This window comes from Phyllostomus discolor, chromosome 14 (genome assembly GCF_004126475.2).
Source record: "Phyllostomus discolor isolate MPI-MPIP mPhyDis1 chromosome 14, mPhyDis1.pri.v3, whole genome shotgun sequence".
In the NCBI taxonomy this organism is placed as follows: Eukaryota; Metazoa; Chordata; class Mammalia; order Chiroptera; family Phyllostomidae; genus Phyllostomus; species Phyllostomus discolor.
The window spans coordinates 49836041-49906193 of record NC_040916.2 but is presented as its reverse complement, the minus strand read 5'-3'; the positions used below and the strand labels follow the sequence as shown (position 1 = coordinate 49906193).

At 49.8% G+C, this 70153-nt stretch overlaps 1 protein-coding gene across 5 annotated transcripts; it reads left to right on the top strand.

Moving 5' to 3' along the window:
* The first annotated feature begins 19732 nt into the window (after positions 1 to 19732).
* On the top strand, positions 19733 to 54785 carry MEF2D (myocyte enhancer factor 2D). Of its 5 annotated transcripts, XM_036015415.1 has the most exons (13): positions 19733 to 19843; positions 20375 to 20710; positions 36354 to 36544; positions 37163 to 37366; positions 38862 to 38999; positions 40042 to 40252; positions 40475 to 40531; positions 42158 to 42348; positions 42837 to 42857; positions 44112 to 44241; positions 49641 to 49884; positions 50367 to 50673; positions 51011 to 54785. In XM_036015415.1, the coding sequence occupies exons 3-13, from the start codon at positions 36491 to 36493 to the stop codon at positions 51020 to 51022; spliced, it is 1569 nt and encodes a 522-aa protein (XP_035871308.1). In that variant the 5' UTR covers positions 19733 to 19843; positions 20375 to 20710; positions 36354 to 36490; the 3' UTR covers positions 51023 to 54785. The 5 variants fall into 5 exon arrangements, with proteins under 5 accessions (XP_035871308.1, XP_035871309.1, XP_035871311.1 ...); XM_036015416.1 differs by lacking the exons at positions 19733 to 19843; positions 38862 to 38999 and adding an exon at positions 39055 to 39189 and having other exon boundaries at positions 20306 to 20710; XM_028502485.2 differs by lacking the exon at positions 19733 to 19843 and having other exon boundaries at positions 20328 to 20710.
* Positions 54786 to 70153: the final 15368 nt, after the last annotated feature.

The window sequence follows — 70153 nt, the reverse complement described above, 5'->3', positions numbered from 1 at the left end:
ACCCAAAGCAATCTACAGATTCGATGCAGTCCCTATCAAAATACTAATGACATTTTTCTAGAACTAGAACAAATAATCCTAAAGTTTACATGGAACTACAAAAGACCCTGGATAGCAAAAGCAATCTTGAGAAAGAACAAAGTTGGAGGTATCAAGCTACTTGATAGCAAATTATACCACAAGTCTACAGTAATTGAAACAGCATAGTACTGGAATAAAAATGGACATGTAAATCAATGGACCAGAATAGAGAACCCAGAAATAATCCCAGGCCTACCAAGATCTGTATGGAAAATTCCAGCCATTGTTAATGTAACTGTGCAGCATTGGTGTAGCCTGGAAGCCAAGAAGAATGTCCAGTAGCCTGGACTGGAATGTGCATGTATGAACAATGAAAACTGTACTGTACTAGTCAGTGGGGGTGCTGGATGTTATTGAGTGATCATGTGTAGCGGTTGCATTAAAAATGAATCTGCATCAGAATTTGCATCAGATTCAACATTCCTCCATGGAAACTATTTGGATGATTCAGAAGGCTTTCAGGAACAATGCAATGAATGAAGTGCAAAGAAGAGTGTGGTGCAAAGGTTCAAAGATGGTCAAGAATATGTTGAAAATGATTCACGTTCTGGAAGGCCTACAACAAGCAATATACCTGAGAATGTTCAACTTATACAGGCTGCAGTCAACTAAGATCTGCAAGACCATGATCTCTGTCCATGCAAGAACTAGAAGCTGATTTGTAGGATTCCAAAAACGATTGTGTCTGAGGTTTTGACACACGATCTTGGTGTGGAATGTGTCATGTCAAAATTTGTCCCACAGCTTCTGCTACCAAAGCAGAAGGAACATCATGCTGCAGTTACTTGATTTAAACTGCTACCAATGAACCAGATTTCCTCAAGAAGGTCATAACCAGAGATGAATCCTGGTTCTGTGGTTATGATCCAGAAAATAAGGCCCAGTCATCCCAATGGAAGTTGCCAGGTTCTCCATGTCCAAAGAAGGTGCAGTAAAGTCGCAGCAAGATCAAGACTGTGTTTTGAACAGTGGAAGAGATGCTGGGAGGTCCCAAGGTGCCTGCTTTGAAGGGGACTGAGGTGTCATTGCTTTATGTACAATGTTTCTTGTATCTTATATCTTCTTCAATAAATGTCTCTATTTTTCATGTTGTATAGCTGGACAATAACAGAGTATACAGTTAAATCATGACAAATGGGGCAAAAGCATACACAATGGGGTAAAGACAGTCTCTTCAAGAAATTGTGTTAGGGAAAATGGACAGATACATGCAAAAAAAACAAAACTAGACCACTTTATTACACTATAGGCAAGAATAAACTCAAGATAAATTAAAGACCGCCCTGACTGGTGTGGCTCCTTTGCTTTGGTGTTGGCCCACAAAGCAAAGGGTCACCCATTCAGTTCCCGGTCAGGGTACGTGCCTGGGTTGCAGGTTCAGTCCCTGGTCAGGGACCATGCAGGAGCCAATCAATGGACACTTCTTTCTCACATCAGTGTTTCTCACCCTGTCTTCCTCCCTCCGCTCCCTTCTCTCTAAAAATAAAATCTTAAAAAAGAGAGATAAATTAAAGACTTAAATGTAAGACCCCAAACCATAAAACTCCTAGAAGAGAGCATAGGCAGTAAACTCTCTGACATTGCTCTTAGTAATATATATGTATTTTTTTTGGATATGTCTCCTAAGGCAAAGGAAAAAGAAAAAGAAAAAGTAAACAAATGGGATTATATCAAACTAAAAAGTTTTCACCCAGCAAAGGAAGGCATCGACAGAATAAAAAGAGAAAATATTTGCAAATGATACATCCGATAAGGGGTTAATATCCAAAATATATAAGCAACTCACACAATTTACACCAAAAAGACAAACAATTTGATTAAAAAATGGACAAAGAACCTGAATAGGCATTTCTCCAAAGAAGACATACAGATGGCCAAAAGACATATGAAAAGATGCTCAACATCGCTAACCATGAGAGAAATACAATTTAAAACCACCATGAAGTACCACCTCACGCCTGTCAGAATGGCCATCATCAAAAAATCAACAAACGTGCTGGCGAGGATGTGGAGGAAAGGGAACCTTCATGCACTGTTGGTGAGATTGCAAATTGGTGCAGGCACTATGAAAAACATTATGGAGGTTCCTCAAAAAATTAAAAATGCTACTTCTGGGTATTTATCCAAAGAGATCCAAAACACCAATTTGAAAAGGCGTATATATCCCAGTGTTCCCTGTGGCATTATTTATGATTGGATAAAGATGATGTGGTACATACACAGGGCAGGGCAAAAGTAGGATTGTAGTTTTGTGTATGGGAAACACAGAATTTATTCTCATATTATTATCTATTAATTATTATATTATTTTCCATACAAGTGACTGTAGACCTACTTTTGGCCCACCTGCGTGTAATGGAATTTTGCTTGGCTATAAAAAAGAACGAAATCACCTGGCTGGCGTAGCTCAGTGGATTGAGTGCGGGCTGTGAACCAAAGTGTCGCAGGTTTGATTCCCAGTCAAGGTATATGCCTGGGTTGCAGGCCATGACCCCCAGCAACCGCACATTGATGTTTCTCTCTCTCTTTCTTTCTCCCTCCCTTCCCTCTCTAAAAATGAATAAAATCTAAAAAAAAAAAAAAAGAAAAAGAAAGAACGAAATCTAACCATTTGCAACAACATGGATGGACCTAGAGGATATTATGCTAAATGAAAAAAGTCAGGCAGAGAAAGACAAATACCATATGGTTCCCCTTACATGTAAAATCTAAAAAACAAAATAAATATATAAACAAAACAAAAACAAACTCATTGATACAGAGAACAAACTGATGATTGCCAGGTGGGAGGAGGATTTGGGGGCTGGGTGACAAAGGTGAAGGGATTGAGAAGAACAAATTGGTAGTTACAGTCATGGAAACATGAAGCACAGCTTAGGGAATACATATAGTTAATATGGTGTCAGGTGGGCACTAGACATATTGAGGGGATCACTTCATAAGTTGTATAAAGGTCTAACCACTATGCAGTATATCTGAAACTAATGTAATATTGAATGTCAATTGAAATTGAAAAATAAAACATGTTTTCAGAGGAAAAATTATTACACAATTTTTAAAAAGGAGTGAAGTATCCCTGACTGGTGTGACTCAGTGGATTGAGTGCCTGCCTGTGAACCAAAGAGTCATTGGTTCGATTCCCAGTCAGTGCGCATGCCTGGGTTGCTGGCCAGGTTCCCAGTGGGGGCGTGCACAAGAGGCAGCCACACACTGGTGTTTTGTTCCCTCTCTTTCTTCCTCTCTTCCCCCTCTCTAAAAATAAACAAATAAATCTTTAAAAAAGGAGTAAAGTGCTGATAGATGCTACCACATGGAAGAACCTTGAAAATATTATGCTAAGCGAAAGCTAGACATAAAAGGTCACAAAGTGCATGCTTCTGTTTATACAGAATGTCCAGAACAGGCACATGTGTAGGAACATAAAGTAAATTAGTGGCTACCAGGGCCTAGGACCAGGAGAGAATGGACAGTGGTTGCTAGTGGGTATGGGTTCTCCCTTGGGGGTGATGAAAATGTTCTGTAACAGTGGTGATGGCTGCACAACTCTGTAAACACAGCAACAACCACTCAATTGTATACTCTAAAAGAGTAACTTTTATAGTATGTGAATTATATTTCAATAAGCTGTTTTTTTAAATGGTATCTGCACATACCGAGCACGGAACTTTCCCCATAGACATGCTGGATAAAAGAGCAGGGAGCTCTGGAGTATTTGCGGTGGTATTGTTTGTAATGGCAACAATCTTAGTAGGGCAGCCACCCAGTGGAACGCTAGTGACCATGATCTGGATCTGTGTGCACTGATGTGAAAAGCTGTCAGTGGTCTATGTCGTTTGGAATGATACACAAGAAACTTGGCAGTGGTCACTTTTGGGAAGTAGCAAGGAGGGGAAGTATCTTTTCTGTGCTCTTAAGTTAGAATGAGTGAGCTTATATTAATCTTATGAAAAGGAAAGCTAAACACACTTTGGCTGTGATCTGAGTCGTGAGCCACAGGGTCAGGTGGTATGTCCCTTGGCTGCTGCAGTGCTGCTCAGAGCAGGGCCCACAGCTGCTGCGTGTGGGTCCTGCGTGTGTCTGGTCCACCACCAGACACGTGCAGAAGCTGACAGCAAGCACTTAGGAATATCCAGCCAGCTGCCAGTCATTTAAATCCCTGAACTGAATGAGAAAAAAAGTGAGTGTGTATTTTATAGGTCTTTTTCTTTTCATTTTTCTAGTAACTAGTTGTTATTGTATTTCATAAAAATATCAGTCCACAACAGAGTGAAATCTTTAAAAAACTGCTCTTCACTGTAGGCAGTTCGAGGAAACCGGTTCCAGAGGCACACATTCAGTAATGTGATGTAAGAACTGACACTGTTGAATTAAACAGACAACTGGAGAAGCTGAGATCATACAGTACATGCGATGTTGGATTCTTCTTTATTCATTTACCCATAAAAACATTTTTCCATGTCTTTAAAATTTCTTCAAAGCATTAATGACTATAATAAAGCCCATATATAAGAGGGGACCCCTCAAAACCAGAATTATCTCCTGGAGGGTGGGTCCTTATAGTACAGGCTTCCCCCACTAGGTGAGTGTTCTAGGAACCCATCTGTATCAGTGCACCAGCTGGTGGTGTTGTGAGAGGCTGTGTTTGGCTTCACTGAATTTTTTTTTTTGAAGACTCAACATGTTTACCCATTTCATGATGGGTGATTGACGAGTGCACCTGCCCACACCTCGCTGAGTGTTCCAGTTTCTGACCAACAACAGCAGACCCCCCTCCCTGTGCACCCACTCTCTCCCCAAGCAACTTTGTTTCCCAGGATGAAAAAAGTCCTCAAAGGGAAATGTTTTACTGATGTGAAGAGGTGAAAAGAAAAAAAGTTAAGATGGCAGAAGCACTAAAAGGCATAAAAATGGATGAGTTCAGCCCTGGCTGGTATGGCTTAGTGGATTGAGTGCCAGCCTGCGAACCCAAAGGTCGCTGGTGCAAGAGGCAACTGTATCTCTTGCACATTGATGTTTCTCTCCCTCCCTTCCCATCTCCCTAAAAAGTAAATAAGTACAATCTTTTTTAAAAAACTGATAAGTTCAAAAACTGTTTTGAGCAGTGGAAAAACTGTCCCAATAGGTGTATTGTATCGAATGGAGAGTACTTTGAAGGTGACTGAAGTTTAAACATATAAGAATAAATAAACAGTTTTTATAAATGAATTCCAGTTTTTTGGGGTCCTCCCTTGTATTTACTGTATTTAACATTCCTACAATATTGAAGTTATTTTCTATTTTCACTATTATTAATAGTTCTGTAATGATATCTTTGTATACAACATCTTTACTTACTTTTAATTATCTCCTTAGAATAGAAAGCTAGAACGGAAGTAACTAGAAAAAAGAGCAGGAACTTAAAAATATCACTTTTTCTTGGTTGCAATACATATTTATTGTAGAAAATATAGAAAATATTTTACGAGCAGCTCTGACCTGCGTGGCTCAGTGGGTCGGGCATTGTTCTGCAAAGTGAAGGGTCATCAGTTCAACCCCTCGCCAGGGCACAGGCCTGGGTTGTGGGCTGGTCCCCAGTTGGGGTGTGAGAGGTAACCAACAGATGTTTCTCTCCCTCTCTTTCTCCCCCCCTTCCCCTCTCTCTAAAAAGAAATAAAATCTTTTTGAAAAATATTTTAAGAGCAAAAAAAGAGGTAAAAATAATTCATGATCCTATCACAAAATGATAACCACTTGTAACATTTTTATGTATTTTCTTCCAATTATACTTGTTTGGTTCTTTTTTTTTTTTTTAAAGGTTTTATTTATTTATTTTTAGAGAGGGAAGGGAGGGAGAAAGAGAGAGAGAGAGAAACATCAATGTGTGGTTACTGGGGGCTGTGGCCTGCAAGTCAGGCATGTGCCCTTGTTTGGTTCTTTAAAAAAAAAAAAAAAGATTGTATTTATTTATTTTTTAGACAGAGGGGAAGGGAGGGAGAAAGAGAGGGAAACATCAACGTGTAGTTGCCTGTCACACGCCACCTACTGGGGACATGTGCCCTGACTGGGAATCGAGCTGGCAACCTTTTGGTTTGCAGGCTGGCACTCAATCCACTGAGCCACACCAGCCAGGTTGAATCATATTTGTAATTAGAATTGTGTTATGCATATTATTGTGTAGCCAACTTTCTTCTCACTTAGCATCATAAACATTTTCCCATATTAAATGAGATATGCCATAATTTAATCAATCCGCTATAATGTAACCATCTCAGATGGTTTAAGTTTCAATACATCAAAGAATGCTGTGCTGCAAATCCTTTGTGGCGTTGTTCTCTCTTCCTCTAGGAAACAACCCTTCATCCCTCCACGTGACAGGTGGGGTTACTGGATGGTAGAATCAGCCTTGCACTGACCAGACCTTGGGCTCAGGACTCTTGTAAGGACACTAGACCCCTTTCCCCTCTACCATGGGAATTTGAATTCTGAGGGCAGAACCCAGGAAGGGAAGCCAATTGGAGCTGAGTCACCAGCTGGCAGCACCCTGGAGAGATGGCCACCAGTTTCTGGCACTGAGGCCCTCCAGAAGGATCAGTGCGTCATCTTCTCCAGGTCAATCATCTCATTCCTTACAACCCTGAGTGTCACTCAGCATCTCCCAATAGATCCCTACTTGCTGAAGCTCCTTGGACTGCGTTTTGTCATTTACAAAGATTCCTTCCTGATCTGTTCTTGCACCTAAATCTTTGTGCCCATGTTTTTTTTTCCTTGGAATGTATTTCTAAAAGGGATGTTGCTGCATCAAAAGGTAAGCATTTTATATAGAATCTTTTTACATGTGGCCTAATGTCCTCCAGAAAACCTGTACCAGTAACAGAAAGAAGGAGTTCCAAGAAGGAGAGAGAAAAGTGGTATACCCTGCTGGGGCCAACGGTCCAGGGTCCAGAAAGCAGCTCAGCCAGACTCTTGCAAATCAATGCAAAGTTGCCCTTACTGTGACTTGCAGAACCTCTCAGTTGTCTTTCCAAGTGTTACATAAGAGAAGCCCTTTCTCCAAAAGAATAATATGGATTGCCAGATGCAATATGGTACCCTGCACTAGATCCTGGGACAGAGATAAGGACTTTAATAGGAAAGTCAAGTAAAATCTGGGGTTTGACTAACAGTTATATGTTAATATTCATTGCTTAGTTTTGGCAAATGTGATGTAAGATATTAACCTTAAGGAAACTGGGTGAAGGGCAAACAGGAACCCTCTGTACTGTGTTTGCAACTTTTCTGTAAATTTAAAACTGTCCCCAAATTAAAAGGTTATTTAAAGTTGTATTGTACCACATGGGCTTGTGTGGCTCAGTTGGTTGGAGGGTTGTCCTGTAACCGAAGGGTTGCAGGTTTGATTCCTGGCCGGGGCACATACCTAGGCTACGGTTCCATGTATGATCCCAGGTCTGGGCGTGTACAGGAGGCAACCAATCCATGTTTCTCTCCCTCTCCCTCCCTCTCTATCTAAAAGCAATGAAAGTCCTGGCTGGTGTGGCTCAGTGGACTGAGTGCCAGACTGCAAACCAAAGGATCACTGGTTCAATTCTCAGTCGGGGTACATGCCTGGGCTGCAGGCTGGGTGCCTGGTAGGCGGCACACAACAGGCAACCACACAGTGGTGTTTCTTTCCCTATCTCTAAAAATAAATATATAAAATCTTTAAAAAATAAAATAAAAGCAATGAAAAAATTCCTTTAGTGACGATTAAATAATGTTGTATTGTTCCAGTCCCATTAAGGAGCAGAAGTGTGGCAGTCTTACCACACCTTTGCCAGCAGCAACTGTTTTTAAAATTCAGTCCTTCAACAAATATTTATTAACTGCCCTCTTAGATGTGCCAGGCACTTCCTGGGGTTCCTGGGCTCCATTATTAACAAAAGCAGACACAGAGCAAGGCCCAAATGGTGCTGACAGCATGGCAGGTAAAGACAGGTACGTTAGCATGTTAGAAGTTGTGAGCGCTTTGGCAAAATCAAAGAGCATAATAAGGGATAATACGGTGAAGGAGACGAATGAGGGGCGGGCTGCAATTTTTAATGGGGTGATCAGGAGAGGTTTCGTCGAGGAGAAGACATCTCAGTGATGACTTGAAAGAGGGGAAGAGTAAGCCATGTACACATCTGGAGAAAAGGTTTGAGAGATAAGAGGTGGAAAGACACATCATGTATGGCCTTCTAGATGCCATATGAGGTGTGGCAGAGACACTCACCCCAAACTTCATGTACTCTGCTACATCTCCCAGCTCCCATGCAGTTTAGGTGGGATTATATGACTCATTTGGGCCAAAATGTGAGTGGAAGTATAGTGTGTCACTTCTAAGTCTGGCAATAAAAATCCCAGCCTTGGCTGGTGTGGTTCAGTGGATTGAGGGCCGGCCTGTGAAACAAAAGGTCTCTGGTTCAATTCCCAGTCAGGGCACTTGCCTGGGTTGTAGGCCAGGTCCCTAGTTGGGGGTGTGCAAGAGGAAACCAATCACAAATGGATGATTCTCTCCCTTTTTCTCCCTTCCTTTTCCTCTCTCTAAAAATAAATACATTAAATCCTTTAAAAAAAAGTCCCACACGTGCTTCTCTGTTCTTTCTCTCCCTGATATGGTACCTGTCCCTGATGGTGCAGCTACAACATGGTAGTGCCTCTGTCAGCTTGGGTCCCTGAGTGACTACAGGGTGGGCGGAAGTATGTTCACAGTTATTCGTATAGAAAAAGACAGGCAGTTATGATTATTATGGTGGCTTTATTAACTCAAAAGAACGTCACAATGCAACTGTAAACCTACTTTTGTGCACCCCCCATGTGGGGCATGGCCCTCCCTACTAACCTGTGTGTGACATGTGACATGGGCTGAGTCACCAGCCAGTAGCACCCTGGAGAGACAGCCACTGTCTGGCACTGAGACACAGTGTGTTAATCTACTGAGAGAGGTTTCGAGGGTGTTTATCACTGTAGTGCAACTTAGCTCATCTGCCCTGACAAGAAAGGACTTAGCTCTCACTCCGTGTTAACTGAGTCAATTGTTGTTAACTGGAAAAATGCAAGAGCATCCTTGTTTAGTTTCCATTTCTTTGATAATTAGTAAATGTGGCAGATTACACTTTCTTTTTTTTTAAGATTTTATTTATTTATTTATTTTTAGAGAGGGAAGGGAGGGAGATAGAGAGAAACATCAATGTGTGGTTGCTGGGGATCATGGCCTGCAGCCCAGGCATGTACTCTGACTGGGAATCGAACCTGTGACACTTTGGTTCGCAGCCCACGCTCAATCCACTGAGCTACGCCAGCCAGGGCTAGATTACACTTTCTAAGATAGCCATAACAAAATCTGCCATCCCCCGTGCTTTTCTTATCATGACATTGCCAGCTATCTGTCTCATCCCACTGGAAGATCGTCAGGGCCAATAAAACGCGTGGAGCTGTCCTCTCCTGTGGTAACAATGTTTTCTTCTGGAAGATTTCCTAAAGGACCTGCTGGAGGCTCTTCTTGAAGAGGGTCCCCCTTTTCAGAAACATGCCTGTGGTGGTTTCCTCGTTTTGTTTCCTTTTTCATCACAGATCTGCTTGTAAGCAGATAATGTGCCATGAACACTCCTCTCTGTTAGTGAAAAGCTTCCAGGCGTGGGGTCCACGTTTTCCAATTTTATAAGGAGCAATAGCTTCTGTTAAACCCTCCACTGTGAATTTCTTCATCTTTTTCTCCTCAGTTTCCTTTTCTCTTGCCTCTCCTTTAGCTGTGTGTTTCTGTCCCAGTTCCCACGCCTCCTCATCAGCCAGTCCTCAGGAACTGCCTCCGAGAGCTCCTCGATGTCATCCTCAGCCACGCCGGGTTAAAGTTGTTTGTGGTTGACCATCTCAACCACAGCCTTGGTGATTTCTTGTAACCTTTGTGCTATAACATCATGATGGCTTTGACATCACTGCTGATAGAAATTTTTTTGGCTCCCTTATAATCTTACAGAACTGCCATTGTGTGGGCCGTCTATTGCGGATTGAAAATCCTTATGCGGTACATAACTGCGTGTCGCAATATTTGATATTTGCATGTATCGCCACAATGATGAGAAGTACCTCTCAGTCTTGAATGCTTACATTCAAATCACCTATGAATCTTGTTAAAATGCAAGTTGTAATTAGCAGGTCTGGAGTGGGCTGAAATTCTTGGCAGTTCTACAGTCTCCCAGGTGATGCCCACACTCGAGTAGCCAGGAGCTGGCCACCCCCAGCTAGCTCCAGAGGACCCTGACTTCTTCTGTAGCCTTCCGGAAGGGGTAGGGTGGGGGAGAGGGCCCCAGCTTGGAGTTTTGAAAATCTCTGAAACATTTCCCTCCTCTGAAACACTGGAGCCTCCTATTTTTACCTCCAGTCTTTTTGACACCTCTTCTATTCTCCAAAATTCCTCACAGACGGGGGCAAGGCCCCCATAACCATCTGTGCACATTCCCTCCGTGCCGCCCCTGAGCGTCACAGGGTGGAGACAGGAAGTCATTTACGAATGGGCTGTAGATTTGATTCTCACCTTTCCAGAACTTCACTTCTCTTATTTTGACTTTTTTTTTTTTTTTTTTTTTTTTTTAGGGAGGGAAGGGAGGGAGATAGAGAGAGAGAGAGAAACATCAATATGCGGTTGCTGGGGGTTATGGCCTGCAACCCAGAAATGTACCCTGGCTGGGAATCGAACCTGGGACACTTTGGTTCCCAGCCCGTGCTCAATCCACTGAGCTACGCCATCCAGGTTATTTCGACTTTCAATATCTGTCTCAAGAGGAAAACAGGGAGAAAATAGGAGTTGGAAATGGTTTCCCCTTTGTCTACTGTCACCAGTACCTCACCTGCTTCAGCAGAGGACTGTTCTTGGGCCCTTTCTTGAAACTCTTGCTTATTCTAAACGTGACCGGCTTCCCCTGGCCCCTGCCACGACAAAGAGAAAACTCTAAAACGTTCCACAAACCTCTGCCAGGCTTTGGGCTTCCTGGTACTACCCCAACAGGTTTCCACCCCTGTGAATTTGCTCTTGTTATATGTGGCCCTCTCGTCCTGCAGGGGATGGAGAGGGGCTTTGCTGCAAGGCACCATTATTTGCATTGCCTCTTGTAATCTTTGCAGCACCTTATGAGTATCACTCTCATGTTCACTGAGGAAACTAAGGCTCAGAGAGGGTCAATGACATGCCTAAGCTCACACAGCTAGAAATGACTGAGCTGAGATTAGGTTTTAGCTTTGTCTGACCCAGCCTTCTCTCCTGGCTTTCTCTAAACCTGAGCAATTCCAAGGTCTGTGTGTGACTGTACCAGATCTCTGAGTGCCCGTTTCTTCCTCATTAGCACTTTCAAACATTGAATTCATGAGGGTATTTTCCTGACTATGATCTGTAGTCCTTGGTCACTCCGGTACCCCTGTGATCACACAGTGAGGGTTCTAGTCCTGGGCAGAGTGAAACCGGATTCTCCCTTCACCCTTCAGTGGGTACAGACAGGCCTGGGCTGGAACCCCAGGGCTGCTTCTTGCTATATGAATATGACTATGCTCTTTAACCTCTCTGATCTTCATTTCATCATGTGCAAAGTGAGGGTGATAATTCTATGTCAGGTAGGCTGTTGTATGATGATGAAAATAATGTGTATGATGTCTGAGTGCCTGGCACAAAGCAGGGATGAAAATGAAGCAAGGTCATACCCCTTTTGGCCCCAACTTCTTCTCTTTCTCGTGGGTCAGGCCTAAGGCAGCCTCTCACTGGCCTGTGTCTTCTCAGCAACACAGCCCTCCAGGGGCAGGTCTGTTGTGATTGCGATAGAGGGCTCGCAACCTCCCAGCCCTTACTGAGAGGAGGGGCTGAAGCACACACTGTTCCCTGTTGACTGGGGACTTTATCAGCATAGACAGCGAGAAGCTATTAACCAGTCTGTGCAACACGTGAGTGGAGAGTCTGGTGGAAGAACTGGAGCCTAATGGGACTCCAGCGGGCAGACTGGAGCTATGCAGGAGGGGCTAGGTGTGGTCCAGCACACAGCCCACCCCTCGTCTCTTCCCCAACACCCTATCATAGGTGCCCAGTAAGTGTTTGTTGAATGAAAGTACTCATTGTAAATAGGGGCTGAGACAACGGGAGAAGAGTGGTGATGGCCCGGCGTGAACCCTGAGTGGCAGCCGAAGCTACTTCCACAGCCCTGCTGGAGATGTGGCTGGGTAGGTGACAGGGCTAAAGGAGAAAGAACAGTCTTTCTCATTGATGGTTACCTCTGCAAGCTCTTGTAAACGTAAAAACTAATTTAAAACAGTAGAATAAAAATAATGAAATACAGTGGAGAACTTCAGCTTTGAGAACACTGACATCCAGATGGGCGAGGGACCCTGTTGCCAGGCTGCCTCTCCTCTGTGGAGCCTCCATCTGACGAGGAGGCTGGTGCAGGTCACAACCAGCTTCTCTTTTTCTGTCTCCTAACAAGCTGCCCCCCTCAGGCCTCTGCATTTCCACAGAGGCTTCTCTACCTTTTAGCAAATGGGGCAGGCAGATCCTTGACCCTTCCTATCACCCTGTAAAAGATGTTTAACCCGGTCTTTCGGCCCCTTGCCCCTGCCCCTACCAGTCCTCAGAGTCAGTCTGATAACTGTCACAAGGCACGTGCACACAATCACGGCATTCTGGAGAAAGACCACACACACTCACTAACATGCTTAGTGAGTGACGGAGACACCCCTCTTCTAGGTCATGAGGAAGATGGGAGAGGGAGCCTTGAGCTTTGTCCACCCTGCTCCTTTCCATCTCCCTGCCTTCCCTGTATCAGTGGTGCCAGGGCTCCCTCCTATGTGCCCCAGGCACACAGCCTTCTGTTGCTTAGCAATGGCGTGCCTCTTTCTGGACTTCAGCAACCACCTTGAAGTTCTAGTAGCAGCCACAGCAGGAAAGCCAGGCCGCACCTCCAGGTGCTGCTGCTGCTGCCAGGCCAGGCCAGGAGTAAGAACAAGCCCAAAAATGAAGCCCAAGTTTTCCTTTTAACACTCAGGACTCACAGTGGCTCTTGGAAAGTCCTGCCATGCTCCCCTGGCTCCCTCACCTACATTGGGCTTCTCACCTCATGTGTCTGCCCTTCTCTCTGCCCTGGGGCTCTGAATCTGTCTCTGTGGTCTCTCCTTCTCTTGGAGCTTGAGGCCCATTGTCCTTTTGTCCATACTGTAACGCCATATCCATGTGTCTCTCTCTGGGTCTCTGTGGCTGCCCCCTCCTTTCTTTGGGCCCCTCCTGCTTAGACAGTATAAATTACAGTCTTCCCTTCACTAACACAATCCCCTTACTCACTGCCTCCAAAGGCATGACCCCATGTTGCTGTGACAAACAGGATCACACCCCTTGTTACAAGAGAAAGGGAGGGCGGCACAGAGGAAGGCCCCAGGGAAATCCTGCTTTGGCCACTTAGCCTGCCTTGGACTTTAGCTTCAATGGAAACTGACCTTAGGCTTCTGGTAAATGAGAAGTGGACTAGGTCCGACAAAGCAAGCAGGTCCTTCCTGCTGCCTCCTCTCTATCCTCTCAGCTCCAAGATCAGAGGCTTCAGAAGAATCCCTTGAAGAAGCTCGCACCTGTGACTGATATCAGGCACCTGCATGCTCCCAAAAGGGTGCTCCCAGTCCCCAGCTAACAGAGTGCTCTCCGTCACCTGTCTGTATCCCCTGACTTGCCCTCTTTACTCATACTTCCTGCCACCCCATTCCCTTAGGCCTTGGTGCTTGGGTCTGACAATATTGTCTCTGGGTTAAGAACCAGGACAAGAAAGCAGTCAGCAAAGAGACAGCTGAGAGAAAATACTTACAGATCAAAGGGAAAGAGGTGGAGCTCAGCTCCCAGGCAGGCCTGGCTTGTCGGATGCTGAAATGAGGGCATGAGGGAAGCTTGGGGAGGGGGGCGGGTCCTAGATTCTGCCTTCTAGCAGAGGAAGCAGGCAAACAGCAGATGGAACAGAGGAGGCAGGAGGCCAGACCAAGTGACCTCACCCAAACTCTGTTGCCTGCTGCTATTGCAACCTGGCGAGACTCCCAGCTCTCCTGGGTCCCCAAGTAGGAGAGCTTTTTATAGTTCACTCCCCAACTTTGGTTTGAATAATTAAACAAGATGGACAGAAATAGCAACTGGACAGCAAAGGCAGTTATTTTGGGGTTTTCTGGAACACAGAGTGCTCCTGGGCAACACCCCACCCCTTTAGGGGGAGGAGTCAGCATCAAGGCGGAGGGAAGACTGGGAGATTATTTAATCTCCCCCTATCATCTCCCTTCCTCCCTCACCCTTCAGGAGGGTCTCACTGCTTCTTTCTGGTTTTCAAGAAGGGAGAGAGCTTTCACTACCTCTTGCTCATAGCTCCTCCCCTGACAGGAAGTCCCTTCTATTGTCTGTCAGCCCTTCTTCTTCAGAGATAGGAGCAAGATATTGACAATGAAATCAACAAGCAGCTGCAAAACAGGCTGAACCAGGACCAGGTGGCTACTGCTCCTCTGGCCAAGAAGCTGGAATCAGGTTTAAGAGGTCTTGTGCCTCCTGCCCCCACTGTAACTATTGTAAAGCTATGGAGGGAATGTAGGTTGGGGAGGGGGGTGAGAGGCAGAGCTATAGAGAGGAATTGGCAGGGGGTGGAGGGGCAGTACAAACTAGGATCCAGAAAAGAAAAGGCCATACATGGAGTAGTGTCTAACTGAGGAACTCTGAAGGGGCAAGAAGCCCTCCTCTGCCTGCTCCCTTTTAGTGTACTGCATTCCTGGCAGAAGCCCAGCCTGGGTTTCCCGGGACAGGGGTTTAGTAGCTGAGCTGGGGATGGGGAGAGGTGAGGAGGCCCCTTCAGGTCTCCATTGCAGGCCAGTCATTTGCAGCTTGTTTGCATAATACTTTTGGTTCAACCACAGAGATTAGGGCCTCACTTCAACTCTACCTGAGGTTCTACCACAGAGCTTAAAACCTGGGCACAGAAGGGACATTTCTATTTTCTCCCTTTGGGTAAAACTTCAGGGGTGGGTTTGGAGGTCAGATTTCAGGAAACACTGATATCATTTATTCATTCCTGTTTATTCATTCAGCAAACATTTTAAAAGCACCAGCTATAAGCCTCCCATTGTGTCGGTGCTGGGAATAATTAGTATCAGCAAGGTCCTTGACTCAGGAAGCTCATAGTTCAGTGGGGGAAATGGCTATCTTAAAACCTATTCCCCATTATCATTGTGCATTTGCTATGCAATACATATCATACAAGTACTTCAAAGAAATTGTCCCATTTAATCCTCATAGCAAGTCTATGGCCTAAGGAGCATTAGCCCCATTTGACAATTATTAGAACTAAAATGAAGATACTTATCCAAAGTCACTCAGCTACTAAATAGTATAAATGGGATCAGTACCCAGGTTTACATGACTGCAAGTTCTGTGCTCTTAACACTGCCCTGGGGTCACGAATGTGTGGAAGGAAGATACAGGTTCATTAAATGTTGTGGGTGGGTGTTCAAAAGAAAGAGAGATTGTCTTTAGCTGTGGGTATGTGCTACGCATGCTCAGTGGGGCAATCAGGGAAAGAAAGCCTCCTAAAGGAGGTGGCTTTGTAGTGGCCTCTATTCATATCCACTAAGTGTTTTTTTGTTGTTGTTGTCATTTTTTAAATCCACTAAGTGTTTGTTCACTTGGTATCCCCAGCACCAAAAACAAAACACTTAGTGGATAAAAAAAACAACGACAACGACAAAAAAAACAAAAACACTTAGTGGACATGAATAGAGGCCATGCTGGACAGGAATAGAGGAGAAGCTGAAATTGTAAAAGAGCTAGTCTTCATGCCAAGTCTTCTTCACCCTCAGAGTTGTTCTGCTCCTTCTGGGCCTTTCTCCCAGGCGCAAATACTCAAACTTCTAGAGGAAAGACTGGCCCCCTACTCTGGGAAGTCCTTCCTAAGATCCATCTGCATTTCTTCGTTTTCCAATAGACTTTCCTACCTTTCATTTTACTTCTCGTTTTCAAGGCCAAATCTCACAGCAATAACCGGGTAGTCCGAAAGCTTCTGGCCCTTTAAGGCCACCTTCTTCCCCCCACGTGCCGTCTGGTTGGGTTGGCGACGCTGACGCACGCGTGACGTCAATGGCAGCTGGCGTGGTCTGGGCACGAGGAGCGAAGTTGGAATGGGGGTTGGGGGCGAGAGCAGAAAGGCTGTCATTTGCATTTAAAGGGGCCATTCCCGGATTAGTGATCAGGACTTGAAAGAAATGTTTTATCTAGCAAACTTGAGGTCTTGGACTACGGGGCAAGGACAAGGCGTGGTACAGCTGAAGTCTCTCGTGGAGCCAGTCTGCAATGTCAATTATGTCCTTCCGCGTAAAGGGGAAATAGTCCTTCGGTGCCCCGGCTGGAAGCACGTGACTTGGAGGGGGTGGTGGGGAGGGGAGAGGGAAGGAGGGAGGAGCTGGGAGAAGACTGTCAGGCTTCGTTTCAGCTGCCCCCACCCCCACATCCTGCCCACCCTCCTGCAGCTGCCACCACATCCTGCCCAGGCAGGGAACTCATGTGGGGGGCACTGACCTAGGACCTGGCTTTGGCACCCCTTCCCTGCCCCATTCAGTTGCAGGGTAGGGCCCCTGATCTTTGCCCCAGCCGGCCTACCCCCTGGCACAGCTTGGGGCACAGCTCCCTGCCTGACTCTTCTCCCCTACCCCACACCTCCAGCCTATGGAATTTGTTCAGAACTCCAGATCAGAGACCCCATTCCTGGGCTAGTACAGTTATCAGTGGACGAGTAGAAGTGTTCAATAAAGTTTTTATAGTCTTAATCCAGATGCAGTAATACACGCAGAGTCATGTAACAGCCATTTGCTGAGTATGTCCCATGGCCAGGCCCTGCAGATCCAAATTTGAGTTAAACTGCTGCCCTGAAGGAGCTCAGGATCTGGTGAAGAGGAGTCAAACAGACACCAAAACTGTCAGTACAGTATGGTTTGTACTGGTGGGGCAGAGATACACAGAGTAGAGAGTACTATGTACAAGTAGTGGCACCGGTAGACGTACAAATCCATACGGAGAATGTGTACACAGAAGGACCGCCAGTACTCATGTTGACGGCCCTTTCCCTGACAGCAACATGTAAAATGTGGGGAGAGATTGGGGACTTGGCTGGGATCACTGAAAAACTGGAGCAGTGATCTGCACAACGAAAGGGATGGGATGGACGGAGGCAGGGGGTAAAGACTGTTCACCTGACTATGGGGAAGGCAAGAAGGGTCACCAAGCAGCCAGACAGAGACTGAAAACAGCAATAATGGCTCCCCAGAGATATGAGACAATGGGCAGGAAGAGAAGCAGCCCTTGGGGATGAGGACCTTTCCAAATTAGGTTAAATTAGGGATGCTTGGGGAGGCATGAAGAAAGGGGGCTATTGATGTCGCTTTGCCGTAGACTTATGAAGATGAGACTGTACAGGGGAGTTTATATGTGCTTTGTAGGACTTAGGCAGTTGTCTTTCTGACTCCTGGGAAATTTTTTATTTTTTTAGCAACTTTGGGCTGTTAGATGATTTTCTCTCTCTAGGGAATATGGGTGGTAGCCAGAGGGAGAGAAGGAAGAAGGAGATCCAGGTGTCTGAGACTGCTCAGCCATTTCCACCTAGAGGATTGTGGGATGGGTAGTCCAGGGGCTAGAAGGAAAGGATGCAGTGAGCCACTTTCAGGAAGTCTTTATTATAATCTGATTTCTAGCAACATTACTCCCTAGAATCTTTCTTAGTCCTCCATGGATATATAAATATATAAATTCTACCCGTCAGTCTCTCCTACTCTGTCCTTTGGTGAATTACCATTACAGCATCTCAGGGTCCAGGACATTCTATTTCCCTTCTTGACTCTCCCCCCACCCCCCACATCCCCTCCCCCGCCCTCTTCATTTGTCCCTCCTGCTCCTGGCCCTTTAAAACACCCTCCCAGGTGACTCACCTTCCTTCCTCATTCCTTTGTTAAGGACCCAACATTCCAAGGCAACTAACTGGCCAATCACAGCCTTGGCAAACCTGCCTCTGGCTTGAGATTGGCTGGAGCTGTGGTTGGCGGGAGGCTCACCACCGCAGGTCTATAAGAGATTGGGGAGGGGGTTTTTGGGAATCAGCCCTGGGCAAGAATTTGTTCAAGGGCCGCTTCTGTTTTTGAGACAATTCTTCTAGTAGAGCTGGGGCCAGAGAGGTCTCTGGCTTGGGGAACCTCAAACCTGGAGGCTGGTGGAGAACCCAGTTCTCTAGGTCCCCTGGGGACTTGGCTGCCCCACTTTTTTTTTTTTTCCCCCTAGGACCCAATGGTCTGAAGGCTGAGTTCCCAGGCCTGTTCCTAAGAAGCCTTTTCCAGCAGCCCTGGATCTCTCCAGTCTCAACATTCTGCTTTCCCGACATCGGAAACAGCCGGAAAATAAACACCCTGATGACTAAACGGTTTCTCCAGCAAGAGCCTGGGGAAGCACTAAAAATAGAGGCTACAAGTGAGGGGAGGTTCCCCACTTGAGTGAGGGAGGGTGCACTTTCCCATCCTGCTGCTAACAGATCCCCAGGCCTGGCACAAGGCTGTTCTCAGAGTCCTTGGAGACAGGGCAGATGGGCTTCTCTGGCCTACCCTTTAGGGCAAGCTAGCCCTGCCTGGTAGGGAAGACTGATATCTTCTGGTGCTGGGGCCCCATCTCCTAGATATAATGAGGAACTGAGAAGCTACATTTGGGGACAAAGTGGGATACTTTCAACCAGATTTCCTGAAGGGTTGGAAACCGAGGCCAAGGAAATAGGAGTCTGCTGGCTCCCTGTCTTAGAACATTTAAGACAAGCCTTCAACCTATTTGCAGAGCAAGTCTCCTGAGCTTATCTCCTTTGAGGCTTGTATGTCATAATGGGTCTAAAGGGGTCTTTGCAGTCTGGCCCTTGAGTTATTATAATGCAACATGAGGTACTGTTCTAACCTATCTACTTATATGAACTAATTTAATCTTCATGCCAACTTTATGAGTTAGGTACTATTACCACCATCTCCAATTTTACCCATGAAGGTCATGAGGTACAGGCCAGTTAAATAATGTGCCTGTGTTCACAGTTCATAAGTGGTGGAATAAGGCTTGGAACCAAGACAAGCTTGACTACTACAAAGTTGATGCTTCGGATCACCATGATATGCTGCCTCCTTCTGTATATGCTAGTCTTTTCAGCACTTAACCCAGAATCAAGTCTTTGTCTAGTAAATCAAACCCAGCTAGATAGAAATCACGGTGTGAAGAACTGAGTGCCTTTGTGTTCTGCAAGGGTCTTTGAGATCTAAGCCAGATCCCATTATTTCCTCAAGCTCTGGGTAGAAAGCAGAACTTGGAAGGTAACAGAGATAAAAGCTGGAGAAGTCTGACCCATAAGGCAGCCACACTCTTGTTTAGGGCATGTGAAGATTCACCACACCCTGGAGCAACCAGGAATTTTTATTTATTTATTTTAAAAAGCTACTACTGCTCCTTTAATAAGAAGCTTTGAGGCGTTTCCCGAGCTGGGGAAAATTAGGGTCCCGCCCCTTTAAATTGCTCCCTTTGGCTGTAAGTGCTTTGGGGCCCGCAAGTCGGGGATTAGGTCACCCAAGAACTATGAGCTGTCGCTTTAAATTGATGGGCGTCTGTGGAGTCAGGCCCTGGTAAGGGAGGGGGTCTGTCACAGGTAGAGGGAGCAAACGAGCTCCCTAGGTAACCCCCAGAAGTGAATGTGTCCCTTTAAGTGAGCTTCAGAACACAGTAAGTGGGGGACATAGAATCTTTTAATCGCTTAGTGTCTATCCTTAATTTATCTATCTAGACTCCCACCTCCCAATTCTCCTGGGGCTTCAGAGAATAAGCTGTCGGGGTAGCTTTGGTGTCTATGAGAGCATGAACACAGCGCGCGGAGCCTCCCGGAAAAGGACTGTCTTAAGTGTAAGGTGGCAGCAGCGCTAGGCGGCGACGCGGAGAGCTCTGAGGGGACACCAAGAGCGCGGCCCGATCCCTTTAAAGGCCTCTGAACCTCACCTCCCTACTTTGCCACCTCCCTACTTTGCCTCCTCCCTCCCTCTCCGCAGGCGGAGGGATCTGCAGCTCTTGGTGCTACAGCCTAGCTTGGGCAGGAGATGGGGTGGGGGCCGACCCGACCCGGCCCGGCGGGCTCAGAGAGCGAGGGGAGGGGCCGCGTCTCTGGGCCCGCCCCTGCCTAGGGCCCGCCCCCCGAGCTCCATGGGTTCCTCCCATTGGCATCTCGCCTGTCCATCACCACTTGTTTTCCCACCCCTCAAGCTAGGCTGAGCAGTGCCTACGTCGGCCTTGACTCCCGGGGGCTGGAGGAGTTACCTTTGGAGCCTGAAAGGAGGAAGGAAGCAAAATATCAACACAGCCGCGGCGGCTCGGGCGCTCGGCCCCGATCCTCCGCCTGCCCGCCGCACGCCTGCCCGCCCCCCACACCCACGACGGGGGCCCAGGTTCCCCGGCACCGCCCAGGGCCCGCGTGGACGCCGGCCTCATTTATTATTCCCCCGCCCGGAGCTGCGGCTTCCCGGTGTTGAAGATCCCCCGGACTAGAAGCGAGGGATACCTCTTCCCAGCCGTGACACTCCCCTTCCCCCAGCAGGGCCGGTGAGTAGAGAAAAATAATGCGCTTGTTGCTTTAAGAGGCCCCCTCCCCCACCCCTCCCTGGAGTTGAGGTGGAGGGTGGTCCAGACCGTCCCTTTGGAGGGGTGGGATAGGGTGGCCTCCTGGGCCGGGAGGAACTCGCGAAGCGGGCTGTGTTTTCATGTGCCGTTGGTGGGAGATTACATGGGGGACTGTTTGTGTTGGGAGTCGGCTGTGGGGGAACAAGTGGAGCGGTCTCTAGGGTCGGGGTGAGGACCCGCGGCTTGGGAGTTGCCGGACTGTTGGTGTCCGGGTGTTCCGATGGTCTCCAAGTGGTCTGGGAAGGGACGCCATCCTCAGAGGGGCCTCCGGTGACAGCCGGGAGCGACTGACATTTTAACAGCCGGCCCCCCTCCCTCTCCCTCTTCGCTCAGCCTGTTCCCTCCTCCTTGGACCGAAATGGTGCAGAAGGGGGCCTGGGAGGGCGGCGGGAGGGTGGGGGCGGGGGAGCCGCAGCTGTTTGGGAAGCGGGGGAGGGAGGGGGGCATGTTGTTCAGATGACACCCGGGTGGTGGGTTGGGGTGTGTGTGTGTGTGTGTGTCCGTGGCCCGGGTTTGCCGGTGCTTCTGGAGTTGGGACGCGGAGTCACCGCGGAGGTGGACACGCAGGATCCTTTTTTCGAATCTCCTACCCCGCTTCCGAGACCCCTGATCTAGTTTGTCAGCAGCCCCAGCTGGGGGACCCCCAGCCAGAAGTTTGCAGCTGTGTGACATCTGGGCAAGAGTTCTCCAATCCCTCTCTCCACCTATGGCGGGCTGAACTGAGCTCAGACTCGGGGGGGTCTGGGAGTGGGGTGGGGGCTTTGGGGGTCGGAGGGGCAAGGAGTCTAAGATACAGCTAGTTTTTTTTTCCATCCTATCAGGTTTGGGTCTTGCAGAGATGGGAGAAAAGGGCCTCCATTCCTCAGTGATTCAGACCGACCTCTCTAAAGACTCCTTTGAGGTCTCTTGTGAGAAGAAAGCTCCTAGGTGTAAGCAGCCTTGGAGCCACCAGCTAAGTTATCCCAGATTTGTCTTGAGTGGGAGGCTCTCTGTAAGTCCCCTTAAGTAGTGCATTGTTGATGGGTTAGGGGAGGGTACAGTGGGTGGATTCTGTGTCTCCTATTCTTTGCCCAACCCCCTCTTGAGGTTTCCTTATAGGCCCCGATTTTGAGGGTGGGGGAGAGTTGGAGGGTGGCTCCCCTTCCCCCTTCCCATGGCCCTTCCCTCCCCCTTCCCCATCCCTTCATTGGGTCTCCTAGGCAATTCAGGTGTCAGCCTTGACTATGGGAAATTTGCCATCTGGGGCAGTGACCTTGGGCTGCTCTGGCCTGGAGATAGGAGGGGAGCACAAGGTTGAGTGTTCTGAAGTTAGGGAGCTGTCTACCTCCCACTCCCCTCCGAACCCCCAACAGTGGCCAAGAACATCAAAAAGGCACATGTCAGTGTTCACAGATGTCCGCCCGCCTGTGGCTGAGGGTCACACCTGCTCCAGGTCTTAGTCTGGCTGCTCCAGCTCCCATGGCCTGCCTGGGAATGAGTTTCCTTCTGTGATTTCCCAGTGTTGGGCAGGAGGGGGGGTGGGATGGGGTGAGAGGACTGTGAAGGTGGCTGAGGACCTGTTTCTGTGAAGCTTATGTGTAGTTCTTTCCCCACTTGCCGGAGCATAGGTATTTGGACCTTTGGGTCTCAGTGATCATATCCCCATTGTTGTAACTCCCCTGCTCCCAACATACCGTGTGTGTGTGTGTGTGTGTGTGTGTGCGTGCACGCGCGCGCGCGCACACGTGCAAATATACGTTTTTAAGGGTGGGGGGTTCTGCTTTCTCTGGGGGAAAAGAGAAGCTTTCACTCATTCCCCTCTAGAGACCAGAAAGGTTGAGCATGTTATCTAAGATCACATAGCAAATCTGTGTCAGAACTTGAGTCCCACCCCCAGTTTTTCAGACACATCTTCCTGATAGGGAGAGACCATAGAAAGGAAGACACAATCCTTGTTTTTGGAGGCCCTGGTCCAAGGGGAGAAGCCAGACCCAGTCAGAGAGCATTATAACCCGTGTGTTGGGGGACGGGCATGGGAGGCTGGCCTGGAGCTTCTGTCTACTGTACCCAGTGCCTGGAACAGGGAGGTGGAAGACATGAAAGGATGGCAGGAGCTGCCCACTGTCCACTCACCTATGTACCTGCTGCCCTTGCACTGGCGGGGCCTGGGCTTCCCAGCTCTGTCCCTCTTGGCTACTGGATCTTCTCATCAGCTAGGAGATGTACTAGTCTTTCTGACTGTTGTTACATAATCTCTCCCCAGCAGGTTTTTCTTAAAAAAAAAAAGAAAGAAAGAAAAAGTCTTCCCTAGGTCTTTCTTGGGAGGTGAGATGGGAAGAGAAGGTGAAGGGTAGACTTCCAGGGAGACAAGTGGCAAGGTGGTTCGGAGAGGCCCCTGGCCCCTAAGGTGGATGGGGAAGAGGCTGTGGGTTTAGACCCTCATTGATTGTTATCTAGGCCCGCCCCCCCCAATCCTTCCCTGGGATGGTCTCTGCTGTGGGTGTCGCTGGCCCTCTGTTCATCCTGTCAACTTTCTCCTTCTGCCAGCTGGGCCCCCTTCCCTCTCTGGTTGGCACTGGGTCTGGAATCTCAGTGCTTATCTTGGTGCTGGCCTGGTGGTGGGGGGGTGGGCCCTGTGTCAAACACTTTGCCAACCACTTCTGTACCTCTGGGGACAACGAGAGTAGGGACAAATGGGTGGGTCTAGCATTTTCCTAGTTTTATTTGGAGCCAGGACCCTTGCTTCTCTCCCCCTTCAGTCCAGAGGGTGGTGGCCTTACTGGGGAAGATGAATCCATGAGGTGGGTAATAGTGGTACCCACCTATTGGCCACAAGTCAGAGCTGCTACTCATCTGGGTTCTGTCAGTGAGTATAAGGACCAGGTGTGGGCCTAGAACCCGTCATCGGGGGTTAGATTCTCAGTCTTGTGGCACTGGTGGCAGATTATCCCCACTTCTTGGGACTATGCTGGGACTCTAGACTTTCTGAGGCCAACTGGTTTGAGGCAGTTATCTCCCTTTTACAGGGAAGGAGGAGATGGTGGCGAGGCCAGCATAACCTCAGCATCACTGTAATCACTGGTGGCTTTTATGAGCCAGTCATGGGGTCGGAGTCCGGCCAACTGTCTGTCCCTCTGTTCCAGTTTGGTGACTTACTCATGGGGGGAGGGGGAGGTGTTAGGTCCTAGTAGCTCTGTTTTGGAAGCCGGACACCTTGCTCTGTTGTGGTTGATATTGCCCTGTCTGTCCATAATTGCAGCAGGCAGAATAGAGCTTAGACCTCAGGAAGAACTTCCCAGTGGAGCTAGTTGTTGGAGGGAGATGTCTCTAACTTGGCTTCAGAAAGAAGGGGATGTCAAAGCACTTTCTTCTTCAGTGGTTCTTGGTGGCTCTGCTGAAAGCCCTTGAACTTTGGCCTAGTGGGAATGGTGCAGTTTGGCTCCTGGAATATTTGTTTCACTTCTCTCCCCCTGCCTGGGGCTGAAAGTACTCTGAGGAGAGCTTGTCCTGGAGCTGTGGGATGGCTGGCCTGTGGACTAACAGGGGGACTGGGTGGCGGTCTGTGCAGATAGGTATGCCCAGATGCACGTGGAAGGTCCACAGCATTTAGTGGCACACGTGTATGAAGGTGTGCAGCAAATGCATGTGGGTGTGTGGGCACCCACGGAGCAGCTGCTGCCCTGTGGGGGAGTGGGGGGCAGGGATATTGAATGGCAAAGATGATTAAAGGATTGGAGACTGGGCATACAGTGGGGGGGAGGTGGGAGGCAAGGAGGTGAAGGTCATGCAGGAACTCCGAAGACACAAGGGCTGACTGGGTTATGAGGGATGGAGGTTAGACTACAAATGGGCAGACCTAGAACATGGCTTATGAGTTGCGGAGCCCTGGCTGACTTCCGTTACTGTCCCTTACATCTCCACCCTCCCCCATTTCTCTCTCTCTGTGGCCCTGGCTTAGCCTGCCCATGCGTCCTTGCATAAGGCAGCTTTCCAGGTGTATAGGAGTTTCGCCAACCATGCGGTGATCACAGCACCCGGGTGTTTGGTGGCTTGTCCCAGGTGTCTGCTGCCCTTCCCATTCACCCTGACGAGCCCTGTCCACCCTGAGGTGTCGGGGTTGCACCTGAGCCCTCGGGCATTTGGGGGCAGATCCCTGGCTTGGGTATTCTCCAAGGCCCTTCACATCTGATTTTTCCTTTTCCTGGAGCTGTGGCCACAACCTCCCCTTCTTGGGAGCCCAGCCTTGCTTCTGGCCAGGCATGGAGGCAGGGAGATGCAGGCATTGACTGCACAGAACCCTGATAGTCTGGAAGGAGGGGGAGGGGCGTTGTCCCTGCTGTCTGATCTTCTCTCCCTTCTGCTCTATCTAGGCTGGGAGGGGAGGGACTTGTCCAGCGCTCTGGCCTGTTGCTGGCCACACCCAGGCGGGACCATATTTACTCATTTAAACTCACCCTCCTAGGAGGCTTTGGGCTGTAGCCTGGTCACCGACCTTGGCTTGGTGCCTCTGGCTGGGTGCTCTGGCCGCTATCCTAGGAGTTTGGCAGACCAGGGAAGCATATAGAGAAGGAGTGTTTTTTTGCCCCCGGTCAGGAGAGCTTTACCCCACTCCCCCTATTTTCCAATGTACTTTGGAGACCAAAAAACTAAAACTTTTGAGGTCCCTGGGGACTGGAGGAAGGAAACTTCCATTTGTTGTGTGCCAAGCTCTGTACTGGGCATGGAAACATATGAAGACTTGTTTATTTTTCTCCACAATTGTTTTTTATAGCTGGGGAGACTGCAGCAGAGGTTTCAGTGACTTGCTCAAGCTTTCCCAGTGAGGAGGAGTTGTGGGCTTTTGTCTGAGGTTAAGGAAAGGGTCCTGTCCTGTAGGGGACAGTGGAGCCTGTGGCCCAGGGAGACCCTGAAGAAGGAGGAGGCTATGGTGAAGGGAAAATGGGCCTGGTAGGATTCCCTGGCACAGGGCAGAGGATTCAAGTTTGGCGGCAAGTGGAGAAGAGGTGCTTTGTTTCCCTGAGAAGGTATTGTCTTCTTGTGGAGTGCCACAGGAGAGAGGCCCAGAGCAGGGCTATGGAAGGAGAAATGAATGACACACAGAGACCCCTCCTGGGGACGCGTTAGTATCCCCTTGAGTTGCCACATGAGATGGATTGAGGAAAGAGGCTAGAGCCAGAAGACTCGAACCACCAGAGGCCTGGGCTTGTGTGAAGACAGCCAGCATGGTGGACAGGAGCCTCCCAGACTCGGAGGTTCTGGGAATCTGCCCTGCAGGGAATGTGCGATAATCCTAGGTGGAGGGAGACCCTGCCCACTCTTGGTCCAGGACAGGCAGGGGGCATGGTGCTCAGCAGTCAGCCAGCCCACCTCTGTCACTTATTCTTGGTGACTCTGGGCAGGTCCCTGCCCAACTCCGGGTTCGTTTTCATTTCTGTGGAAGAGATACCTCACCTGGGAAGGAAACGAGGTTCAGTGGGAAAACAGTGTGGAACTCAGCACAGAGTGGGTGCTTAGAACATGGGTGTGTCTTTTCTTCTAGACATCTGGTTTAATCTGGCCCAGGGCTTGCTGGCTAAGGCCCCCACCCAGAAGGTGGAGTGGGGGCAGGTGGACTTGGTGTGTGTTAGGGAGGAGAGGAGGCCCTGAGGGGACCTCCAGGCCTAGGGCTTAGTGTAACCCTGGGATGGGCTTGGGAAGCTGAGCTCAGCCCTGCACTCCCCAGCCAGTTGTCTGCTGGTCTCAGAACCCCTCCACACTTTGTCCCATGAGCTTACCAAATCTCTCCAGCTTCATGTTCTTGATTTCCCTGCTCCCTCCCCACCAGCAAATAAGGGGGGTTGAAGGTTGGGAGAACAAGAAATGAGACAGCTCAATCCAAACCTCGAAGAAAAACCTCTGGGGGATGTGGAGTGGAGAGGAAGGGTCTGTCTCTTTTTCATGGAGTCTTCCCACTCCAGTTGGTCAAGTAACTTGGAGGCATGGGGATGGAGCCAAAGACCTTGCACCTCAAGTTTTTTCCTTTAAAGCGTGCATATGTTATGTGTTTGGTGAGGGATAATGGTGGGGGGTAGACCAGGAGAAAGGGCTTATCTTGAAAAGGTGCTTCAGGCTTCCCACTCACGTCTCTCTTGACCTCTGATCCCCTTTCCTCCAGGCCCCACAGCTGCCAGCCTCTCTGCTGACTCCCCTATGCATCCCCCGAGGCAGGCCCAGGAGGCCCCTGCTGACTGGGTGGGAACAGGTGTCCAGGACGGCTGCTCCCTCTTGTCTTGCCCACCTGTCAGTCCAGTGGGTGGGAAGCTGATGGGGAGGGGAGGGGAGGAACCTCTTGGCCCCCTCACCTGCTCCCTGGGTGGGGCCTGGTTATAAAGTGTAGCAGGATTGAGAGTAGACCACAGGCAGGACTTTCCACTCAGAGGAAGGATAGCTCCAGATCCCATAATGGCAGAGAAAGCGTGGTAGGCAGAGGTCGTTGCTGACAGAAACCAGAGGGGTCTTTGCACAGTGTCTTCATGAAAAGGTGAGAGGCTGGGTATTGGTGAGGAGCACAAATTGAATCTGGGGGCAAGTATTTGCATAGCTGTGTGCAGATCCCCTTCCCCCCACCCCTGCCCGCCCAGGGCCCCCTCCATCTGGCTGGGCATCTTAGCCTCACCTGGCACCTTTCCTGAAAGCAGCAAGCTAATCCTGTAAGAGCTGCCTGGTTGGCCTTCTCAGCAGCCCATGAAGCTGCCTGCCTGCCCTCCCCTGCCAGGGGCTTAGAGGACTGTCCTTCTGAGTCAGGAGGAGACACAGCTGCCCTCCTGAGTGGCCCCTTTAAATCCTCCGTGGCTTCCCAGGGTCATGATGTCTCTACTGGGATTTGCTTTCCCTGATTGGATTGGCCTTTTTCGGACCCCCTGTCTGTAATTGTGGGTGGGCATATCACACTCTGATCCTCCACCTTGCCTTTCATCAGAACTGGTGCAGTCTAGTCCAAGGGCCCAAGCCTCAGGCCCCCTCCCCATTCTCCTTGCTCTCGCTGTCCCAGTAGTCAGGGCCCAACTCCCTTCATCTACTTCAGCCAGAGGAGCCTTGCCCTTGTTCTGTGGGTGGGAAGAAAGGATCTTGCTGCTTTAAACAGGGGGACAAACCAGTGCCCTGGAAGAGAGTGCTCCTGTGAGACTGCCTGCTGCCTGCTTTTCTCCACATTTCTCTCTTTAGCCTGCTCTTCCTGTGGCCAGGAGCCCACACTCCATTGTTAACCCTACCCTCATTTCCAAGGGAAGTCCCTCCTCTGATCTACCCATCAGCCCACCCGCTACAATGGCAGGTAGCCCAGACCCGGCACTGGTGTCATGATGCTCACCCCAACGGCTCTCAGGCTGACCCGCCCCCAAGGCCCCAGCTGCCACTTTCACTTCTGTCTCCTGAGACCCCAGAGGGAAGTTGGGTGGGGAGGTGGAAGGTGACACACTAACCGTCCCAACCGCCCCCACCTCTCCTCGGCTGAGGCTTGGGATGGCCTGGGTCCTGTCTGCCACTCTCATCTAGGTGACTGAAATGGGCCTAGGTTGCAGTGCACGGGTTGGCTACAGTTAGAGGGATGGTGGTTAGATAGCAGGAAGGACCTCCCAGGGTTAGAGACCACTGCTGGGCGTTCATTGTTGTAGAGGGTGTGGCTGAAAGTGTACATGCTATCACTGGACAAGCAGAGGCCAGTTTGTCTGACCTCTTCCAGTTCCCATTGCTTGGAGTGTAATGCCAGAACCTCCATGCCCTCCAGTGTTACTAGCTGTCCCTGCATGGTTGGGTGGTTTCTAACAAAGCAAATTTGAGTCCTGGAGACTATTTTGAGGGCAAAACTCCACCCTGGGAAGTCCTCTCTGTAGTCTTGCATCTCTCTTGCTTGCTCTACTAGGCCGTTTCCTCTTATATGGCACTCTCGGGAGTGGGTTTTAAAAACAGGGATAGAGGTAGTTTACCACCCACCTCATCCTTCTGCTGCCCAGCCTCTGCACCAAAGAGGGGAATGGAGACTTTTTACTGGGAAGCCACAAGGCAGTTGTGGAGCCAGCACCCTTCACCCTGTGAATTTTATCCAATTCCTTTTAAGTACATCTCCCTCAACCCCCATCTCTACCTGGACAGAGACCTGGACAAGGGTGGAGGGCCCAGCTGCTTGAGAGCTCCAGACGGTACAGGGAAGGGTGGTTACTGATCATCCATGAATGCTTTGGGGAGGAGAAAGATGGGACTGGAGGCTTGAGGTACCAAGAACTCCAACTGGAGTTCCCCAAGTGCCTTAGTTTTGCTGGCTGGCCCAGGTCCTGGATTGAAAAGTTGGGCCTGGTGGAGTAAGGTCAGAGACACTATGCAAATCCTCATGCAAATGAGAGGTAGTGAGTCATTACCCGATTGGCCTGCTGGGGTGGAGCATGAAGCAAGGCTCAGGCTTGGGTTCCAGAACTGGCTTCACTAACAACCATGACGCTAACCGTGGGCCAGTCACTGTTCAGTAACCAGAAGCAGGACCCAAGCCCTGGGTCTGATCGGCCTTCCGGGTGTGTGGGGGGTGGGGATGCCTGAAGCTGCCCCCAGGGCCTTGTGTGCCCCACTTGGCACCTGACCTGGCTGACCATAAGCCTCTGTGAGCCCTTGGCCATCTGTTGTGGGGGTTACTGTTCAGAAAGCACCTCTCTCTTCAGCCCCCTCCCCACTCTCTTCTGGCCCCCACATTGCCTTCACTCTTAAAGTAGAGGACAGTGGACACAGCCAGGTCATCTTGGCCGTAACCTCTCCATGGAATCACACAGTCCTGACCTTTTTTCTTTTTGGGCTTCTCTGAAGAGCACAGGAACTGAATGTTCAGGCTGGAAGGGCACTTGAGTACCTAGTCCACTTTACACATCTGTTACTGGCCAGCGGGTGAAACCTGGAAGGAGCAGTGACTAATTCAGGGTCACACAGTGACTTAGGGCCAAAGCAGGGACTAGACTTAGGTCTCCAGAATCCTTGCCCTGAGCCCCCATATTTCCCTGGGATGCCACCCACCCCTTTTCTATTAGAATTCAATCTCCTCTTGCTCCCAAATTCTTCCTGAGGTCAGACTGGGTGGCTCCAGGAACTTGCAGGGGTTTGGAGAGGTCAGCCTAGGAGTCAGCCCAGAAGCCACCAACGGAAGGCCAGAGCCGGGGTGGGAGGTGCTGGAGTCTGGGAGGGTGGGCTGGCTGCTGCCTCTGTCAGGAGACAGAACAGCCTCACAGCTGCTGCAGGAAGGATGAGAGCTAGACTACAGGAAGGACAAGCTGGGGTGGGGAAGCCGTGGAGGAGGCTCAGGAGACAGACCCTCACTGGAGACACATCTCCTGGGCAGAGAACAGGATGACCCCATCCCAGGAGATGTGCCAAGGAGAAGAGGGTGGGAAGCCTAGGGTGGGGCGAGAGAGTTGTCCAGCGGAAGCTGGAGGGAGGGCTTTTTCAGCCTGGCTCCCACACTGGGCGCTCCTTTTGGCAAGTCAATTCCTGTCCCTTAAGCTGAGGCTGTAAAGCCCTGCCTCCTCCTGCATTCCTAGGGTGCCTGAGACCTGAGACCACCCCTGCCCCAGGTCCAGCTTTCCTGGACTGGTCCTTCCCCCTCCCCCTTAGCCCACAGCCCGCCCCCAGGTCCCTTGTGGGTGAGTTAAAATTAGCTCAGTGCCCAGGCTAAAAATAGCCCCTGCCCAACCCTGAGGCTGCTGGGCTGGGGGAGGGGAGTCCCTGAGGAAGGGGAAAATAGTGGGAACCAGGGGTTTGGGTTGTGAGCCTGCCAGACAGAACTCTGAAGGCAGGAGGAGGATGGGGGTGGGGCCCACCTGTGCCTTTGAGAGCCAACTGTAGAACTCTGGGGTGAATGCAGGGAGACTGCCACGTGGGGAGGGATGAGGGAGACTGGGAGAATGGAGACACTGAGCAGTGGGTGGGGAACTAGCCGGGGATGGTAAGAATGGAGCTGGGGGGAGGCGCATTGCCTTTGCTCAGACTTGGGAGAGGTAGTGCCCCCCACTTCAGAACCCAGTGTTTGTGAAGGAAGGGTTCCCCATCCAGGGCCCCATCTCCTGGTGTTTGGGGCTGTCACTGGGTTCATCTTCCTCCCATCTTCCAGAGCTCCTCATCCAGTGCCTCTGGTTCCAGGGAGGTGGTCCCAGGGCTGCAGTTCAGAGAGTGACTGAGCTGTGGTGGGAATGGAGGCAGTACCTGGGGGTACTGAGAGTGCCCTTGGGCCTGTGCTTACCTCTGCCCACTCTCAGGGCCTGCCTGCCTTCAAGGTTGGGCATAATCCAGAGCCTCAATGGCAGAAATGACCCTTCCAGCAGGGGAGGAGGAACCTGGCTTAGGCAGGCCCCCAAGTACCCCCTTGCCACCTTCCCTTTCCCTGCTCTCGCTCAAGGGGGACCTGCCCTTCTCTTGTCTGTCTCTTGGCCAGAGTGCAAGTTCTCAGGGCAGGGATGACGTCCTGTTGAATTATGCCCACGCATCAGGCCTGGCATCAGGGTCCCGTGTCTGTTCTCCACCGTGTCTGTTCTCCACCTATCTCTGTCCCTTCCCCTCTGTCTGCCCCTGCCCCTCCCCTCCATGCTCTCCTTGTCTGCCTCTGCACCATGCTCAGCCTTCTTTTTGGCTTCTTTACCTCTTCTCTTTCTCCTTTCCTGTGTCTGTGTGTCTGTCCCCCTCTGTGTCTGCCTCACCCACGCCTCCTCCCTCATTAGCGAGCAGGCTGCTTGAGGCCGCCTGACTGTGGGGGTGACAGGTGGATTGGATTGTCACCCCCTCCCCCAGCTCCTGCTGCTTATTTCATGCCCTGCAGCCCAGCCACAGGGAAGGGGCGGGAGGAGGGATGACAGCTGTCTCCAGCGCCTCCTACCTTCCCCTCCAGTCCACAGCCTGCCGCCCGGAGCAGCCTGGGAGGGAGGGATAAAAGGTTCACTTAATGAGAGCTGCCTTTCTCACCGTGTGGAAGAGCGGGGTTGAAGCCATTGCTCTGTGATGGGGGCTGCTCACTCGGCCTCGCTGGGCATCTGCCCCATATGACCTGCGCTGGTGTGGCAGCTCTGAAAGCAGGCGCCTTGTGGTTCCTCTGAGTCTGTGGAACAGAGGACAGATATGGGTGGAAAGGTATGGGGGAGGGGAGGCAGGTACTCCCCTGACACTGGCCATTGGAAGGCACTTCTGTGGCTCCCCAGGAAAGGCAGTGCTGCTGCAACTGAGTTCCAGGAGAAGCTCTGACCGCTCCCCGCCCCCATTGGCCCCAGGCCACTCTCACACAGGAACTGAGATAGCATCATTCTGAAACCCCAAGAATGGTTTGAATATTGCTCAGGTACCAGGAGGTGTTACATTGGGGGAGGCTGAGGCCTACTACTTCTGCCATGCCCCCTCCAAACCCAGACCCCTTTTAGGGTACATTTTGCATACTATCTGCACCTCATTTGCATGTTCATATAACCCACATGTTCCTATTGGGTCTGGTAGTACAGCTTGGGAAAATGGCTGTCCATGGGATCCTTCTGGATCTCCCACGTCTCTGGTCCTCTCAGCCCCTCCTCGTCCAAATGTTGTCAGATGAGCCTCCCACCCTTCGTCCTCTCTGCTCTCCATTTGCAAAGGCTTCTCTGCTGCCCAGCTGCCATCTTCCCTCCCTCTTTGCTCCTCTGTCTCCACTGGGAAAGCCTTACCTCTCCCTGCCCCACTGCCCACCCCAGGCAGGAGCTGCTCCATCCTCTCCTGCCCACACTGCCCCACTGGGCGAATCAGAAGCAGTCAGAGACTTCCAGGGAGTATTTTTGTTGACATGGATGCTGCCAACTGAAGGGGTTATAGTTGTGGCCTGAGGTCAGGATTGGGCAGGCCCCAGGACCATCAGCGTGAAGGCCATCCTGGCTAACTGCACCCCCCATCCCCCCATCTCCATGGCAGTCCTAAGCCCTTCCAAGCCTTGTACACCAGGAGAAGTAGCCAAAAGCCAGTTCATCTGGGAGGGCTTCCTAGAGGAGGGAGCAGGTGGGAAAGAAGAGGAATGGGGCCAAGGCAGACTAGGGAGAAAAGGCTCACATCTGGAGAACAGATGCCAAGGCCTCTGGCTCCTGACAGTTGGTTAGGTAATTAGGCAGAGTGCTAATAAAAAAGAAGGTCCAGGTGCTCATTAAAATCTCCCTAATTGGGTAGGAGGAAAACTTGGACAGGATAGGCCCCTGTACCTCAGATAGCATCACTTTAGGGTCCTTTGTGCCCATCCAGGCCCCAGCCACCCCTTCTTCCAAAGTCAGAGGTGAGTTCGTGGTTTTGCCCCAGGGCTTTCTAAGACTGCAGTAATGTAGAATGGAGAGCAAAGAAGAAAGAGATTGGTATAGACTGAGCCTGTTTTATGGGAGGGCTCCTGGTTAGATAGGAGAAAGGACTGCCTAAGGCAGGGGCATCTCCTCCTCTGGCAGTGTTGGCAGAAAGATAGGAGGGCAGTGGAGAAGGGGCTATGAATAGAACATGGAATTATAAAAAGTGCGTTCGGCTACTCTGGCAGGGACTGGGGGTAGATGATGCCCTGATTTCCCTGTCAGAGTCTGTTGGATGGGTCTCTCTGGCTTCCCTGTCTTTTCAGCCCTGATCCCTCTCACATCCCAGCTCCCCCAGCATGAGGCGGGGGTGGGGGGGGCGGTATAGGAGATCAGCCAGGGAGCTGGTTGCCAGGCGACAGTTGCCTAAGCAACCCCATCCTCTCCATCTCCATGTGCTCAGGGCTGCTCCTTAGAAGACTTGAGAGTCTCATCCTCTGTACCAGCCAACCCAAGGGTGGAGAAGGTTGAGGGCAGAGGTGGTTGGAAGGTAGATGGTTTCCAACTGGACAAGCTTCAGGCACAGCTGGCAGAGGAAGTGTTCTGTTTCTACAGAGGACGGAGAGAGGAGCTGGTCCTGCAGCAGGGCTGATTGAAGGACCGCAGGGACTTCTCACAGGGTCACAAAGATGAAATAGTCCTGTCCTCCTTTTAAGATATTTCCTGAGCTCCTCCTTCCAGGGGATGGAGTGGTGAAAAAGACGGATGTTGTTCCTGCCCTCACAGAGCTTTAGTCTCACAGGGGAGCCAGGCATGAAATAGAAGCGCAGAATTGTGAGGATCTGCAGCCATGACAAGTGCTAGAAAGAAGAGAACGAGACACCCTGAGAGCAGATAATTGGTGGAACCAGAGGAGTGGGGTTGGCGTGCAGGAATGACTTTTCTGAGGGTCACATGAGCTGAGATTGTTCTCTCCTGACTTGGAGGAAGACAGATTATTGGCCACAAGTTGACAGAGGTTGCATCTCATCAGGAATGTGCTTGTGAACAAAGCGTGGTGAGGCGGAGATAGTAAAGTGGGAGAGGGAGGGCGTGTGGAGGCTATAAGCCAGAGGGGTTCTGTGTTGACCGCATTTACTAGTCTGGATTGGGGTCTCCAAGGCAGACCAGAGAATCCTGTTTAGGAAGCCCTCTTCTTAACCCCACCCTGCACCTTTGGTGTGCCCTCCCCACCTCTCCCGCCGAACTCTAGAAAAATACCGCCTATGGATTGCACCAGGAGGCAGGGGAGCTGAAATCTTTGTGCTGGAGCCTTTGTAGTGGGGGTTGGCAGAATTGGGTTTACAGGCAAGGAATGCAGGGGATGGGCGGTTCTGGGCCCAGGTATCTGCTGGGCTGCTCACGGTTGGCGGGGCTGGTTTTGGTGTTGTCTTGGGGCCTTTGTGAGGGTGGACAGTAGGAAACTCAGGCCCCCTGGAGCAGGTTGAGAACAAGGAAAAGGGGAGCATCCGTGTCTGGGGAGAGGGAAGGGCAGAGGACCCTTCCTGGAATGGGAAGGGGCTACACGGCTCTCGGAAGATACCTAGACAGAGTAGATGCTCTCGTTCCAGCTGGGCTAGGGGAGGCCTGAGGGACAGCCCGGGTCTTGGGAAAGAGGGGAGAGGGGTAGCCCTGGCTCCTCCCAAGTCCACAGATCCCCTGCCTTCCCTCCCCCCATGCCAAGATGCCAAAGCTGAACTTCAGCACCTATTGTGGAACCTTGGGGGCCACTCTGCCATTGGAAATAGGGGCTCGGGAGGGGGTTTCTAATTACAGATGTCTGTCATCAGACACCACAGTGACACCTCTGCCCACCTCCCTCAATTGCTGTGGGGTCTCTGGCAGGGACTCTGTGGAAGGGGGACCCTGGAGGGAAGGGCTGGACTTCTGTGGTCTGGGCTCCTCTCAGGACCTGTTCAGAAAAGTTTTAGAAAATAGGAGCCCTGTTCTGAAGTCTCCACCACTGGCACAGAGACTTCTAGAATCCAAGAGCTCGAGGGACCCTGGGTCTCATGCCTGCATCGCGGCCCCCCCCCCCCAAGCCTATTTGGGCACCACCCACGCTTGAAAGCCTACACCTTCTCTGGCTCAGGCTGGGCTCTCACCTCTGCCCCCTCCAGCCCAAGGTGCCTCTAGTGTTGTACAGTACAGTGCCATTCTGGCCCTGGAGTGGATGCCCTTCAACTAGTGGGTGGTTCATGGGTGCACTGAGACACAGACCCTCGCCTGATGCCTGCATGCCCTGACTTCCAGTAGCCTCATTTGTGTATGTCGGTAGGCTCTCTATTCTCCCTTGTGCTTCAAGGTGAGCAGGGTTGGGGAGCAATATTCAGACTGAGCTTGGGTTCTAGACTTGGCCCGTCCCTTTAGGGCAGGAACCTGCAAGCTGCGGCCCGTGTCTGCTCTTGCAAACCTAGATTCCTGAGTGTACAGCCACACTCGGTCGTTTGTGTGTCGTCTGCAGCTGTGTCCTGCCGCAGTGGCAGTAGAGTGGTTGCAACTGTATGGCCTACAAAGCCTGGGACATGTTTTATTTGGCCCCCCACAGAAAAAATGGCCAACCTCTGGTCTAGAAGGGTGATTGATTGAACGATTGATTGGTTTATAGCAGCAGAACCCTTCCAAAAAAGTCATAGGCTGAGGCCCACTGAAGGAAGCAGACTGGTGTGGAAGTGGTAGGTTGAAGAGGTAGGGCGTGTGTGGCCCCAACCCCACTCTGGGATGCCCAGCTCTGGGGTTCCATGAGGACCCCTGCCCTAGAGTGTTCTTGGTACAGGAGTGCAGCAGCACTCCCGTCATGGCACAGGTGCACCGTGCCAGCTGTTCGTGGACTTGGCAGGTGTTCACTCAGCACATTCTCTGCACCTCACTGTAGCACAAGAACCACAGTTCTAGGCCAGAGGGGCAGCTGAAGAGCTCAGGTGTCTCTATTCCAGGAGAAGGAAGTGTGTGGGGTATTCTCTAAGACCCAGACCCCTAGGAACTAGGGAGCTCTGTGTGCGCTGTCTGACCTGGAACCTGAGGGCAGTAGCGATGGTGTAGAAAGGGCCTGGACCAGAGTCCTGGGCTCTGAGTGCGAGTGAGGCCCAGTGTGTGCCTAGCTGTGCCATGCCATCCCCTCAGTGGCCACTGTGTCCTCATTTTGAGGATGGGTTCAGATGCTGACAGCCTCTCCCGGAGGTGCTGTGGGCCTGGCCCGTGTGCCCAGGGAGCAGGGCTGAAGGTTGCTAGGGCTAACGGTCGTCTCCCTGTCCCCCCAGGAGGCTGTACAGAAAGTGTCCTGCAGACCATGAACTGAGCACCGGTCCCGGACCGTTCATGAGCACAGTGTGAGGCGTGCCGAGACCCAGCGCCCATTGATCCCCTCCCCTTCCTAGCACTGAGGATCCCAGAGAAGATGGGGAGGAAAAAGATTCAGATCCAGCGAATCACTGATGAGCGGAACCGTCAGGTGAGGACATCCTGGATCCATACAGTGTGGGTGAGGGCAGGGAGCTGGCCTCTGCCTCCATTCCTTGCAGCCACTCCAGCAGCACTTCCTGGAGGAATTGTACTCTGGAGGCTGTTATGGAACGGGAAGGGCTGCGCTGGGAAAAGAGGAGCCCCACCTCCTTGCAGCTCTCAGAACCCTGTGTCCCAGAACTCCCACTGCTGCCACCAGGCAGACCTGGGCCCCTGCCCAGGAGCCGTACACAAGCCTCAGGACACACCTGGGCATGCCCCCTTTCCCCGAGATGAATCCTTTTCCTCTTCCTACCCCAGGGGAAGAGCCAGGAACTCCCTCTGTTCTCCTTCCCCGACCTTGTTATAATCCCCAGAATAGTGATGTGGAGCTCTGTTCATCTGAATCCCCTGCCTTCAGTGAGTTTGCTGTGGGCTATGTCATGGCCATGTGTTGGCAGAAGGGTTCTGCCTGTTTCTTTCCCAGACCAGGGGCTCCTGAGAAAAGAGCTGTGTCATCCCGAGATGGTAACTTTCAAGAAGGGGCTGTTTCCAGCTGCCTGTAGGTGGGGGCTCCTAGGCAGGCCTCAACTGAGCCAGATCTGGCTGCCCACCCACCCACCTGCAGGTGACGTTCACTAAGCGGAAGTTTGGGCTCATGAAGAAGGCGTATGAGCTGAGCGTGCTGTGTGACTGCGAGATCGCGCTCATCATCTTCAACCACTCCAACAAGCTGTTCCAGTATGCCAGCACCGACATGGACAAGGTGCTCCTCAAGTACACCGAGTACAACGAGCCGCACGAGAGCCGCACCAACGCTGACATCATCGAGGTGCGCCCACACACGTGGACCCCACCCATCCCCGCCTGCCTCCGAACACCGAACACTGTGTTGCCCATGCAGCACGCATGCACGTGTGGGCCTGCCCTCATAGCTCCTCACCTGTGTGCACAAACACAGGAACTCACATCTTCTCACACAAACCTGGGCTGAGGAGAAAGGAGGGGCGGTGAGTGGGTGCCAGGTAGGGCTGCCCACCCAGCCCGCTCCCACTGCAGCCCTCTCTCGGAGTCTGTCTTCTTGTCTGTTGTGTGTGACGCGACCTCTCTTGTTCCTGACTTTTCTCAGACTCTCTGTGCCTGTCTTCTCCCCCTTCTCCAGCTTTTAGTCTGCAACTGCACCTCTTCCCTTCTTTGTCTCCTTCTGTTTTCATCTCTCTTGTTGTCTGTCCCTTCTTGGGTCCCCATGACCCTGTGTGCTGTTTCAGAGAGAGCTGCCGCTGTGGGCTGTTGAAGGGCCCAGGCTTCGGGGTCGAGCTCTGGCCTTTATTGGCCGCATGGCCATCTGGGCTAGCCTTTCAAGCCTTGGTGCTCACCACCTCCACGAACTGGGGCCAGTGCCTGCTCTGAAGGGTTTTGTGGGAATTAAATGAGATGGTCCCGTTCTTGCTTCTCACGCCGAGGCTGCGTGCACGGGCATGTGAACCTGTGCCAGTGAGAGGGGCGCAGCGTGGGGCACAGGCCTGCCTTCCTGGAATAGTGAGACTAGTTCACAGACTTGGAGGAAGCTCCCTTGTCTTTGTATTAGAGAAAACATTTAATCAGCAGTGGAATGTAAAATTTCCATTCATTTTAAATACAAAACAAGTGTCTGTGAAGATGTTTTGAACATTGAGAGGGCAGCTTTAGGATCTGCCCCAGACCCACTGCTGTATCCCTACTTTGTATGGCCACAGTGAGAAGCTCCGATGTTCAGCAAGGACAGTGTATGGGCTGGCACACGGTAGCTTAGTAAATGCCAGTCCCCTGCTTGTCTTCTCCCTCTCGTCCCTCTCTCTCCCTGCTTTATCTCTTTCTCTCCCCCATCTTATAAGCAGAACCCAGGGACTCAGCTGGGCAAAGCCAGCCCTAACTACCTCTCCCTGGGAAACACTCGGTGCCTCTGCAGGGAGCTGGTCATGGGTGGTAAGGCAGGGACTGGCCAGGGCACCACCATCCCTCCCCACCTCCAGAGCCATCCCCACCTTGAAAGCACATGTCTCTTTGCCAAGTGTATTCCCTAGGCTATGCCCACCTTTCTTTTCATGTGACTCCTGCATCTGGTGCCATCCCCCGCTGCCCCCCCCCCTCCCCACACTGGCCACATCCTCACACAGTGTCCCAGGAGGGGAGGGTGGCACTGAGGGAGGGGGCTGGGGAGGTCCTGGGACCCCTGAGGAAGGAGGTTGGGGAAAAGCTAAAATGCTTTAGAAGGGCTGGAAGAACTCCGGAGAGATGGGCCCATGCGAGGACCCTCACCTCTGCTGACAGTAGCGGTGTGGTTACAGACCCTGAGGAAGAAGGGCTTCAACGGCTGCGACAGCCCGGAGCCCGACGGGGAGGACTCGCTGGAACAGAGCCCCCTGCTGGAGGACAAGTACCGGCGCGCCAGTGAGGAGCTCGACGGGCTCTTCCGGCGCTATGGGGTGAGCCCCACTCACTCTCTCTCTGTTGGCCCCCCTTCCGGCTCCTTCCCCCCAGGCGCTGCACAAGAAGCACAGGGAATGTGAAAGCCCTGAGGTGGACGAGGTGTTTGCCCTGACCCCCCAGACGGAGGAGAAATATAAAAAGATAGACGAGGAGTTTGATAAAATGATGCAGAGTTATAGACTGGCCGTGAGTAGTAGCATGGAGGAGAGCCTCCTTGTGCATGGTGTGGCTTCGCGCCCTGGCCCGGCCCTCTGCTGCCTCTGATGGGTGTTCCGCTCTGAGCCATGCTGGGGCTATTGGTGACTCCTGAGCAACCTCTCTGACCTTGGTCGTGATAAACCTGTGACCCTTGCTGAGCCTCACTTGGATTGGAGCACAAGCCTGGAGAGGCCTGGAGTGTCCCTCTCACCAGCAAGAAATGTATGGATGACGTGAGATCCTTAGATGACAAGAATATAGAGAATGAGCTCTTGTCTGGATCTCTTTTGGGGACAGCCCCCCTTGGGCCTCTGGGACACTCCCAGGCTCAGATACTTAGTAGCAGTGTTCAGGGGAGGCAGAGAATGCCGAAGGCAGAGGCAGTGAGGCAGGGTGAACACCCTGTACAGGAGGCCAGATGGGTGAGAGATTACAAGTGAAATAATGTCCTGACCTGTGGCGCAGGCCTGTAACAGCTGTGTGTGTGAGTTTGAGTCTGTACTCAGGGCCTCTAACCTGCTCCCTGTGTGTCCTGCCTGGCTGAGGACTAACCCACCTCTACTAGGGGGGTTCCAGGTGTCCCTGGTCCTGTCTGTAGTGAACAGAACCTTGTTCTCATTCTCTGGGCCAGAGCTGGATCCCAAAGCATTCCCACCAGCCTACTTTCTTGGCGGGAGTGGCAGGCAGGACTCCGAAAGGGCCCAGGGTGGAGAGACCGAGCTGCTGGCCCTAGGACACACTGCCCAGCACAAGGAGAACCCTTGCCTGCCTTCTCAGGCAAAGTGGGTCTAGGGTAAGGGGTCACCCTGGCCTGACCCTGCCTCTCCATTTTCTGTCTAGTCTGCTGTCCCGGCCCCAAACTTTGCCATGCCTGTGACAGTGCCCGTGTCCAACCAGAGCTCACTGCAGTTCAGCAATCCCAGCGGCTCCCTGGTCACCCCTTCCCTGGTGACATCATCCCTCACGGACCCACGGCTCCTGTCCCCCCAGCAGCCAGCACTACAGAGGAACAGTGTGTCTCCTGGCCTGCCCCAGCGCCCAGCCAGTGCAGGTGAGTGGGCTGCAGGCAGTAGGTGAGGTGGAAATGAGGAGTGATGGGGACTTGGGGTTCCATTTCCAATAGAGAGTCTTTCCCTTCATCTGCATAGCATTCGCCCATTTATTGGGCTCCTGAGGAAAGGGACTATGACTCTTCTTTCTGTTTAGTCCCTAAGACTCACTCCGGAGGGAGGGGGTGTCTTCTCAGCTCATAAGCGTTCTATTTGTCCTCCAGGGGCCATGCTGGGTGGTGACCTCAATAGTGCTAACGGAGCCTGCCCCAGCCCTGTCGGTGAGTGCGGCTGCCCTTGCCTGGGGGTGGGGCGGGGAGCCTGCTTGCTCTGGGGCCACAGGCCCGGGAACCCGGAAGGACCTAGATTACAGGAGAGGAAGATCCCAGGGCCTGAATTGGAGGTCTAGTCTGAGGATTTCTAAGCCCCAGGATTTTTGTGTCTGTTGCAATGATTGGTGTGGAGCTATGGGCTCAGGGAGTTCTGGACAGACCGTAAGAATGGACCGACATTTCTATTTGGAGGTGAAGATCCAAGTTTTTTCAGTTGAGTGAGGGGAGTCTGGTTGGGATTTGGAAGATGTGAATGCATCTGGCATTGCCGATTGACAGTGGGCGCAGATTCACACACACACACACAGACATTCTTACTGAGGGAAATACCCAGACATTAGGTGTACACTTGTGTGTACACATCTGTGAGCTCCAGAAGAAAGGCTGCTCCCCAACTCTGGTAGCTGACAACCCCTCTTGCCCTGTGCTGGTGATTGTGACTTTGAATGTCACCATTGATGTCACCCTGATAGTCCTGCCATTCCCAAAGTGATCCGAGAACTGGGATGGAGGCAGCCACACTTACAGGGCAACAGTGTGCTCTCAGGCGACAAAACAAGGTGACACTTCTGATTGTAGTCACCCCTTGTGAATCCCCCATCTTAGCACCAGGCACCATATTTTAGCTCTTCGGCAGTGATTGTGTACAGGGTCAGGAAATGGGGGAAACGGGTGAGTACCCGCCCTCTCCAAGGAGAGGACCAGAAAAGTGCCTGCAGACCTTAAGGAAGTAGTGATACTTGGGGGCCCTCAAGCCTGGCATGTGGAAGGTGGTAGGGCCTTAGCTTGGCTTACATCCGGCCATGTGGCCGTGGAGAAGTCAGTAACACCTCTGCCATCCGGGCATCAAGTTTCCTTTTCTGTGCATAGGGCTGATGATAACGTGTGCTGTCCGCCTTGAGGGTTAGTGTGAGGATTAAATGAGATGGTACGCATGTGAAAGAGCCACAGAGGTTGTGGAGTATGGAGCAAATGTAAGGGTAGTTATTGTGCTTGTTGTCACCAGCCTAATTATGGTCTGGTGATGGCTGGACTGTCAGCCCTGCAGTGTCAGGAACCCCAGTGAATGACTCATCTTCCCTAGAGCTGTGGGCATCTTGTCACGTGCTCATCCACATCACCGGGTCCCCAGCTGACTGTGAAGGGAGGAGCCTGAGTGGTAGATTTCCCCTGGGCTGCTACCCCTTTGCCAGCCTGGGTCATTGTGGGCCCAGTCAGGGGCCAGTAGTGGGATCAGGAGGTTTGGACTTCCTGCCCACGGAGGCCAAAGGTGGAGAAGACTTGGCTGCAGAAGAACTTCTTGGCCATTGTGGTTCCAATTGCCAGTTCTTCCTCACCAGCCTCAGAGCCCCTGCCACCCAGCCCTGGCACGCACAGCTTGGAGCCAGGAGGGCGAGCCCAGGAATTTGGCAGTGGGGGGGGGGTTTAGGGGAAAACAGAGATCTCAGTACCTGTTTGAAGCCTGAGCGTGGCTTTGGCAGGGCCTGGGTGACAGGAATACTGGCACGGGGGCAGTTAACAGGGCTGAGGGGTGGCTCCATGTTTTCCTTTTTACCCTCATCTCCTTTTATCCAGGCAATGGCTACGTCAGTGCTCGGGCTTCCCCTGGCCTCCTCCCCGTGGCCAATGGCAACAGCTTAAACAAGGTCATCCCTGCCAAGTCTCCACCTCCACCTCCCCACAGCGCCCAGCTTGGAGCCCCCAGCCGCAAACCTGACCTCAGGGTCATCACTTCCCAGGGAGGAAAGGGGTTAATGCACCACTTGGTGAGTGGGGTCTGATGGAGTGAGGGAATGGGGAATGGGAGAGTAGAGGGAGGAAAGAGCCGACTTCCAGCAGGAGAGATGAAGGATAACCTACCGTGAGGACTTCCCAAGAAAGATCATGGAAGTATGGCTGCGAAGAAATCCCAAAGGGCTTTACAGAAGGTCGGAACACAGAAGTACCAGCTTCAGAGGCAGTAAAAGGGAAGAGGAGATGGTGGAAGAGAATGTTCTGTGACAGAAAGGAGAATAGGAGAGATCTGATCACAATAGAGGAATGGGAATTCGATGGTGAGGGTTTCCTAACTGGTAGACAGTGGGAGGTAGCATCATCTGGAAACCCATCAGGACATTGTAAAGCTCTGTGCTTCTCGGCTGTGGAGCCGTCCTGCTCCCGTGCAGAGAAGTAGATGGATGGCTGTGGGGACAGGTGTGAGGGGTAGGTGGAGGCAAGGGACTGAACCATCCTTTGGTTTTATTTCTGCTCCCAGACTGAGGACCATTTAGATCTGGTAAGTGAGGCTGTGAGATGTTTGCTGTGGCTTGGGATTTTGGGTTATCCCATTGTTCTGTGGCCCCCAGCATGGAGTGTGTGTGTGTGCCCTTGTTCTTTGGCCTGTGTGTGTAGTGTATTGTTGTTTATTTGGTTATTTGCCAGAAGCTATGCTTAATGCCAAGTGGGATACAGAGGTGAATGGGGTAGGGGTGAGGGGTCGGATATGCATGTGTTTGGACTTGTATGATACGGATGTCTTATTGTGATGTTGCATTCATGCAAGCACCTTTCTCTGTGTGTTGTGCGTGTGCAAGAGGAGTGAGCCACACCTTGCCCTAGGCTTTGTCCCGGTATGTACTCTGGGATATGTCCCAGAGGCTGGACTGCACTTGCCCTCTGACTCTACTCAGGCCCACCGAGCATTCTTGGAACCCAGGGCAGAACTCTATAGAAGGGGTACCAGCCAGGTAATAAAATCCATTTTCCAGGGGAAGCTGAGGCTTAAGGCAAGGCCAGGGTTGCCCTTGGTGGGAGGCCTCCTGCTCCCCACCGCCACCTCCCCACCCCCTGTCTCCACGCTCCTTCTGGCACACAGCCCGTCTCACAGGCACTCAGAGGCACACGCAGCTGCTCTCTCTCTCTCTCTCTATTACACACACTTGCATACTCACCCTCATCCAGGAGTGGGGCGGGGGCTCCTCCCTCCCTCACTCCCTGGTGGGAGGCCAGTGAGGCTGGAAAAGGCAGGCAGGCTTTGGCGGCCAACACGGCGGCAGTTTCGGCCCCAGTGTGGAGTTGGAATAAACAAGTGAGTCAGCGGCAGATGGAGCTAACAGCCCCACACACGTGTGTGCATACACGCAGGCACACGCATTCCCCTCACAGATGCCAGCACGCTTCTTCCCAGGCATGTGCTGCAGTGTGATGGATGGAGAGCAGATTCCAGAGGGATCAACCAGGAGGAGAAGGGAGAGGAGGCTCTCCCTTCTCTCACTTTGCAGTAGGAGAGCTTGGTGCTGGGGCCACAGGGCAAGCGTAAGTGCATCCCTCTCTGTGTGTAGGTGTGAATGGACTTCTGCGGCATGTTTCTCCCCATGGCTCTCAGTCTCTGTGAGTGCACCAGCACACGTTTGTGTGTTCGTGGGGCCTCTGTGCTGAGGCCTCCCTCTGGGCTTTGGGACTCAGAGACCCCAGATTGGCCTTGCAGTGGAAGGCCAAGGTTGAGCAACCCCTCATCTGCCACCTCTTGACAGACCATTTTCTCCCACAGAACAATGCCCAGCGCCTTGGGGCCTCCCAGTCTACCCATTCACTTACTACCCCAGTGGTTTCCGTGGCAACGCCGAGTTTACTCAGCCAGGGCCTCCCCTTCTCTTCCATGCCCACCGCCTACAACACAGGTGAGTGTTTGGGTGGCCTAAGCTGTGAGCATGTGGCTTTGGGACAGGGGAGGGGGCAGAGAGGGAAGGCCATTGATTTGGGAGAGGCCCTTCTAGTTAAAGTTGCCAGATTTAGCCAATAGAAACTTAGAATGCCCAGTTACGTTTGAATTTCAGATAAAACAATAATTTTTAGGCATGTTTCAAAGACATTCTTCTGCAATGTATGTCCCAAAGACATACTTATGCTAAAAAATTTTTCATTGTCTTATCTGAAATTCAGATTTAACTGGACATCCTTTTTTTTTTTTTTTTTTTTTTTTGAGGAGGGGGGAGTTTTCATTTATTTTCTTTTTCTTTTTTTTAATATATTTTATTGATTATGCTATTACAGTTGTCCCATTCTCACCCCTTCACTCCCCTCCACCCCTCTCCCATCTACATTCCCCCCTTTAGTTCATGTCCATGTGTCATAAGTTCTTTAGCTTTTATATTTCCCATACTCTTCTTGCCCTTCTCCTATCTATTTTCTACCTACCATCTATGCTACTTATTCTCTGTACCTTTTCCCCCTCTCTCCTCCTCCCACTCCCCTGTTGCCAACCCTCCATGTGATCTCCATTTCTGTGGTTCTGTTCCTATTCTAGTTGTTTGCTTAGGTTGTTTTTCTTTTTGTTTTAGGTGTGGTTGTTAATAACTGTGAGTTTGCTGTCTTTTTACTGTACATGTTTTTTATTTTCTTTTTCTTAGATAAGTCCCTTTAACATTTCATAAAATAAGGGTTTGGTGATGATGAACTCCTTGAACTCGACCTTATCTGAGAAGCACTGTATCTGCCCTTCCATTCTAAATGAAAGCTTTGCTGGATAGAGCAGTCTGGGATGTAGGTCCTTGCCTTTCATGACTTAGAATACTTCTTTCCAGCCCCTCCTTGCCTGTAAGGTCTCTTTAGAGAAATCAGCTGACAGTCTGATGGAAACTCCCTTGTAGGTAACTATCTCTTTATCTCTTGCTGCTTCTAGGAATCTCTCCTTCATTTTTACCTTGGCTAATGTAATTATGATGTGCCTTGGTGTGTTCCTTCTTGGGTCCCACTTCTTTGGGACTCTCTGAGCTTCCTGGACTTCCTGGAAGTCTATCTCCTTTGCCAGATTGGGGAAGTTCTCCTTTATGATTTGTTCAAATAAGTTTTCCACTTGTTGCTCTTCCTCTTCTCCTTCTGGTACACCTAGAATTCGGATGTTGGAATGTTTAAAGATGTCCTGGAGGTTCCTAAGGCTCTTCTCTTTTGTTTGAATTCTTGTTTCTTCATTCTTTTCTGTTTGGTTGTTTCTTTCTTCCTTCTGGTCCACTTCATTGATTTGAGTCCCAGTTTCCTTCCCATCATTGTTGGTTCCCTGTGCATTTTCCTTCATTTCACTTAGCGTAGCCTTCATTTTTTTTCATCTAATTTGCCATCAAATTCAACAAATTCTGTGAGCATCCTGATCACCAGTGCTTTGAACTGTGCATCTGATAGATTGGCTGTCTCTTGGTTGCTTAGTTGTATTTGCTGTGGAGCTTTGATCTGTTCTTCCATTTGGGCCATTTTTCTTTTTAGTCTTGTCGCGCCTGTTATGTATGAGGGGCGGAGCCTTAGGTGTTCACCAGGGCAGGGCACCCCATTTGCTGAGTTGTGGTGCTGTATTTGGGGGAGGGGTCCGAGAGGGAACAATGGTGATTGCTCTGCTCTCTGCTGGATTTCAGTCCCTCCCCCTGCTTCCCACAGGCAAAGTGGGTCCTTCTGGTGCTGATTCCTGTGTGGGTCGGCTTGTGTACATTCTAGGACCCTGTGGGTCTCTCTCATGGACTCTCCTGTGAGGCTGGGAGTTTCTTCCGGCACCTCAACCCCCACAAGTGTTTTCATCAGTGGTTTGAGGCTTTATTTCCCTGTGCTGGGGCTCTGGGTTGTGCGGTCTGTCCCACTCCCCGGTTTCACCTGGTTTATCTGTGTTCGAATGTGGGACCGCCCCGTCAGCCAGCTTCCTTGCTCACTGTGCCCCTCCACAATCTGCCGCCTGGCTGGGTCTGCCCGCAGCTGCCTTGCCGCAATCCCCCACTCCCACAGTCAGTCCCCCACATTGTCTGTGCCCATGAGTCCTCTGTTTGCATTTCTTTTTGCCCCTTCCCCTTCTTCCCCCATTATCCCTCCCCACTCCCCTCTGGTTACTGTCAGTTTGTTCTTTATTTCCAAGTCTGTAGTTCTGTTTTGCTCTTTTGTTTGTTTTGTTGATTAGGTTCCAGTTATAGGTGAGATCATACGGTATTTGTCTCTCACTGCCTGGCTTATTTCACTTAGCATAATGCTCTTCAGTTCCATCCATGCTGTTGTGAAGAAGGGTAGGAACTCCTTCTTTCTTTCTGCTGCATAGAATTCCATTGTGTAAATGTACCAGAGTTTTTGATCCGCTCATTTACTGATGGGCACCTAGTCTGTTTTCAGCACTTGGCTATTATAAATTGTGCTGCAATGAACATTGGGGTGCATAGGCTCTTTTGAATTGGTGTTTCAGGATTCTTAGGGTATAATCCCGGTAGTGGGATAGCTGGATCAAAAACCAGTTGAAAGCCAGTTCCATCTTTAGTTTTCTGAGGAAATTCCACACTTTTTTCCACAGTGGCTGCACCAGCCTGCATTCCCACCAACAGTGCAGTACACTAGGAACAGCGTTTTCGGGTGACTATAGGTACATAAACAAAACCCTAACGAACACATTGCTGCCTAGTTATTTACTGTTTACAGTCCTTGGCCCCAGGTCAGGTTCTCGCTGTGGTGGATCTGTCTATGGCCATGTCTTAGGCAAGGAACAGGCCTGGCCCCTTGCTGACACTGGCTGCAGAGGTCTGGTTGTGGTCATGCTAGAAGCAGACCAAGTGGGCTGCCAGGTGGCCTGCAGGCCATGTTACTCTTATCTTAGAAGAGCCAAGCCTCCTAGGGGGCCAAGTCTCCAGGTAGGTGGGGTTGGAGTGTGCTGGGAAGGTGAAGGGCTGGGAGTTGAGTCTCAACGATTCCCTCACTGAGGGACATCGGGCACGTGATATACTGTTCTCTGATTGGCTTCCTTGTTTGTTAAATGAGTGTTAGAAACAGTTGGTTTTAGGGGATCCTTTCTGACCTTGCTCTGATTTTTAAATATACCCGTAAGCATCTCAAAGCTCCTGGCTAACATTATGAGGCTAGAGGCAAGCATGTGCCATTTCTAGGATGAAATTTAAAGGTAATAAAGAGCCTGGGATCTTGTCTTCTCTCTGCCATTGGCTTTCTCTGTGACCTGCCGTAAGTTCCTTAAACTTTTTTTATTGTTATTCTATTATAGTTGTCTTGATTTTTTCCCTCTTTGTCCTCCTCCACCCAGCCCACCCCCCCTCCCATAGTCAGTCCCCACACTGTTGTCCATGTCCATGGGTCATTCATACATGTTCTTTGACTAGTCCCATCCCCTTCTCTCCACCATTATCCCTTTACCTCCTCCCTTCTGGCCACTGTCAGTCTGTTCCATGTTTCCATGCCTCTGGTTCTGTTTTGATTGTTAGTATATTTTGCTTATTAGAATCCTCTTACAAGGGAAATCATATTGGTATTTGTCTTTCACCGACTGGCATATGTCATTTAACATAATGTTCTCCAGTTCTGCTCTTGCTGTCACAAAAGGCAGGAGTTGCTTATTTCTTTGTACCGAGTAGTATTCCATTGTGTAAATCTGTCACAGTTTTGTGATCCACTCACTTGCTGATGGGCACTTAGGTTGCTTCCAGCACTTTGCTATTGTAAATTGTGCTGCTATGAACATTGGGGTGCATAGGTTCTTTTGAATTGGTGTTTCAGGTTCCTTAGGATGTAATCCCCACAGTGGAGTTGCTGGGTCGGAAAGCAGATCCATTTTTAATTTTTTGAGGAAATTCCATACTATTTTCCACAGTGGCTGCACCAGTCTGCATTCTCACCAACAGTGCACTAGGGTTCCCTTTTCTCCACAACCTTGCCAGCACTTTTGTTTGTTGCTTTGTTAATGATAGCTTTTCTGACAGATGTGAGGTGATTTAACATTGTAGCTTTTAATTTGCATCTCTTTGATGGCTAGTGATGCTGAGCATCTTTTCATGTCTCTGGGCCCTGTATATGTCCTCTTTAGAGAAGCACCTGTGAAGGTCCGTTGCCCGTTTTTAACTGTATTGAGTTCCTCAAACTTGACATTGCAGTTGCCTCATTTGTAAATTAATAATAACAATAAGTAAATCTTTGGACATTTACTATGTGCTAACTGGTCTGTATGCTTCATGTGTTTTAACTCAGTCTTCATAGCATTTGGGTGGTATAGGCAGGATTGTCACCTCTGATTGGTAGAGAGTAAGTAGCTGGTCTGAGTTCACATGACCCGGAAGTGGAGGTAGCCAGGAAGTTGGACCTCATCTTTCATGCCCATGACCTTACTGTTGTGTCGCACAGATAATGCTGTCTTCTCTGCATAAAGACGGGGGGCTGGAGCAGATGGCTCCAGAGCATGGTGGCCTAGTGCCGCTGCAGTGGGGACGTGTGTTTGTGCACCCCACGGTGCAATCAGTTTATACTTTTTAGGGGAGACATTTTCTAAACTGTCCCAAACAGGAAGCAACCTGAAACATAGTAGTGCTGTAGACACTGTAAAACATCTCAGGGTTCTGTTTGTTCTGTGTCAGTGCAAACATCACTGTTTCTTTATTGAGACAGAAATTTGGAAATTAATGAGTGACACCTCATGGTGACCTCGGTCAGCACCTTGGCCTGTTGGGCTCCAGACCTGTTTCTCTCACGGCCCCCCTGCTCTGGCAGGCCTTTCTGGTGGGCAGACACATGTCCTCTGTGTTCGTGTGTGTGGGCCCACAGCTCAGTCCCTGGCTGCTACTTACGTGTCTACAGTCTTTAGGAGACTCGGGACCTTGCAGAAGGTGGAATGGTCGCCGCGGCAATTTGTTTCGGCTATGCCGCTCACCTGGCATTTGCCACAAGCCCACTCTGTGTCAGAAAGGCACTTGAAGACTTGGCAGTTGAAGAGTGACAAACATATATTAAACCATCCCTATTTTTTTATCCTTCTTTTTATAAATTGACACTCTAAAAATGATACCTACACACAGTAGAAAAAAACACTGTTTTTAAAAAACCACCTCTTTTTGTCCTGTTAAAAAAGAAACTAAAACAAAACAGCACGTCATGGTTATTAGGATTTGCATTTCTGAACTGGGAGTGCCATCTTCCTGGGTTCGTGTGGGCCCTTCCGGTTATTCACGTCTGTCATGAACTATGTCTTCCGTCTCCATGTTCCTCCTGGAGGTGCCCCCACCCCTGCCCGCCTTAGTTCTCTTCCGCCCACTGAGGCTCATCCTTACTTTCTTCCACGTAGATTACCAGCTGACCAGTGCGGAGCTTTCCTCCTTGCCAGCCTTCAGTTCACCTGGGGGGCTGTCACTAGGCAATGTCACCGCCTGGCAGCAGCCACCACAGCCCCAGCAGCCACCACAGCCGCAGCCTCCGCAGCCTCAGCCCCAGCCACAGCCACAGCAGCAGCAGCAGCAGCAGCAGCAACAACAGCAGCCGCCGCCGCAGCAGCAGCCCCACCTGGTCCCTGTGTCTCTCAGCAATCTAATGTGAGTCCCTGGGGATCCATGCACACATTGGGGAGGGGACAGTGGAGGGGTGGGGAGAAGAGGGGGCTCCTGAGAGCTGGGATCCCTTTGAGGTTGTCTTATCATCAGTGGACAGTATGTGAGGCACCAAATGGCAGCCCTAATGTCCCAGGTATGAGCCTGGGAAACCTGCCCTGAGCCCCTTCCCCAGCTAGCCTGGGGTGGGGGTGGGGGTGGAGTGGGGACCCCAGACTGCAAAAGATGACATGGGATAGAAAGAAAACTAATATGAGTTCTTCCCCTTCTTTCCCTTCACTTGGCCATCTCTCTTTCCTGGTCTGTCTGTTCCCATCCGCTTGTCTCTTCCTCATCCCCCATCTTCTCATTCTCTGTCTTCTGTCACCCTCTGTCTTATCATTGCCCATCACTTTTTTTGTCATCTCCTCTCCCTCCTCTCCTCTGTTTCTTTTCCCCTGTACCCTGTCCCCATCTCCTGTCACCAGCCCTGGCAGCCCCCTGCCCCACGTGGGTGCTGCCCTCACGGTCACCACCCACCCACACATCAGCATCAAGTCGGAACCCGTGTCCCCAAGCCGTGAGCGCAGCCCTGCGCCTCCCCCTCCAGCTGTGTTCCCAGCGACCCGCCCTGAGCCTGGTGACAGTCTCAGCAGCCCACCTGGGGGCTCCTATGAGACAGGGGACCGGGATGATGGAAGGGCGGACTTCGGGCCCACACTGGGCCTGCTGCGCCCAGCCGCAGAGCCTGAGGCCGAGGGCTCAGCTGTGAAGAGGATGCGGCTCGACACCTGGGTACTGTAGCATCACCCCTCCCATCTGCCAGTGTCTGCTATACCCAGGGACTGCTCCGTTGCCCCCAGCCTGTCTTATCTCCCACCTGAGAGGCCTTTTGGCCAGCTAGCCCCTCTGTCAGCCCCTTTGGGGCAGCATTGATGCCCTTTTACCCCCACCAAAGGCTCATTTCCTAACCCTTCCTTCAGCATCGGTCCTACTGCTCGATAACGTCTCCCCTCAGAGCTGGTCCTGGCACCAGAAACCTGGCCCTACAGGGAGAAGGGCGTGGGGGACACATCACCCCGTAGCCTGGGCCACCCCCTCACACCCCCTTCTCCATCTCCTCTCTTCACAGACCTTAAAGTGATGATCCCCACTCCCCTCCTCTCAGCCTCCCAGATGAAGAGTTGACAATCTCACCGCCCACCCCCCTGTCCTGGGCTCCTCCCGCTCGACCCCCACTTCCTTTCTTGTGCTCCGTGTCCTGTTGACGGTTACATTTGTGTATAATTATTATTATATTATTATTAATATTATATTTTTTTTAATTTGGATTCTCACTTTGGAGAGGAGGATGCTCTCATCCCCTTTCTGCACCCCTGCCGTTTTCACTGGCTGTGGGAGCTCTTTTTTGCGGGAAGGGGGGGACACTTTGCACGTTGTACACATATGCTGCAGGAGGGGGTGGGGCCAATGGGCCTTTGGGAAAGGACAGGTGCCGAGCCCTGCATGCAGAGCCCTCCCACCCCGTCCCCCAGATAGAGGGAAATAACCAAAAACTACCCAACAACAAAACCCCAAAGTTGGCTTGATGGTGGGTCTGTGTTTCAGGGGAAAGTGAGGCAGAAGCTCTGTAAAGGGTTTCCGCTTCTGGGCTGGATGTGGCCACAGGCACGTGGGGTGGAGTACCCAGGCCTGGCCCCCACGTGCCCCTGCACACACACATGACACACTCTCACTGATTCTTGTGTGACTGCACCTCCAAGGTGTGGGGGTGCTAGCTTGGCTTTTGGACTGGGAAGGCTGGGAATCTGAGGCTGGGTGTAGGTTTTGAGGCAGGGCCCCTCTGAAGCACATTTGGAGAGAGAGCCATGAGGAGAGAGCTGAGGAGGGACAGAGGGCTGGGGCGAGGGGTGAGTCAGGGTCCCTCCCTTTCCCAGCATTTTCTCTAACATACACAGTGCAATAGCTCCCTGTCTCTCAGTTGACACCAGCCCTGTAAAGCTGGCCATGGAGAGAGAGCTGGCACAGGGAGAACTGGAGAGAGGAGCATGAGTGAGGTGACTCAGTGGGAGACGGTCTGGACCACTCCGTGGTGCCTGAGGACTGGAACCCTTGCATCCGCAGGCAAGTGTGAGTGAGGGGACTTGCTCTTCCCTGCACGTACACATCCCCAGAGGAGTGGTTGCTGGGATGGGGTCATGAGGATGGGACTGGGAGGTTCGCAGAAGACCTGCCTCCCTTCTTTCCTCCTTGGCCCCTCTCACCAGCCCTCTTCCCTGCTCCTTCCACTCCCAAACTGCTGTGGACCCCACCTTCCTGCTCTTGGCACCCTCATTGTCTGGCTACCTCCTGTCCCACCACCCCCAGGCCACATCCTACCTTCCCTCTTGGCTACTGTAATTGTAAATAGCAACCTTTGGAAAACGTTAGCAGTGTAACAGTCCAGGAACTGTTTTTTTTTTGTTGTTGTTGTTGTTGTTGTATTGATATGAAATGAGATTCTATTTTTGTCAAAGTATATTGTAATAATAATGATTCAAACGCCCGTACTGTACAGATGAGGTTCTTCTGCTGTTGTTCTTGCTCCTCTCTTCCCCCAGCCTGCCCCTCTCTGCTGCCTCCCCAGGTCCTGAGACCTCAGGCTGGATGACAGATCAAACTGGAGGGCGCAGGCCCCAAGCCCGTGATCCACACCACCCTCACCCTAAGGTGCATGGGCAGGCAGACTGGGGTCTTGTCCCGCTCCCTCACATCAGCTCAGCTCCTCTGCCCACGGAGTGCAGCACTCCTTTGGGGTTTCATCCTGGTGGGCTGAAGGCAGAGGAGACAAGGCCTAGTTTTGTGCCAGGTGACTGTCTTTGCCCACCTCTATGACCCAGCCACTAACAGTATTCCAACATGAAGCAGGGAAGGAACCAGAAGCAGAGGGATGCATGTGGCTGCACAGGTACCTAGTGTGTTCATGAAGACATTTGGTATTTGTATGTCCCAGTGTCCCTTTGTACTTGTGTGTGTGTGGCTGTGTGGGTCTCTGAGGCCATCTGGGCATACACACGAGTCTTTGGGCGAACTGAGCTCTGAGGGCGTGTGTGTGTGTGCATGTAAGCATGTGCCTGGGTACGTGTTTACAGAGGGACAGGTGGCTGTTGCAATCACACAGCCCTGGCCTCCAGCTCCGTGACCCTCCTCCCCGAGCCCTACTCCTTATGCCCCGCTCATTCACCTGTTTCCACTCTCAGCTCTGATGGTTTTGCCTTTCAGTCATCAGAAAGGATCTAGCAGTTGGTCCTCTTTGCTTCTCCCCGTAGCCCTGCCTCTCCCAGGCTCCACACACAGTTGTGCACCCAGAACCCATACCTGTACACGCACCCCCTTCCCTGGAATTCCCTCTTTTCCTCACCCCAGGCCTGCTTTCAGGGTAAAAGTCAAGTTCCTCTTCCTCCCTAAAGCTTTGTCCTTACCTGATCAGCGAACCGTCCTTACTCACACCCTAACCCCCACCTCACAGCCTGTTCAGTCTTCCTGCAGGTTTCCAGAGGGAGTTTCAAGAATCAGTGAGACTTGATCAGGGCCGTGAAAGGATGTAGTCCTATGTGTGTGCATCCCCAGAGCCTTGCCCAGTGCCTGGCACATAGTTGGCGCTCAGTAAATGCTAAACGGGTGAATGGTTGAATGATAGGTGCTCAATAAACATTGAATGACTGGCCTTCCCTTCTCAGGCTATTCCCGCCATCAGTCTGTCCACCTTTCTGGGCTGGGTTTGGCCACCATTAAATATGGGGTGGGGGTGAGGGCCCCTGCAATTCACGGTGCAATATTTACCAGTTTTGCCCTCTGCCTTTAATGGCAAACCTGGCTTTTGATTACCATGTGTGGATGTGTGTGTATACTTTCTTCTCTATCCCTAGGGGCAGGGGTTGGTCTGTGAGTGAATATGTGACATTTCTGCAATTCAGTATCCCAAGATTTCTCTTGGGGATAGGGGCTCCTGGCCGGCCAGATGAAGGGTCCCTGGGAACCCAGACCTCAAGTGTGGACTTCATTTCTTCCTCCTTTCACAAGCCAAATTTGCCTCCACCCACTCCTTCCTCCGAATAACCGGGCATTTGCCAAAGTAATCACTGGAGTCATCCAATGTTTCTCTCCCCCCCACGTTTCCCACAGCTTTCAGGGACAGTGGGCAGGAGGACTCCCACCCACCCCAGTTGAACACACCATTTCCCCTTCCCCCAGCAGTGCACTCAATGCAGCGAGACTGGCCCCTGACTCTTATCCAGCCCTCCCCATCTTGGACAGGAAGGAAATAATGCACCTTCTCTTAATGATTATTTATTTGTTTGGAGAGACAGAAATGATGTAAAAGTGTATCTAGAAATATCTATATCTATATATTTTTAACTGATTCTTTGGAATCCCCTGGGGTGGGGTGGGGGGTGAATTTAGGCTTTCATGGAGGAGAGGAGACAGGGAGCCTGGGAACTCCTCTGTTCTCCCCTCTGCCGCCTCTGTCCGCCCCCTGAACAGTTGATACAAGAAATGGGATTTGTATTGGGGGAGGGGTGCTGGAATGTTACATGGGGAATCTGGATTCTCTCTGTCTTCCCCATTCAAGTCCCAGAGGGAGGAAGGGGACAGGCCATGGAGGTGCCCCACCCCCACACCCGACAATCACCCACACTCCTGGGGTTCCTCCTGGGTCCTGGGCAGGGCGAGTCCAAGTGTGTGGCTGTTGATTTGTTTTCAATATTTCTTTTCGTGCTGTATGGTGATGCTTTCTTAGTATTCTACACAATAAGAAAAGAAAAAGTCCTCGATATTCTAATGAGTTTTGTTGGAAAACTCTTTCACTATATTTGTTGTAAAGAGGTTTACTATTAAAAGAAAAAATACACGTTTCTGATACTTTGGCTTGGGTTCTGGTTTCTCTGCTGCGGTCGGCTGAGGAGGGCAGGAGGGACTCTGTGGCTCAACCAGGGTGCAAGCATCCCGTCAGCAGGAAAGAGTGGTGTTAGCCTTCAGGGTGCGCACTTCCAGGTGACTGAGGTGGGGTGTCAGGTGAGGATTTCTTTCAGGTGCTCTGTCAGAGGCAGGGGCAGCTCCAGGACTGGGAAAGGTCATCCTGTTAAGAGCCATAGGAGGGACCCTGGGACACACAGAAAACAAAAGTCACACTCAAGGCCAAGTCCAGAACAGGATGGTGTGCAGTAAGGCAACAGCATGGTAGGGAACCTTTGGCTACCAAAAGCTTTTCCACAACAGGAACTTGCTCGGGCACTGTTAGGCACGGATGAATTCCACCTTCACGGTGGTCCCCAGAGAGCTCAGTGCAGCAGGGGCATCTGCCCTTCAGCAGTGCCCGGGAGCCTCTCCATACCCTCTTCACATATCCCAAAGGGCCTCCCCACTGGCTCCCTCAGGGGCAGGTGACTCTAGCTCCTGCCTCCCCATATCCCGCACAGCTGTTCTGTGAGCAGGTACACGGGCTGTGGAGGGAAGTGTGCAGGGCTTGGCTACCGGGTTGGCCGCTCCTCTGTACAAGGCCCGTGCTAGGTGCTGCAGAGGCAAAGATGGAGTGTAAGAGGCCAATGTCTAGTGACAGAGACGGGCTTGCAAATGCCTGAAGTCCACACTGCATGGTTCATGCTTTGGTTGCTGCACATGCAGGTTGGTGCAAGAGCACATGGGATTATGCAAGTGGCAGAATGTCCTTGTGCCTTGGGTTCCTTCATCTGCAAATGGTGGCAATCTGCCTCCCTCTCGGGGTCATTGTAAACTTCACCTTGCTTCTCCCTCAGCTGGAGCAGAGATGAAAGATGAGCTGAGCAGGAAAGGGTTAGGAAGAGACAGTGCTCCAGATGAGGCTCCCTGCTGGCAGCCTGTGGTGGCAGTCTTCAAGGTGGTGTCCAGTTACCTCAGTGTGACGCTCATGCTCTTGTGTGGTCTGCTCACATTGTCAGGGTTGGTATGTATGACCCATAAAACTTCCAAAGTAAAGCTAATACATGATGTTCCACATGTTCTTTCCTTGTTGAGGAAACTGTGGAGCACATCAAAGCAGCCTGGATAGCTAAGCTGCCTTCAGGTATGGTCCAGCACCACCAGTGGGCTTTGTGTGAATAGAAAATAAATGTGTTCAGCCAGTGATTTGGGTATTGTGTCTGCAATACAACCTGTCCTGTCCTGACAAATGGATTATCCATTCATACTTGGGCAACCTTGGAGCCCCTTCTGCTGACAGTCCCTGTGGTGAGGTACAGATCTCTGGACTTGACATAGTCCAGAACTGGTTCAACTCCTAGTTCTGCCACTTAGCAGCTGTGTGGCCTTGGGTAGTTGTAATCTCCCCGAGCTGCTGCTTGCTTGCTTATTTATTTATTTATTTATTTATTTTAGATGTTTAAATTTACTTTAGAGAGAAGGGAAGGGAGGGAGAGAAACATCGATGTATGATGTATACATTAATCAGTTGCTTCTCACACGCCCCAAACTGGGGACCCGGCTCACAACCCAGGGAAGCGCTCTGACTAGGAATCAAACCTGTTATGTTTTGGTTAGCAGGCCAGTGCTCAGTCCAATGAGCCGCACCAGCCAGCACTCCCCAAGCTGCTGTTTAATCAGCTGTAAGGTAGCTGCCTGTTTTCTCTCTCTCCTCCCCCTTCTCCAGTTCATCCTCCTGTCTTTGGCACAGTTCTGATCATCTAACACCTCAGCGTTCTCCAGTACCCACCATGTAAAGCCCAAACTTCTCAGCCTGGCTCCCAGGGCCTTCAAAGAACCAAAATAATCTCTTCCAGGCTTAGCCCACACATCCCTGCTGCACATCCCTTGGACTCAGACTGGCCAAGCAGCCCACTCCATTCCTAGACATCCTTGGTATCTTCGCTCATGTCATCCTTCTGTCTCAAATGCAACAAACATGTATTAAGCACCTGCTCTGTGAAATCCTTGTTAGGCACCAGGGATATGGAGAGGAGTGAGGCAGCTCCTGCTTCTCAGCAACTCAGTCCAGTGGGGACAAGAGCCAAGGGAACAAACTGTTAACACTTGAGTCACCAGTCTGTTGAGTATCATAAGGGATGGATATAAGTCGGCTGTGGGATCAGAGATGAAGTACACTCAACTCCAAGCCAGTGGAGATCAGAGAGTCTCCTTCACGGAAGTGTTGGAGCTGGATTTTGAAAACGTGGAGTTGCCTGGGCAAAAAGGCATTCCCAAGAGCAGGAATAGCATGTACGGTATGGAGAAAGAACGGTGCATTCAGGAAACCCAATTCTGTGGTGCAGGTCGAAGGAAGGAATAGCAGATAAAGCTGAAGAGGAAGGCAGAAGCCTCGTTGTGAAGAGCTTGATTGCCATAAGACAGACTTTATTCTGCAAATGTCTGATCATCCAAGGACTTTAGATAGACGGTGTACTGGATCATGTTTGCATTTCAGAAAGTTCTGCCAGTACTACTCTCGTGCTCAGTGCTGCAGAGTACAGCTGGAAGGAATGCAAAATTGAGGCCCAGTGAGGGTCCTTGACAACTGAGAGGGTGAACTTAGTAGGTACTTGAGAGGTAGAGTAACAGGACTTTGAAACTGCTGGTGAAGGCAGAGAAGGACAGGGAGGTCCATGATTGCCAAACCTGTGCTTGGACTGACTGGATGGTGGGTGCTGCTGTGGCTCCAGACAGGGCCACCATCCATATCCTGGGATTTTAGATGAACTGAGTTGAAAACAAGGAGAAGCTCACTGGTGCATCCTTTGGGGCATCAGAGGGGAGAAGGGGTGCTCTGCTCCCCAGAGGTGGTTGCAAGGTTAGGCATGGTGGTCAGGTCAGGATTGTGAGAGCCTTAGGAAGATAGGGTTCTAAAGGCCAGGTACCCAGTGCAACCCTAGAGGTCAGTCATTGGTTTTCTTTTGATAGGGACGATGACACTTTAAAAGGTTATATTTATTTATTTTAGAGAGATGGGAAAGGAAGAGGAGAAACCACAGATCAGTTGCTTCTTGCAAGCTTCTAACTGGGGATCTGGTCCAGAACCCAGGCATATGCCCTGACTGGGAATTGAACCGGTGACCTTTCAGTCCACAGAATGGTGGGTCAACCTACTGAGCCACACCAGCTAGGGCAGATGACACTTCTTTACCAGGTACCTGCAAGATATGCAGGAGAAACTGCTTAGTATACTTGCAAGACATTAGCCCTCTCCATGCCTCAGTTGCTTCCTGGGTAAAGTGGGTTGCTGTGAGACTTAAATAAATGACACATAAATTAAAACCATTCCTGACCCATATATTAAGTGCTCAGTAAGAGTGATTATTTTTATTACTGCTACTTGTCATTTATGAAAATAGATGAGCTTACTTGGGGAAGGTCTAAAAAACTGCTGTACACCCCTATTTCTGTCTTTGAAACCTTTCCTCTCATTCAGGGTTTCATTCCTACAGCTTTTCCCTCCCCTGTCCTACCCAAAAGGCTGTTATCTCTAATGGGTGTTAGGAATCTGTCCCTTCTTTATAGCACCTGCTTCATGTTTCCTGAAAATGTGGGTACTAGTTTCAATTTTTTCTCTAAAATTGGATTGAAAACTCCTTTAAAAAACATACCTCTGCCCTGGCTGGTGTGGCTCAGTGGACTGAGTGCCAACCTGCAAACTGAAAGGTCACCTGTTCAATTCCCAGGCAGGGCACATGCTTGAGTTGTGGGCCAGGTCCCGAGTTGGGGGGGGGGGTGCGAGAGGCATCTCATTACATGATGTTTCTCTCCCTCTCTCCCCCTCTCTCTAAAGATAAACAAACATCTTAAAAAACAAAACTGCCTCATCCCTTTTGTGTCTAGCTCAGTGACTGGCATACAGTATGTGTTCAGTCAGACTAAAATGAGATAGTGCATGTGAAAGTGCACTTACAAACTGGAGTGCTACAAACCTGAAGGATTTTTTTCCCCTCAAGGGCATGGTTTTCTGCATCTTCTACTTTCCAGCTCCAGGAGCACCAGACCCAGCGAGGCTGAAAAGGAGTGTGGGTTCCAATTTCCTGGGCTTATCAATTCTTAGATTTAGCACCTACTGGGCTCCTACTCCTCAGAGAGGTGGCTCTTGGGAGGCAGGGAGCAAGGGTACCATCGGATTGTTCCAGCTAAGGAGACCAAGCCAGTTCCCTGTACTTCATTTTCTTCTGACTGACCCCTCAGTCCCATGGATTGAATACTTTTGCAGGTTTGTGACTGTGGAAGCTTGTTTTAGGAACGGCTAGCAGATGTGAAAGGGGCACAAGGCGACCCTACCCCAGGCTCCAAAGTGGCTCCTACTGGAGCCCATACGTGTTTGCAGTTAAATGATTCTGGGTTATTGCCCAGCTAAGAGACACATTTGGTTCTACAGACCAGATACCCAAGTGTGTATTTTACAGTTGGTAAACCTGAGGCCGCAAAGAGGAGGCCACTTACAGGTTCTTCCCACAGCGCTTCAGGCAGTTCCTCGATAGATGTAGTTTTCAGACATAGCCTGAGGCCCCTGGATTTACTGCTTCCAGTTGGACTTACTCGTATGTATTTAACATCCCTCCTCCTTTGCTTTGGACTCCTTTCCACGTATTTACAGCTCTAGGGCCTCGCTCGGGCAGTTCGGTCTCGTAAAATGCGGCCTCTGCCTTAGCAGTGTGGTTGCCCAGACTCAATCCTATTTTCTGCGCAGCTGCCGCCACGTGCGTAATAAAAGCAGGTGACTACACCGCAGGCTCTAAAGGGGGGGGAGGTCACGCGCCTGATAGGCCCCGCCCTCACGTGACCACTGCGCCCGTCCCCTCGCCAGTCACTACCCTCAGCTGGGAGTGGTGGCTAGCGCCCAATCAGTACGCCCGCAGCCAGGGACGTCTGGGGATGGCGGAGCCGTTCAGAATCGGGAAGGAAAAAATCTCCATCTAAGGCGAAGGGGAAGTAGGGGGAGAGAAGGCAATAAAGACACTAGTCTAACCTGCCCCTCTAGACCGTTAGGTCCCAGGCGGTGAAGAGCATCATTTCCAAGCGCCTCAGCAGATGTTGGCAAGCGACTACCGCTGTGACGCGGCCAGTAGTTGAGCCCGTCGCCCTTTACACCGACCCCCCTCCTTTACTCCCCCTTCACCAGCGGACTATGGCATGACAAAGAATGGGGTCTTTCGGCAGTCATGAACCAACACTTCCTAGCCTAACGCCCGCGACAGAACAGACTCCTCAATCGATTTGCCCACAACTGCAGGGATGCAAAGACCCAAACCCAGTCCCAACGTCCCCGCTAGAGGCGGGCAGTGGATCTTGCGGCTCACTTCATTGGCTCTTCTAATGACGGGTAGGGAGATCAGCCAACTGCAGCCTAAGACGCATGCGTACAAAAAAAGATTGAGCCCCTATGTGGCGGGTGGGGGGCGGGGCGAGAACAGAACAGGGAACCAATTTTGGCTGGTCTCGTCAGGGCCTGACAGGAGGCGCGCCTGTGTGGATCTAACCTCTTCTCTGCCCAGTTTGAGGGGCGTATAGCGCCCTCTGTCTTCCTGGTAGTTTTCCCAGAAGTCTAACCTCCAAGAACGCTGTGTCGGACCTGGCTCTGCCTGGAGGAGCCGTTAAGACTGGAGGAATTTCGGTAGCTGCCCTCAGGGACCACACAACCATCCCCAAAACAGCCAGAGCCATTAGCCTGGGTGTTTACGCAGAGACTCCTCTGGGCCAACAGTAATGTGAATATTAATTTGATGATGACACTTCTCAGTTTGCCAAGCCTGTCCGTATAGGAAACATTCAGACCTGTGGAGAATTTTATGAGTTTTTTGAGCCAAACTGACATATGCTGGAAAGCAAGATCTCAAATGCTCCAGAAAATAATAGTTTTGCAGCTTCTTCACACATTTGAAATTAATAGGGTGGGAGAAAGCAAGGCTGGGGTTGGATTTTTAAATAGTCAACAAGATTACTGCTCTCTTGAGGGTTAATTATCCCTGGGAGGGGTGTTTCTCCTGGCATTTCAAAGGTGTGTTAACCTAGATGCACATGAACAGGACTGTACTAAAACTTTTCACTAAAGAAGTTACAGGCCTGGGACATGACTACCCACAGTGACCTGCCCTGTTAGGCATTTACGCTGAGATTACCCTGTGAGGTTACTTTCCATAGAACCCCTTTCTTCATCTACATGTTATATCCATTATCTCAGGAGCTCCTCAAAACCCCCCTCCAATTAGGTTTAAGAAGGGTGGAGAAGCTGAAGACAAGGCAGAGAATGTTGCCTGTGAGGGTAGAGCCTGGACTGAAACCCAGGCCACCCAAGGCAGAAGAGCCTTGATAAGCTGCCTCCCTGCTCTCCAAGGAGTTTGTATAGTTGAGGTGATGACACTTAAGATACAGGAAAAGTGAAGGTAGAATTTCAGCCTGTTTTTAAAATAGACACTGAGTGCTAAGAGGGAAAGATCACTTTGTGCTTTAGTGAAAAGGCTACGTGAAGAAGCAGCTTCAGAGTATATACTTGGATTAGATAAATCTTAGGAACATACTGTTTAATGAGTGAAGAAATCCCAGAACACAAACATTGGAAATAATGTTTAAAAATTTTAAAAACAAGCAAAATTAAGCAATATATTGTTTAGGTATATATACCAAATGTTTTTTTTTTTTTAAGATTTTATTTATTTATTTTTAGAGAGGGAAGGGAGGGAGAGAGGGAGAGAGAGAGAGAGAGAGAGAGGGAGAGAGAAACACCAATGTGCGGTTGCTGGGGGTTATGGCCTGCAACCCAGGAATGTACCCTGGCTGGGAATCGAACCTGGGACACTTTGGTTCCCAGCCCGTGCTCAATCCACTGAGCTACGCCAGCCAGGGCTTATATACCAAATGTTTTAAAAAGAAGAAACACAAAGCTCATTAGTGGTTACCTAGGAGAGAGACTGGGGGTTGGATGGGGAAGAACAAGTGGATGCTATTGGTAATATTCTACTTATTGGGTTAGAGGTAAATGGGTATTTTTTTATTTTTGTATCACATACAACAGTTACTCTTTTGTGTGTGTAAAATATAATTCAAAAGATGCTAGTGGAATCACCCCCAAGAAAATTATGTTACATAGTTGGAGAGAAGGGAAAAAAGCCTTACCTGTACATTACACTTGGTTTCCAGAGCATTTCTCCACATATAAGCTTATCTTCAGAACAGCCCTGTAAGATATTATTTTTACGTTAGAGATGAAGAAACAACTGAAAGTTACTTAAGGCCTGTGAACCAAGACAGGAAAGGTGCGAATGCAGGAGGCCAATGGGGAGCCCTGTGCAGCTAAACCCCCAGTGTGCCTAGTCTTGTACCTGCAACAGAGAATATGGTCAGTAAACATTTGTTCAGCGGGTAAGTAGCTGAACTCGCTCATTGCTTGGGTGTCTCATAGTGAAACAGGCTGCCCTGAAAGTACTTGAGGACCCTGCACAGCAGCTGGCTGACTGCTCTCAGGTACAGGAATACTATTCTCTCTTTGGATGAAGGTTGGATATAGATAACCTCTAAGGTTCTTTTCAATGTTAAGGCTGTATGAGTTTATTAGAGAATGAAGACAAAACCGGTATTAAGATAATAAGGCTCTCCACCTGGGTAGTGAAAGTGGTCACCAAAGCAATGCCTGGATAAAAGAGACATTTTGAAGTTAGGACCAATTGCCAGAATATGCAGGAAGTGTGTGGTATTTGTTGTTGTGTGAATTGTTGTAGTCTGTGTGAATTGTTGTTGTTGATACGTCCCAACTGGGAGAAGGGTTGTGCTGCTTACTGGCTACAACAGGGTAGCAGATGGACATTCATTTAGAAATGCCTAGCAGGCAGCCGAAAACACAGGATAGTGCTGAGGAGAAATAAGGGCTGAAGGTGCACTGAGATGTAAGAGAGAGAACACTGGAGTTTAAGTTGGTACCTGATTTCTAGACGTGGCCTTGTCTTTAATGAACACTTTCGCTTTGGATGTGTCACTTTGGACAAGTCAATCTGTTGGGACTATTTCCTCATATACTAAAGAATGTACACACAACAAGAATGTTCCCCACCTCCTCCTTAAGATCTAGTTAAATCTCCTCGTATAATTAAATATACAGATATATCCATTACTGGAACTCTGTTTCCCTCTGCTGTCCCATATTCTGTTCTTTCTCCACTCTCTGACTCCCCCTGTCTTACTTTGTGCTAGAAGTGAGTTCTCTGGAAGAAGCCCTGTCTTACTCAAGTTTCTGTCTCCATTGTTAGTCTCTCTGAGACCTAAATTTTCATGTTTGTAAATTAAGCTAGTTAATATTTAAAGTTCATTTGAGTTATAGAATCTGTTATCTAGCTATGTTCTATGGATTGAGAGGATTAAACTATCTGATCTCTGAATTCCTTTCCAACTCCGATTTCAATGATTTTATAATATTGAGTTGCGAGTAATCTCATAGAAATGATAGTTGAACAAGTTCTCAAAAGGAAAACACGTGGGAAAAGATTAAGAACAGGAGCAATCCAGGAAAGAGAAACTATTGAAAGTGGCATGGAGAGATCAGTCTGAGAAGTAAGAGAGATAATAATAGCAGGGGCAACACATTCAGATGCCCCTCGGAGCCAGGAAAACCAGGTAAACGAGTGAGGCAGGCCTGTGCTGTGTGTACGGGGGTGGCGGAGACTGGAAAGGCCGTGCGTGGCCCATCCAAAGAAGTCAGCTGTCTTGTGTTACCAATGTGTGTGTTGCCATATCTTCTAGTTTATGAGATGAAACTGGAAATCCAGTTTTTATTCGAAATCTCATGATTTTTTTTAAGACATGACAACCAATTCAGATTATTTAAAAACTCTATGCAGGTAGAAAAAAATAAAAATAAAATCCTACACCTGTAGGCCAGATTTGTTGGGCCACGAGTCTTTAATCTCTGTTGCATAATACCAAAGAGGAACTCCTCTCTCACCCTCAGGCATATGTGCTTACGTGCAATCTTAGTGGAAGACTGTCCTGTTTCTATTTGTGCCAGTTCTATGATCTCAGTCCTGACCCTTCTTGTTCTTGCAGGACTTTGCCCTGTCGATCATCCCCATACTTCCCTCCGTTTTCAAGTTCTCCCTTTCTACTAGCATTTTCCCTTTAATCTAAGAACATGCCAAAGTCTCCACATTCTAAAAACACTGCTCCATTCTCCTATAATCCCTTAAAGGGACTTTTTAGAAAGTTCTTTCTCTCTTTATGCCTTCTCTAACAAATTTCTTGACAGAATAATTGCAGTTGCTATTTCTCTTTTTTTCTTTTTTTTAAAGATTTTATTTATTTATTTTTAGAGAGGAAAGGGAAGGAGAGAGAGAGAGAGAGAGAGAAACATCAATGTGCAGTTGCTGGGGGTCATGGCCTGCAACCCAGGCATGTACCCTGACTGGGAATTGAACCTGCGACACTTTGGTTCGCAGCCCGTGCTCAATCCACTGAGCTACGCCAGCCAGGGTGCAGTTGCTATTTCTATTCTCACTTAAGTTGGCTTCACTCACTGTAGTTTAAGGTTAGCTTCCATCAATCCATTGAAACCCTTCTGACCAGGGCTAAGGTCTCTGTTGCTAAATTCATTGAAGTGTTCCAGCGGGGTAAAACTCCTCACACTTGGAGATAAAGCATTATCCTTTTTTTTTTTTTTTTTAATCACCTAACTAAGGTGTTCCATCCATGTTTATTGAGCCACATTGGAAAGTGTTTTCAAGAAAGAAGGATGGTCAGCATCATCAAATTTGCAGAAAGATTGAAGACTGCCTTGGCTAAATGAAACCCATTAGATTTTAAGATAAAGAGATTATTGGTGACTTTTGAAAGGGCTGTTTCAGCCGAAGGAGTTGGAAGCCCTGGCTGGTGTGGCTCAGTGGATTGAGTGCCCACCTGTGAACCAAAGGGGCACCAGTTCCATTCCCAGTCAGGGCACATGCCTGGGTTGCAAGCCAGGTCCCCAGTAGAGGGTGTGCGAGAGGCAACCACACATTGATATTTCCCTCTCTTTCTCCTTCCCTTCTCCTCTCTCTAAAAACAAATAAAATCCTTAAACAAAAAAGTAGAAGTTGGAAAGAGTTGGAAGACATATCACTGTAGTTTATTAAGAAAAAAGTTGTGAAGTGATAACAGAGGGTATCGAAGTTTGATACTATACGGGGGAACTCAAGCAAGAAGTATTGGAGACAATAAGGCCAATTAGAGTTCTTAAGACTGAGAAAACCCTGGCATGTTTGTAGGTGAAAGGAACAAATCCAGCAGCATTGGAGGTGCTGAAAGTGCTTGAGAAAGAGAACACTCGAGATTACACCATCAGAGGTAGTGGGAGAGAACTGAGAAATCAGCCAAATGAAGGAATCGTTTGGCCTTTACAAGGACATGAGAAGCCTTCTCTTAAGTAGGCAGAAGGATAAAAGGCATGAGTCATAATTACATACAGACTCTTAATTAAGGTTGGGGAAGGTAATGCAGGAGAGTTCCTGTGCATTTTATTAATAAGATGGAAGCAAGGTTATGTCTCCAATAATGGGGTGGTGCAGCAGAACAATAGGCTGCTGGCAATTTTAGAGATATTATTCTTTGCTGGCTAAACTCCTTTTGCTTCCATGAATTGCTTCCTGGGGGTTCTGTCTTTAGCTACCCTCTCTTCGTTACTGCATTTCAGAAAGCTGTCACCTATCTCTGCAACCACCTACATGCTGATAGCTCCCAATCTATGTCTGTATCTTAAATCACCCTCTGGAGCTTTGTGTATCCAGCTACGTATGCATCCATGTTAATGCATCCAGTTACCTACATAACCTATCCCCAGGATACTCCACCAGGTTAAATCGAACAGGAGCTCAGTATTCTCAGGACTGAAACTCTTGATTTATTTTAAGTAACTTAGTGAATGGTCACAATATATTCCCAGTTGCCCAAGCCGACAGATACACATCTTCATCGCTCTCTCTCCCTCTCTCCAAATGTGTGTTTATATATGTGTATGTGTGTAGGAAGGTATTTAAGAGAATAGGAACACACTTTTTGTGGATTATGTTTTGTTTTTCACTTAATAATGTGATCATTTTATCATGCCAATAAATACTTTTCTAAATTTTTAGTGGGTACGTAGATTACATTCTATACATGTGTTATATTCTACTGTTTTATTGAAAATTCTATTTGTTTCCTTTTCTATTATAAATAGCACATTATATATTATTGCCCTGGCTGGGTGGCCCAGTTATTTAGAGCCTCATCCCCACACACCAAGGTTTCGAGTTCAATCCCCAGTTAGGGCACATACAAGAACCAACGATGAATGCATAAATAGGTGAAACAAGTCAATGTTTTTTTCTCTCTCTCTCCTTCCTGTCTCTCTAAAGCGAATAAATAAAAAATTTAAAAATAGCAAATTATGTGTTATAAAAATATATTGTACGTATCTTTTATTTCCTTTAGATTGAATACTTAGAACTCAAAATGGAGGGCCAAGGAGTATGCATATTTGAAAAGCTTTTAATACATGTTGCCAAACTGGCCTTCTGAGTTCTGAGAAAAATTGTACCAGAAGTATATGGTAACATTCATTTGCATAGTATTAGTTTTTGAATAGTATTATTTTTAATTTTTACTGATTTAACGAACTGTATCTTACCCTCCAACTCTCTGTTCCTGACGTTTCACTAAGTCTGTCATCATCCCCTTCTGAGTGTTCCCATAGCTTCCTTCTGAAAGGTAGAGGGGAAGGTGCCGCCAGATTTCTCATAGGAAAAATTCTCAGTCTCCTGCACTTTCCCGAAGCTTCTAGCCCCATTTTTTTAAGCCCTGAATTTATTGAGGTGATATTTGTTAATAAAATTACTTAGGCTCCAGGGTACACTTCTACAATACATCGTCTGTATATCATACTGTATACTCACCACCCCAAGTCAAGTCTCCTTCCATCCTACTCATCCCCTCTTTACCCTCTCCTACCTCCCCACTCCCCTCTTAGCCCCACTTTTGCTACTCTTGTGCACTGCGGGGGGTTTTCATGTGGTTCTTCAGTATCTTCCCTACTTTCCTCTTTTCCTAAATTTCTGTCTCTGAGAGGTCATTTGTTCTCTCCCTTCTTGTTAGGGCCAGCCCTCTAAAAGTACTCCTGTTCCTCCTCCTCCTCCCCTAGAGCTTCTCTCTATGGCAGCACCATCTCCCACTAACAGAGCAGTACTATCTTTCCTTTGGCGACAAAGGTACTTAAACCTCTCTTATACAAGAAAAAGAAAAGAAAAAAAAAAAAAAGAATTCCATCACCCTTTACTCTCTCAAAATACTACTTTTTTTTTTTTCTTCATGTACCATTAAATTTCTCCAAGGAGTAACCAAGAAGTATCTATTGAGCCCTGACTGGTGTGGCTCAGTGCACTGAGTGCTGGCCTGCGAAGCAAAGGTAGGGAATTGCAGGTTCAATTCCCAGTCAGGGCACATGCCTGGGTTGTGGGTCAGGTCCCCAGATAGGGGCACACGAGCGGCAACCACACATTGATGTTTCTCTCCCCCTCTTTCTCCCTCCCTTCCCTTCTCTAAAAATAAATAAATAAAATATTTAAAAGAAGAAGACGAAGAAGTGTCTACTGAGCCCTGGCGGGTGTGGCTCAGTGGATTGAGTGCCAGCCTGTGAACCAAAATGTCACAGGTTTGATTCCCAGTCCGGACACATGCCTGGGTGGCGAGCCCGGTCCCCATTTGGGGGCATGCAAGAGGCATCCAATTAGTGTATCTTTCACACATCAATATTTCTCCCCCTCTCTTTTTCCGTCCCTTCCCCTCTTTCTAAAAATAAATAACATCTTTTTAAAAAACTGTTTTTTTAAGTGTTTTTTGACTCTCATTGACCTCTCTGTATTCTAGCCCTGCTGTCCCAAGTCACCTCAAAGCCATAGTGGAAGTCTGGGTCTCTGCTCTCTTCCTCACTTCTTTGCCACTTCTGATCAGGAGCACGCCCTCTAGCCTGAAGCTGTCTTCTTCTGGCTGCACAATTCTGCCCACTTCTGGCTCTCCTCTCAGAACAGTGTCTGTGAGGCTGCATGATTGTGTGCCCCAAGCCTCATCTCTCTCTTTGGGTTTTCTCACTCACTTCTGTAGCTTCAGTGATTTCCTTTACATTGATGATTCACAGCTTCTCTCCTGAATTCCAGACCCAAATTATGCAGCTCACTGCTAGACAGCTCTACCTGGATGTGATTCCTTAGGTTCCACACCCTGCCCTACAGCACCCATGGAAAAACCTGCTCCTCCCGCCGTGCTTCCCAGTTCAGTTAATGCTGCCACCACACTCCTAGTCATCATGCTCAAAACCATAATCTAAGAGCTGCCATGTACTGAGTACCTGCTATATACCAGGTACTTTCCATACATAATCAAATCCTCAGGCAGAACTACTAGTCCCATTGTTACTATGAAGAAATTACTAGAAAGTGGTGGTATTCAATGAGTCAGGTTAGTGCTAAAGCCTCTGTGTGGTATTGCACCACTCAGTCTCTCCCTTCTTGCTCCTTTGTACCCATCCAGCCAGTTTCTAGGTCCCTGCACATCTGCCTCCTGCCTACCTGCCCCACACTAACTCCTTAGGTGAGGCTCTGCTCTTTTTCGCCTGGAAATTAGCAAAACCTCTTCAACCATAAAAGCAAGATTTCATTCTAAAGCATAGTTTTAAATATATCTCTCCTTGCAAGTAAACAGTTGAACTGTTTACCTTGGCATCCAAGGTTCTCCACCCTCCAGTGCCAGCCTTTCACCCCTCAGTGCCCTTGTGAACCGTACATCCCATCTAGTTGAGAACAGGTCTTCTACACTCCCTGCTTCCCACCCCACCCCTGTCTTTGCTCTTGCTATTGCTTCCCTGTGTAATTCCCTTTCTTTTTTATCTACTCCTCTCTTGTCCCATTTGTGTCTGTTGAGATCGTATCCACACTTAAAGCCCAGTTAACACGTCACCTCTTCTATTATAAAACCCTCTCAGCCCCTGGCTGGTGTGGCTCAGTGGACTGAGTGCTGGCCTGAGAACCAGAGGGTGGCTGGTTCAATTCTCAGTTGAGGAGCACACCTGGGTTTCGGGCCAGGTCCCTGGTGGGGGGTGTGCAAGACACAACCACACACTGGTGTTTCTCTCCCTCTCTTTCTCCTTCCCTTCCCTCTCTAAAATTAAAAATAAAATCTTTTTTAAAAAACTCATCCAAATCCTCCAAAGGAGACATTTAGTTCTACCTCTTCCAACTCCCACCCTTAGTATTTTTTGCCTTTCTTTATCATACTTTTCCTTATGTCAGAGATAGTATTAAAAAATGTGTGTCTGCTCCAGTAGTCTCTCACGTTCTCCAGGGTGTGGACTGCTCCGCCATCTTTACATCTCCCACGTTACCCCCCCTAGACAGTCTCTAAAGTAGACGTGTGCTGTGCACCAGTCTTAGTTTGACTGACTTGAACCAGTCAAACCATCGGTCCATTCTTGTCAGTCCTTCAGCTTCTGCGTTCTCGGCTCTGTCGGGTGAGCCGCTGCGCTGTGTTTCTGAACAAAATTTCCTTGTAGGCAGGAGTCGCTCCTGCAAGCAGGACTAGATCAGAGCTGCCCCTAAGAAGAGAGATTATTTTTTTTCCACTGGATTCTGACATAAATAAACTTTGCTTATTTTTACCCAGTCAGCTTATTCTGAAGGAATACAAAGAAACCATGTTCTCTGCTTTGGAGTCACGTGGATCTGGGTTCAGGCTGTGGCCTCACCATTTGCCACCTCTGTAACTTGGCACAGTTATTTAATGTCACGGTGGAGTCTCTGTGAGTTTTGAGAAATAAATATAATGTAAGCAAAGAACCTAGAACAGTGCCTACCAAAGATTAGAGCTTAATAAATGTTAAGTACTGTAGTAAGAGAAAGAATACATAAAATACATTCAAACGATTTTATCTATTTATACTTTAATATGAATGTGCCCACCATTTTTGGAAATTCACAACAGTACAGGTTAAATGACACTCCTTGCTTACCTCCAGCCCCTCTCTCCTTCCTCTCTTCCTCTCCTGTGTGGAGGAGGACATTGCCATAGCAGGGCACCACCACCAGGAGGAGCGTTTGTGCCACAGAAGGAGTTCCAGTCCTGCAGGAGGAAAAGGCCGCCTGAGTCTCCAGGCCACATCCCCTTTGGGGGCACATTGCTCTACAATATGCTGTTTTATAATGCCACCGCTGCTGTCTCCCTGGGCCCTCCTCCTCCTCCTGCTGCCAGACACGGGCTCTCTAATTCTACACTTCCATTCTCTTTTTTTCAGACAGCCTGC

Coding starts and splice junctions, on each gene's coding strand:
- MEF2D (XM_036015415.1), top strand. CDS start 36,491: ATGGGGAGGAAAAAGATTCAGATCCAGCGAATCACTGATGAGCGGAAC. Junction 37,367..38,861: donor CCAACGCTGACATCATCGAG/GTGCGCCCACAC, acceptor GTGTGGTTACAG/ACCCTGAGGAAGAAGGGCTT. Junction 44,242..49,640: donor GCCCACCGCCTACAACACAG/GTGAGTGTTTGG, acceptor TCTTCCACGTAG/ATTACCAGCTGACCAGTGCG.